Below are 61,222 nucleotides of genomic sequence, written 5' to 3' on the forward strand. Positions count from 1 at the left end.
CCCAGCCTGGCTGTCAAACTGGGCAGTTGATAACCACACACAGGCCAAAACACAAACAGACATTCTGTCACTGAACAGAAATTTCAAAAGGAGAAAGTACTGGCATTAGCATTGTTGTCAGAAAAGATAGTATTTCAATTTAGCATGTTTCCTTAATATCTGATGCATTGGGGTAATTTTTTGATTTATTACAGTAAATTTATATTACATATTGGACCTTTAATAATTCCACATTGTCAATAAAATATAGATTTAGGAAAAATTCTCATTAACTTCTCAACAAACATTTGACCAGTAATCTCATGAAGGCTTGCTTAGTGTTGTGAAAGTGTCTGTCACGTGATAATGTGAAAGGTCATCATGTGACGTGGGGTGGAATTCATTTCATCGTTCTATTTGCCAAATTATATATTCACACGCAGACATTTTCTAATTTCCCTAATGTTGTACCTTTTCTCATAGAACTAAAATCTCTACTCAAGTCACTTAGATTGTTAAACAACAAAACAAGTATTAAACTTGTAGAAACTGTAGAGCTTTTTTTCCCTGAAACCTGACTAATTGTGATTTCATATGTTTACATGTACCTCTTTATTTTTGTATGTAATGAATCTGTTGTTTTATAGTTTGTACTGTCTCGTGTGTTTTTATATTCATATCTTTATGAGAATTACACTTGATGTTTACCTGATTCTTTGTATAAAGACATATTTGAATCTAATGACAGTTTCTACAGGGGATCCAGTGATGGTCAAAGGTTCAAGTTTATCAGGAGAGTCTTGTGTGTTGCTGGATAAGATAACTTTTATGTGTTAAACACACTCAGAGAAATGATTAAAATATGTTTGACCTTTTGCAGAGTCCCCCTCACACAGAAGGCCAACCAGCGCCACATCATCAGCATACAGTAGGAAGTTAAAGTGTCAGTGTTGGATTTTAAACAGAGTGGTTTACAGAGAAAATAACAAAGGGGATAAAATGTAATCTTGTTATGCACCTGTGTTCAGAGTACTTATCTCTGACACCTTTTACACACATTCTAGGATTGTGACATTATTATACAGTAATTTAAGGGTTTTATGGCAGTTTAGTTTTATAACTTTCAGTTGATTTTAAACCAATAAAAGGAACATTTAGGAGAGTAAGGGTCAGAAGTATGGAGACATCAATAATCTGAGGAGCCAAGAAGTATTTTACAACTAGAAATGTAATTTTTTTTTTACGTTTTAACTGAGGTGTCATTTAAAATGAAGAAACAATGTCCAAACTCAAGGTGCCACTCCTCATCCTGGCATGAATCAAAGCTTGATAACTCCTCCCTTTTTTGTATAATGACAATAAAGCTGAACCTTGAACCTAGATCCCTTGATAAGACAGTCACACATACTGGAAGTCACAGTCAGACAGTCATCACTGAGAGGTGAAATGGCACAGAAAGGAGTTCAGCTGGACCGGGAAACCTTCTCTTGTTCAATCTGTCTGGATCTACTGAAGGATCCGGTGACTACTCCCTGTGGACACAGCTACTGCATGAACTGTATTAAAAGCCACTGGGATGTAGAGGATCGTAACTACAGCTACAGCTGTCCTCAGTGCAGGCAGAGCTTCACACCGAGGCCTGTCCTGCTGAAAAACACCATGTTAGCAGATTTAGTGGAGGAGCTGAAGAAGACTGGACTCCAAGCTGCTCCGGCTGATCACTGCTATGCTGGAGCTGAAGATGTGGCCTGTGATGTCTGCACTGGGAGAAAACTCAAAGCACACAAGTCCTGTCTGCAATGTCTGGCTTCTTTCTGTGAGAATCACCTTCAGCTTCATTATGAATCAGCTCCATTAAAGAAACACAAGCTGGTGGAGCCGTCCAAGAAGCTCCAGGAGAACGTCTGCTCTCGTCATGATGAGTTGATGAAGATGTTCTGCCGTACTGATCAGCAGCTTATCTGTTATCTCTGCTCTGTGGATGAACATAAAGGCCACGACACAGTCTCAGCTGCAGCAGAGAGAGCTGAGAGGCAGAGAGAGCTCGAGGGGAGTCGACAAAACATCCAGCAGAGAATCCAGGACAGAGAGAAAGATGTGAAGCTGCTTCAACAGCAGGCTGAGGCCATCAATCGCTCTGCTGATAAAGCAGTGAAGAACAGCAAGAAGATCTTCACTGAGCTGATCCGTCTGATGAAGAAAAGAAGCTCTGATGTGAAGCAGCAGGTCAGATCCCAGCAGAAAAGTGAAGTGAGTCGAGTCAAAGAGCTTCAGGAGAAGCTGGAGCAGGAGATCACTGAGCTGAAGAGGAAAGACGCTGAGCTGAAGAAGCTCTCACACACAGAGGATCACAACCAGTTTCTACACAACTACCCCTCACTGTCACCACTCAGCCAATCAACATCCAGCATCCATATCACTCCTCTGAGCTGCTTTGAGGACGTGACAGCGGCCGTGTCAGAAGTCAGAGATAAACTACAGGACGTCCTGAGAGAGAAGTGGACAAACGTCTCACTGACAGGGACTGGAGTGGACATTTTACTGCCACAACCAGAGCCCAAGACCAGAGCTGGATTCTTAAAATATTCACGTGAAATCACACTGGATCCAAACACAGCATACACAATGCTGTTATTATCTGAGGGGAACAGAAAAGCAACATTAATGAGTCAACAACAGTCTTATTCTAGTCACCCGGACAGATTCACTAACAGGTATCAGGTCCTGAGTAGAGAGGGTCTGACTGGACGTTGTTACTGGGAGGTGAAGAGGAGAGGGAGAGAAGTTTATGTAGCAGTCGCATACAAGAATATCAGCAGAGCAGGGGGGTCAGATGAATGTGGATTTGGACAAAATGACAAATCTTGGGCGTTAGATTGTTACAACAACAGTTATTCATTTTATTACAACAAAGTCCAAACTCCTGTCTCAGGTCCTCTGTCCTCTAGAGTAGGAGTGTACCTGGATCACAGTGCAGGTATTCTGTCCTTCTACAGCGTCTCTAAAACCATGACTCTCCTCCACAGAATCCAGACCACATTCACTCAGCCTCTCTATGCTGGACTAAAGGTTTATGATTGTTATGGAGACTCTGCTGAGTTGTGTAAACTGAAATAGACAGAAGTCATTTAAGGGTTAAATTCTGATTTAAAAAACTCTGACTTATTTAGTCTCCATGTTTGTTGCTGAGAGATGATTGTTGTTGACATTCTATTTCTTTTACGTTTTGTTGCATTTATCAATGTTTTTTGTCAGTTTTCGACTGTCGACTTTTCTCTTTTTTTTCTTTATCACCGTTTGAGATGTTTTGGTCCCTTTTTTGCTTCTATCAATCTTTTATTTGTAAAGAAATCTAGATTTACATTTATTTGTTCGGCGGACCAAATGTTATCATAATCATAATCAATAACTCATTCTTTTTTACATAGCTGAGAATCTGGTTCAAACAAAGTGACTGTGTGGATGAAGTTAATCTGTTCATGATATCATTGAACAAGAGTCTTTGAACAGACTTTACTGATGGGATGTGTGAACAAACTGAAGCTTTACATGATGAATAAAATAACATGAACAAAGTATTTTCTTCCTGTCTTCATTCCAGGGTTTCATACAAAGCTGACGGAGAAAATGTGAAACTGATATGAAAGTATAACTGAGGCCCTTTTCCTCCTGAAACACCACAAAGTACAGTGTTCATGTTTAGAGTCAGTCAGTCTCTGTCCTTTCAACTTTCCTCACTAAAACTGCTTCGTCACAGAGAAATGAGCAGAGTTTTCTATCACTTGTTGCTTGACACACAAAAGACAACAGATAATGTAGAGTTGATCCTTTACATTTGGTTAAACGTACTTCCACATAGAGAGGGGGGGGTTACAACTTAAGAGGGGATTTAAATTTCAAACAACAGACGCTCGGACAAAGCTCACTGTTTATTTTGCACAAAACCACAACGGTTTTGTGAAATAGTCTTAACGAATCGATCAAACAAAGTGTAAAAATGTTGCAATTTAAAAAAAAAGGTTCAAAAGATTTATTTTTGAAAAGTACAGAAGTGAGGAAGGAGAGTGAACATCACACTGATGTTAATGCTGCTTGATTTTAGTTTTTGTGTGTTCTTCTTGATCTTAATAGCTAGATAAAGTAGGATGTAAACTGGAGTAGTACTTCTGTAAAATGGTCTGATTTACGTTGTTTGACAGTGACGAAAAGAGAGCTGAGCCAGAAGGTAAAGCTCTCGATCTACCGAATAATTTTGGTTCCTACTGTCACCTATTGTCATGAAGGCTGGGTCATGACCGACAGAACGAGATCCAGGGTACAAGTGGCCAAAATGGGTTTCCTCAGCAGGCTGGCTCCTTTGCGTCGAAAGCAGCCAGTTGAGATGGTTTGGGCATCTGGTAAGAATGCCCCCTGGGTGCCTCCCTAGTGAGGTGTTCCAGGGACGTCCAGCTGGGAGGAGGCCTTGGGGAAGACCCAGGACTAGGTGGCGGGATTATATCTCCAACCTGGCTTGGGAACGCCTGGGGTTCCCCCAGTCAGAGCTGGCTAATGTGACTCGGGAAAGGGAAGTTCGGGGTCCCCTGCTGGAGCTGCTGCCCCCGTGCCCCCGGATAAGTGGACAAGGATGGATGGATAGATGGATGGATGGTGATTTAGATGTGGTAAAGCCTGGGGGGAAGACCTGATAAGCATAGGGCTTCTACCTATCCCTTGTTTTGTTGACATTTTTGTTTTTGTATTTTTGTTATTCATTCATACATTTTTAAATATATTCTTTTCTTTTGATAGTTCGAAATAAATATTTCATTCATTAATTCCTTCACATTGTTCATCAAAATTCAAGAAGTCAGAGACGTTCTAACGTTTGGCCTCAAATCTTACATTCCCACATACTATTTACAACCTGAGAGCTGAAACTATTCTCTCCCATGTTTCCAATGAGACCTGAATGCAGCATCAGTACTACAGGGTGTGACTCATGTGAACAAACTAACACAGTGTGATATTACATCTGATTAAATGTCTCTTTACTGATGTTGTGTGAAGTTTGGACATGTCTTCCTGCAGTGAACATCCCAGCAGGTTAACAAGTGAAACTGATGCAGGACACAAGAGGGCGCCTTCATCCTTCTAACCAGGGATGTAGTGGAGGTTAAAGCTCCTCAGCTTACTTTGTCTGCAGCTTTTAGTTAACAACATGTTTTCAGGCTGACAGAAACCTTTTATAATTAACATGCAGTGTGCATTGGACTTGTGGAGGTTTCTTACTGCTAGACAGCTTGAATCTGATGTTGACTTCTCTGTTTGAGCTGTTTTTCTTACCTAGGATTGTGTGATTTAGTTTCACTCAGGTGTTTGAGAGAGATAATAACCAGTTAGAGTTAAGGTCGCTTTCATTTACTCTGATTCAGGCAAGGACAGTGTTTGAATTATTGTAAACAAAATAAACTTTTATTAACTTAATTGCAAGACAACTCAGTCATTTAGTAAATTGGGGAGCCGTCTCCAAACTCTCTGATTCTAAGAAGAGTTTACCTCCTAAAAGCTGAAGTCAGCAAAGTTTTTAAATGAGAAATGAGCTCTGATGTAAACAAGTGTTGCTGCGTTCCTTATCACGTACCTTTTCTTTTTACTTTAAGTACAAACTGCAGTTGCTCTTACAAAATACATACTGTTGCCTGCAGTACAGTCTGCAGACAGTCGGGACATGAAACTCTGTGATAACATCACAGCTTGAACTTTGAGCCTCTTGCTCAGATATGCTGCACAGAGGATTGTGGGTCAGAAAAGCACACTGGGTTGTATACTGCAAAATGCAACTAGGTGCATCAGGACACATTTTTGGCATTGTGCTTTTGACATATTATGTATTGGGACAAACTATATATTTTGTCATACTAATAGTAGTATGGGCATAGCAACAACACCCAGTGTCTCTCTCAAAGTGCTCCTCTTCCAGGAATGAACAAAGCTTGATAACCCCTCCCCCCTCTTCCCGCTCTCAAACACAGCCAGCTCCACTCTGTGCACATATTTCCTTGTTCCCTCCCCTTCAGAGCTACAGTTTGCAAAGTACCAACAAGCGTACAACTGCGTACCACTGTTGTTTTAAGATAAGAGCTCAGACTAGTTTCACTTCTCAGGAAGTGACAGTCGTCACTGAGCGACAGGTGAAATGGAGCAGAAAGGAGTTCAGCTGGACCGGGAAACCTTCTCTTGTTCCATCTGTCTGGATCTACTGAAGGATCCGGTGACTACTCCCTGTGGACACAGCTACTGCATGAATTGTATTAAAAGCCACTGGGATGAAGAGGATCGTAAGTACAGATACAGCTGCCCTCAGTGCAGGAAGACGTTCACACAGAGGCCTGTCCTGCTGAAAAGCACCATGTTAGCAGATTTAGTGGAGGAGCTGAAGAAGACTGGACTCCAAGCTGCTCCTGCTGATCACTGCTATGCTGGAGCTGAAGATATGGCCTGTGATGTCTGCACTGGGAGAAAACTCAAAGCACACAAGTCCTGTCTGCAATGTCTGGCTTCTTTCTGTGAGAAACACCTTCAGCTTCATTATGAATCAGAGAAATTCAAGAAACACAAGCTGGTGGAGCCGTCCAAGAAGCTCCAGGAGATCGTCTGCTCTCGTCATGATGAGTTGATGAAGATGTTCTGCCGTACTGATCAGCAGCTTATCTGTTATCTCTGCTCTGTGGAGGAACATAAAGGCCACGACACAGTCTCAGCTGCAGCAGAGAGAGCTGAGAGGCAGAGAGAGCTCGAGGGGAGTCGACATAACATCCAGCAGAGAATCCAGGACAGAGAGAAAGATGTGAAGCTGCTTCAACATCAATCTCTCTGCTGATAAAGCAGTGGAGGACAGCGAGAAGATCTTCACTGAGCTGATCCGTCTCCTGGAGAAAAGAAGCTCTGATGTGGAGCAGCAGGTCAGATCCCAGCAGAAAAGTGAAGTGAGTCGAGTCAAAGAGCTTCAGGAGAAGCTGGAGCAGGAGATCACTGAGCTGAAGAGGAAAGACGCTGAGCTGAAGAAGCTCTCACACACAGAGGATCACAACCAGTTTCTACACAACTACCCCTCACTGTCACCACTCAGCCAATCAACATCCAGCATCCATATCACTCCTCTAAGCTGCTTTGAGGATGTGACAGCGGCCGTGTCAGAAGTCAGAGATGAACTACAGGACGTTCTGAGAGAGAAGTGGACAAAAGTCTCACTGACACGGACTGAAGTGGACGTTTTACTGCCACAACCAGAGCCCAAGACCAGAGCTGGATTCTTAAAACATTCATGTGAAATCACACTGGATCCGAACACAGCAAACACACGGCTGTTATTATCTGAGGGGAACAGGAAAGCAACAGTAATGAGACAACAACAGTCTTATTTCAGTCACCCAGAAAGATTCACTTACTGGTGTCAGGTCCTGACTAGAGAGAGTCTGACTGGACGTTGTTACTGGGAGGTGGAGAGGAGCGGGAGAGGAGGAGTTTCTGTAGCAGTTGCATACAAGAATATAAGCAGAGCAGGGAGCTCGGATGAATGTGGATTTGGACGAAATGACAAATCTTGGGCGTTATATTGTAACAACAACATTTATACATTTTGGTACAACAATCACCACACTCCCATCTCAGGTCCTGAGTCCTCCAGAGTAGGAGTGTACCTGGATCACAGTGCAGGTCTTCTGTCCTTCTACAGCGTCTCTGAAACCATGACTCTCCTCCACAGAGTCCAGACCACATTCACTCAGCCGCTCTATGCTGGACTAAGGCTTTATGTTTTATTTGGAGACTCTGTTGAATTGTGTAAACTGAAATAGACAGAAGTCATTTAAGGGTTAAATTCTGTTTTAACTCTTTGACTTATTTAGTGTCCATGTTTGTTGCTGAGAGCTGATTGTTGTGACTTCACTTTTTCGTCATTTAATTGCTTTTTTTCTACATTTTTGACACTTTTATCAACATTTTTTATGCTGTCAACATTTTTGTTGCATTTTTTGAAGTTTTTCCTGTTTTGTATCTGTCTCCAACTGTCTTCATCATTCTGAAACCAGAACACAACAAATGTTGAGGATGACTCATTTTCCCTCCTGACACCTAAAGAGAGACAGAAACTGATGTTTCTGTTTCTATAAGACCCATAACATAGGTAGAAACTGTCTGATGTTTCTGATTCTATAAGTCCCATAACAGGTAGAAACTGTCTAATGGTTCTGTTTCTATAAGTCCCATAACATAGGTAGGGTTGCTGCATTGATTTGCTGGTCCAGTCTGAGGGGAAATTACAGAAAGTTGAAATTATTCTCAAAATTCGGGGCTTTGAAGGAAAAATTTGGGGCTGGAGTCCCAGAAGCTCCGCCCCTGCTGAACAGAGATCAGCTGTTCTGGACAGTACTTTGACATGTTGATGTTAAATTGGATAGTTTTTACAGCATTTTGGTTTTTTATTTTGTTTCATGTATTGTCTTTTCCCCCCCTCCTAATACTGTCTTTTTAGTCTGAGTTTGTCTGTTTGTTTGTCTATTGTTACCTGTGTCTAACACCAAGGACTGTGCTGGAAATAAGTATTTTACTTTAGCATAGTCATCCTTTGGATTACGGTTTTATCGTCTTGATCCAGAAATCAATCAATCAATCAAGTTTCTTTAGGCAGCACTCCTTCCGGTGTCCTTTTGAAACATAACTTCTCTGAGCTCTAAAGGGTTGATGAATATTTGCATCAATGTATTTGTACGAGGCCTTAGAAATATGTTAATTATAACAAAATGGTGCCATTAGATATTTTCTGGATGTGTACAAATATGCACCAAAAATGTCTTTATTGGGAGACATGGGATGGGCACCATGTGAGGCTCGTTGGAAGATGTGTAGTGTATACTGATGGGATGTGTGAACAAGCTGAAGCTTTACATGATGAATAAACTAACATGAACAAAGTATTTTCTTCCTGTCTTCATTCCAGGGTTTCAAACAAAGCTGACGGAGAAAATGTGAAACTGATATGAGGAGTATAACTGAGGCACTTTACTTCCTGAAACACCACAAACTACAGTGTTCATGTTTAGAGTCAGTCAGTCTCTGTCCTTTCAACTTTCCTCACTAAAACTGCTCCGTCACAGAGAAATGAGCAGAGTTTTCTATCACTTGTTGCTTTTTACAACCAACATTTCCTCTCTGCACTGAGTCAATAAATATTCTCACTGAAGGCATCAAAACTATGAATGAACACATATGGAATTATGTACTTAACAAAAAAAGTGTGAAATAACTGAAAACATGTCTTATATTTTAGATTCCTCAAAGTAGCCACCCTTTTCTTTTTTGATAACTCTGCAAACCCTTTGTGTTCTCTCAATGAGCTTCATGAGGTAGTCACCTGAAATGGTTCACTTCACAGTTGTGCTTTGTCAGGGTTAATTAGTGGAATTTTTTCCCTTATTAATAAAAAAAGCAAAGGGTGGCTACTTCAAAGAACCTAAAATATAAGACATGTTTTCAGTTATTTCACACTTTTTTGTTAAGTACATAATTCCACATGTGTTCATTCATAGTTTTGATGCCTTCAGTGAGAATCTACAATGTAAATAGTCATGAAAATAAAGGAAACATTGAATGAGAAGGTGTGTCCAAACTTTTGACCTGTACTGTATTTTGACGGGGGAGAAATCTACCTCTTAATATTGGGACTCAATGCGGCTGAAATGAAGCTACTGTCCCGAGTGGCTCAGCCAAAGCATCACTGTAGCAGTAAACTGCTGCCGGGAATCACAGGTAACTTGATCTATATACATTAGAAAGAACATTGTGGGGGTAATAGATTAAACCAGTGTTACTTGTTAGCATGACCAGATGCAAAGCTTGCTATTAAGTGTCTGAGTGTGACTGACCTGATGTAGTGCTGGGTTGAAAGGCTGCAGGAGATATGGCTGCTGAATACAAAAGAATCATAAATCCTCTAGCTCAGCCAGTTTCATAGATTATTCAGAGTGCGTTTAATAAGATTCTTTAACATAAGTCACTACCTCACTTGGAAAAAAAAATTAATCTTTTTAAAAAAAATCATACTAACAAGGTAACATTGAATCTTGGCAGTGGCACACGGAAACAGTGCGAGTGAGTGCAACATACACATTAATGTAACAGCAGGCCAACATGACTTCAGAAATATAGTCAACTACTGAAAGGTAACATTTCACTTCACTACTAAGCAGGATATTATGGCTCTGAAGTGTGTCCTAACTAAGAATACCAGTAAACCTACAGGGGCCACGGCAGCTCGTACATTGCCCGCCAAATTTCACTACTTCAAATACCTTTGAGATATGGGTTAAAAGTACTATAAAAGTGTTAATTGGGTTGGAGAAAAAAAATTGAAAAATGTTAAGAATGTGTTAAAAGCAGTTAGAGTTGACATGATATAAAGCTGTTAGAGTTAGGCATTCTACGAGTTTTCGTTAAAAGACTTTAACCAAGGAACTTTTCCTCCTGAAACACCACAAAGTACAGTATTCATGTTTAGAGTCAGGCAGTCTGTCCTTTCAATTTTCCTCACTAAAACTACTTTGTCAGAGAAATGAGCAGAGTTTTCTATCACTTGTTCAGAGTTTTAGGGTGTGTTGGAGCGTTTCAATAGAGGAATGTACATCAGTCGCTGCAGTAAAAGTAACACTATTTACAGAGCATTTTTGAAAAACAAGTTAGTGCAGTTACAAAGTTCTTCACACACACATGCAGAATACATAAGAAATAAACAAATTACAAAATACAAGTTAATGTAAAATACCGCATGAAGTGGGTGTAGCAGTTTACAAGAAGGCTAGTGTAAAAAGGACCAGTAATTTATCAGTAAAAGAATGCATTTGTTTGACTAACAGGCTGTAGTCCAGTGTAAACATGCTTAAAAAGGTGTCATTAGGATGGAGGATAAATACTGATAAATCATGGATATAAAGTATATATTTTTTTTTAACTATGTCTGTAAATGTACAACTTTCCCTGAAGTGGTAATGATGTTTGGCGTACTGAATTTGATATACTAAGTATTGGGATATATTAAATCTTTCCTATCATACCAATTGTAGTATGGGCATTGCAACACACACAGTATCTCTCTCAAAGCGCTCCTCTTCCAGGAAGGAACAAAGCTTGATAACCCCTTGCTCCTCTTCCTGCTCTCAAACACAGACCGCTCCACTCTGCACATATTTCCTTGTTCCCTCCCCTTCAGATCTAGTTTGCAGATGGGTGTAACCAACATACTGGGGAAGTACAACGTTGTATCACTGCCGTTTTTACATTGGAGCTCAAACTAGTTTTACTTCTCAGGAAGTGAGACTCAGACAGTAGTCACTGAGTGAGAGGTGAAATGGCGCAGAAACGAGTTCAGCTGGACAGAGAAATCTTCTCATGTTCCATCTGTCTCAATCTACTGAAGGATGTGGTGACTACTCCCTGTGGACAACTATTGCATGAACTGTATTAAAACCACTGGGATGAAGAGGATCATAAGTACAGCTACCCTCCGTGCAGGAAGATGTTCACACCGAGGCCTGTCCTGCTGAAAAACACCATGTTAGCAGTTTTAGTGGAGGAGCTGAAGAATACTGGACTCCAAGCTGCTCCTGCTGATCACTGCTATGCTGGAGCTGAAGATGTGGCCTGTGATGTCTGCACTGGGAGAAAACTCAAAGCACACAAGTCCTGTCTCATCTGCAGGTAATCCGTCTCAGAGGTTTGCTTGTAGAAGGACACAGGTGGGTCTGGACAGCATCACCATAGCAGAGAGGATGGCATCTTTCCGACCGGCTGCAAAACACAACAGTAAACAGAGACATGGAACATTTTGTTTTAAGTGGATGCTTGTTTAATCCACACTCAAAACTGCTCTGATTTCATACGGTATCTCTAGTGTTCCTGTCACTCTGTGGGCGTCAAATAAACATAAACTTCACGTGTGTGCAGTTACTCAGAAACAAGTGACATCCGGAGTTTGGTTGCAAGCATTACAACTTAAACAATCTTCAGTTTGCAGATATTCTTAACAGGAAATCTGCCTTTTTCATGCTTGAAAAATTACCAAAAATTGCACACAAGTCCAGTCCTATGCTAAATTTCTTTAACTGGCTTTAAGGGCTCATAGTCCTGATTGTGGCACTACAGCAACTGCCTAAAGTTTCAAACTTTAAAAATGCATAACAAATCACCCGGACTTGCTAGCACTTTTTACACTATAAAAGAAAATAGTTGGAATAACTTAATTACTTCAATTGGTACGACACAACAAATTTAGTTTATCCTAATCAAATTAACAAAATCTGTTAACACAAATCAGATGCATTAATAATCTGAGTGCTTTCAAATCAAAAGTTTTCATTAATGCAATTTAAACTTAAGCCAAGTTAACTAAGTGCTTTCTTTCCAACTCAATTATTTGATTCAACCATAAGTAGAATACTGGTTCATTACATGAATTCTATTTGTATTGGTTAAGGGCAAGTAATTTACATTTAAGTTACCTTTATTTGATTACACTTTTTTCAATATAATTCAAGTTAAAATTTAAAGTTGGTTAGAGGGTGGGGAATCAAGACTCAAATCAGGTTTTTTTTAGACTATTATACAAACAAAAAAATACCATCACATTTCACTCCTACACATGCATAAAATGCATAATTAAAAATTGTATCACATTTGTCTTTTCTCTAACAAATGTGCCTAAAAACACAAACACGGCAACTATTAGTACTACTAATGTAAAGGGTAATTTCGATTTTGTTTCAACCTGGAATCTATTTTCCCATGCCTTGTTGTGCAAGTAGTCTATATCTACGACATTCCATTTCTGAGATTGCTCTGTTGCCGCCTCCAGTACATCTGTAAATTGTCCTCAACAAAATTTCAGGCAGATTTTTAAAATTTACAAAAATTGAGCCTGCAGTGCATCAAAATGTTTTATGTGGTACATTTCAGAATTATTACTCAGAAACTGAATTTTTGGTCCCCAACAAGTCCTGCAACTTTGTGAAAGCCTAAATAAATGTACACAGCAAGTTAAAACATTCCTAAAAACACATTTAAAGAGGACGTTTTACTTACTGGCAACACCATGTCTCCCACCACTACTGCATTGTTCTTGGACATCAGCCCTGTCAAAAATGAGAGAAAGAAAAACTAATATTTCAGATTTTCTTTGTTCAACTTTTTTCTTCTTACCTGCAAATTAAATACACACATTGCAATTTCATTTATGGTGTCAAATCATAACAGAAGTTAACCCTCGTATTATGTTAAGGGTCAATTTGACCCATTTGCGTTTTGTGTTGACCAAAACACTGGTTAACCTATCTTTTTCTTCATGAAATTGTATGACATTTCCTCATTTAGGGTCATGAACTTGTTCATAAAATCTGGACACACTGATGTGTAGTGGAATGTCTGTTCAGAGTTTGTATACAAAGATGATGTTGCGGGTCATTTTGACCCAGAGACTTTCAACACCCATTTAGGTAGGTGTGTGTGTGTGTGTGTGTGTGTGTGTGTGTGTGTGTGTGTGTGTGTGTGTGTGTGTGTGTGTGTGTGTGTGTGTGTGATGCTATGGACGATCCGGATTGTGAATTTTCCTATGATGAAGAGGATTCAGGGGACCAGTCTGGTGTAGTATACATTAGCTGAAAACAATGGGCAGCAATCATCCTCAACATGGATAGCTAAAGATGATAACATAAAATGGTCAACATCACCACACTGACGCCAAGGCAGACTGTCATCAAGATGACTCCAAGCCCCACAAGATTTTCTGCCACACTAGTTGAGGATATTCAATCACCATTTCATCTCTTCATATCCCAACCAACAGATAGGATCATAGTGGACATGACCAACTTGCAGGGGAGGTGTGTATTTCAAAAGAAATGGAAGTCACTGGATCAGATTGACTTGCATGCATACATTGAAATCCTAGTCCTGCTGCATCCGCAGCATCCACCTATGCGCTCTGCAGTGCCATTTTAAATTCCGCAACACCCTGCTGTGATGTTCATACGCACAGAGTAGTCAGGATCCGGTATTGGAGACTGCACTACTCAGTACGACACGATGTGCCCTGCTATGACATGAACTTCCATGACTACCTCGAGGTCACTGTTCCATTATCTCTAATGTGACTATTATCGCCAATGTTCATCACACCCCCAACCGGCCCCAACAGACACCGCCTACCAAGTGTCTGGGTCTGCCGAGGTTTCTTCCTAAAAGGGAGTTTTTCCTCGCCACTGTCGCAACAGCCACTGATAATGCTTGCTCTTGGGGTAATTACTGTAATTGTTGGGGTTTTGGAATTTATAGAGTGTGGTCTAGACCTACTCTATCTGTAAAGTGTCTCGAGATAACTCTTGTTATGATTTGATACTATAAATAAAATGGAATAGTATTAGCTAGAGTGTACAAGTCAAAAGGGAGAAGCAATTGTCAGTCTGTGGAATGATGAGTGGAAGGCCAATATTTCTAGCAACAATGTCTTTGGAGTCAATTCATACGAAAGCTTGGGTGTTCCACAACACCAGAGCTGGTTGAGTGAAAGAGAAAAACTAGCTGAGATCAGAGATGTATGGGATGAATGGGTCAAAATTGTACCTGTCATGTACAATCCTGGTCCCCATGTCACTGTAGATGAACACCTTGTTCCATTCAGGGGGCGCTGTCCCTTCTGACAGTACATGCCCAACAAGCCTGCCAAGTATGGCATCAAAATATGGGCATCCTAGGATGCCAAATCTAGCTACTATGCATGGAATATGCAAGTGTATACTGGAAATATTTCACTAAATAATTGGTAAAACAGTTTTGGGGGAAAAAATGTTTGTGATGAGGAAAAAAAAAGTTTGTTTTGAGTGTATTTACACTGTACGGGTCATTTTGACCCGTAACATCATCAATGTAATTTTTTTTCAACATAATACGAGGGTTAACTTCGGACACTTTACAGATAGCATACTCCGAACCATCAGACTGTGAGTCTGGTTGGGACACATAGGTTAATAGAAATACTGACCGTGTAAAGTCTCTGGGTTAGACGCCATGTAATGAGTATTCCTGGAGATCCAGTCATCTGGATAAGTTGTTAAAACACAATTACACTTTTTTAAAATAGGCCTACCTAATAAATTTAGTGATTGATTGTAATCCAAACTGTACCTTTGTCAGCTTCCTGTAAAAGGACTGGAGTTGACTAAAACAGACAAAGAGATTAGAGAAAAAGAGTTAATTTCATTCATAGCAAGTACTCCACAAAGACAAAAACATGTATACAACAATAAAAACTCAAATATAGCCTACGTAGTTAAAACACACATTTAGATTTTTAAATAAACACATTCATCCCATGATTGTAAACATTTTAATCAATTTAAAATCCAAACCTCTCAGTTTGAGGTAAACGATTGAGGCGACCAAAACAAAACAAAAAATCCAATGTTTGCTTTCCCCCCCCCAGAAAGTAAAATCCAACGTGTTGATTTTTTACCATTTTAGAGGATTCAGCAAATAGAAGAGCAGTGAGGAGCAGATGCAACATGTAGTCAGAGGTCAGGACTCAGACTGAGGCCTGCAGCTCATTTGATGACTAACAGGTGGTGGGTTTCATTAAGTCAAATCACCTGCCAGCTCTGCCTCTTTTATCCCTGTGGATCTGAAAACACAGCTCCTGTGGATACATATCCCACCGTTTACATTTGTTTCACAGTGCCGTTACTTTGCAGATTAAAGTGTATTATAAAAAGGTCTATAAGATATGATGCATTAGTAGAAATGGAAACACACCAATAGTGCATCAAATGAAAATGCTGCCAGCATGTTTTCAAGTTCAAGAGACGAGAAGAACTTAAAGTGATGGCTCAGAGTAATTTCACTAGGGTCCTTTCCACCATGACCTCGATCCAAACAACCCCCCGGAAGCTTTTTTCAGCTGGGTCTAACAATGGACGAGTTAGCGTGATCAGCTGAATAGCTTAGTGCAGGCGCTAATGGATCCATGTTTGTATCTCGTAAATGACCCCACTAATATAATGCCCGAAATGATACCAAACTTTTACAGTAGTACAAATAGGTTATTCACTCATAAAATGATGGATTGGAAAGTTTGTAAGTACATCAGGAGTTTAAATAACACTTGCCTGCTGGCTTCTGCTCTCTGCTGCTGCTGCTACCGGGCAGTAAGACGAGTGCTTAGGGACGTCTACAAATTGCAACACTGACAAGAGATGTAACAAAAATATTTATTAATTTAATGGATAAAATAAGGTAATGTCTCCAAACTTACCTCAATTATAACTTGTCTCCTGCTAGTTATACTACAGCACTTACTTTACTACAAAAAAAAAAAAAAAAAAAAAAGTGTTGTAATTTGTAGACGTCCCTAAGCACTCTTACTGCCCGGTAGCAGCAGCAGCAGAGAGCAGAAGCCAGCAGGCAAGTGTTATTTACATAAACTTCTGGTGTACTTACAAACTTTCCAATCCATCGTTTTATGAGTACATAACCCATTTGTACTACTGTAAAAGTTTGGTATCATTTCGGGCATTATTAGTGGGGTCATTTACGAGATACAAACGTGGATCCATTAGCACCTGCACTAAGCTATTCAGCTGATCACGCTAACTCCCCCAATGTTCGATCCAGGTGAAAAAAGCTCGAGGTCATCCTAGGGTGAAATTACTCAGAATCATCACTTCAATCGTAATCGCCGCTGAAATAACCGGCAGCTCGCACTGCTCTGTACCCGCTTCACAGTCACCTATTGTTGGGTAACTGAACCACCAACTACTGCTGACCTGACGGCGCACCATTTGGAGCACCGTAGCCGCACGAAGCTCTCTAGCATGGGCTACGTGGTTTTACAGTCATTACCACTTCAGGTAAAGCGTCGTACATTTACAGACATAATTAAAGAAAATTATATACTTTATAGCCATGATTTATCAGTATTTATCCTCCACCCTGTAGACACCTTTAAGCATGTTTACACTGGACCGCAGCCTGTTTTTAGTCAAACAAACACCTTTTATTGATAAATTACTGATCCTCTGCACTTTTTACACTAGCCTTCGTGTAAGTACACAGTAGTTCTAAACTCATCAACTTAAATTATATTCAGATATACATTTCAAACATCTGACATTGAATAACAAAAAGAAACCTAATCACATTAGTTTACACATCACGTTACCCCAACAGAAAAAGCACAGACTTAACAAGCCAGCTAACAACAGTGCTAGCATGTGTGATGCTAACTTAAACTATGAACACACATCAAGAAGGCTATTTGCTAAATTAACAACACTAACATATAACCATGTATCCATTCATACTGTTATTTACGGCCTCCATTTAAAGAAACAAACCAAGGCTCAAAAGGGATTAGAGGATGCAACATATAAAAAAGGATGCCAGACACAAGGTTAACAATTAACCAACAAGGTTTATTAAATAATGCAAAAACATTCCCAAATGTAGCAAACAAACAGAAACAAAAGGGAGTGGAGACCACGGCCAAAAAGAACAAAAGATGGGAAGACGCTGAACCAACCTCGCAATGGGCCATCGCTCCCCGCGTCTCCCTCTAAAATACCTAAAAAGGGTAAACTAATCCCAGAACAAACAAAATGAATAACTGAACAACCGGTAATCTCCAGCCCAAACTAACACAATAAACTAAAAATAACAAAACTCCAGCACCTAAGTGTGCATAGAGGTTGGTAAACACAAACCTGCTTCTGGCAAAACCAGGTGATAGTGTGTTGCTGGTGTGATCTCCATGTGCCTCTGTTCCTTCACTCTGCCTTCTTATCACCTCCCCCACTCTACCTGCGCACTGATTACACTCAGGTGTGCAACAGGCAGAAGGAGGAGGGCAGAAGAGGGACAGAGACAGAGAGAGAGAGAGATAGAGAGAGAGAGAGAAAAAACAAGACACACACACACCAGAGGCACATGTAACAACGGCAACCAGCAGATGGAGACAAATCATTGGTCTGGATATCTGAAAAAAGATTTTATCCATCCAATAGTTTGATAGATATTACAGTCGGCACCAACTGAGCGACAGACGCTGTAATCCCTAAAACAACGGCTCAGAAACATCAAAAACACTTTGAAAAGTTTCACAGTCTGGCTCAGGGTTTCTCCTTTGTCTCGAGTGAATTTCATGGCCTCGCTTCCCACACAAAGGTCATAAATGTGTGGAAGGTAGCAGTGGTAGAATGTAACTAAGTACATTTACTCCAGTACTGTACTTGAGTCCAAATGTTGAGGTACTTGTACTTTACTCGTGTCTTTTCTTTTCATGCCACTTTCTAATTCTACTCCGCTACATTTCAGAGAGAAATTGTAAACATTTTCAATTCAGATTCCAAGGCTTTTTCAGGCCTGGTGAAGTTGTGAATCGCAAGCTCATTAGCAAGGCATCCTGGTTAGCGCCTACAACAAACACGCCTGACAAGGAGTTTGAAATCTACACTCCTGACAATTTGAAAAGCAACGTGTGGAGCTATTTTGGGTTCCCAAAGAAACAGGGAAAAATCACGAGTAAGGACAAAGCGATATGTAAAATATGTAGGACCATACTCACATACCACATGACGACCAGCAACTTGAGAGCCCAGCTGTCAACACTACATCCAGGCAAGCTGGAAGAGGAGGAGGGAGAGGAGGGAGAGGAGGGGGAGGGTTCAGAGGTGAGGCAGGCCAGAATCAAGTCCATGCTATCTCTTTCACAAGGCCTCCCCTATGCCCGTCAAAAATAGAGCGACAGATGTTGACATGGTTCGTTTGCGAAGATATGAGGCCCATTAACGTGATTTATGGGAGCGGGTTTCAAGCTTTCATCCACGAGCTAGAGCCAAGATTCAAAATCCCCTGCTTAAGTTTGAAACCAATATAGGTCTTTACTGAAGGCATTTAATGGTCAACTTATTATTAATAACTATTTGAATATATTCGAATAATAATATTAATCATCATCATCAAACTTTTATTACAGACTCAAGGTCCAAATCACCCACAACAATACATAAATACATATCCATAAAACGCATGCATACACACCTACCTACACATGTAATAAATATAAAAACAAACAAATTTAAAAAGAAAATTATTGTTCTACCAGGAGACAATTATACCAGTGTTTCCACATACGAGATTGGTAGCGTGTAGTGCTTAGACGTATGTCAGTTAAGCCCATTATTATTTCATTTTGTGACCCATCAAGCCAACACATGAATTTAAACATTAGGTTTCTTAAAACAGCATGAAAGGTTCTCACTCTTGCAACCACAAACATCTCACTTGCACTACACCATCTTGGTCTTGTGAGTAATATTCTCATTGCGTCATTATATGCTACTTTCAATTTTAAAAGACTTGCCTTTTATAAGTTTGACCACAGTGCGCAGTATACAACGGTGTGCAATATGCTTTGAACAGAGATATCTTTACACCACCGTAACATGCCCCTAAATTTACGAAGAGACTATTGGCTTGTGCATACATCATGCGACATTGCCTGTAAATATCTTCATCATCTGTCATTTTATCAGTGATAAAATGACCAAGGTATTTCACCTTATCACAGACACTAAGCGTATTATTAGCCAATTTAAAATCAGGGAAATTCAAACCTTTATCATCTTTAGTTCTACTGATCATGACAACACTCTTATTGGCGTTATATTTAATATCATGTTCCACACCATATACCGAACAGATTGTAAGAAGCTGATGTAATCCAGCACTACTTGGGCTAAAAATCACAAGGTCGTCAGCATACATAATATGGTTCACTACTGAATTACTAATCATGAACCCAGTATTACAGGCTCTCAACTGCCTGGACAGATCATCCATATAAAGATTAAAAAGAGCCGGTGACAAAATACCCCCTTGTCTGACTCCATTACCAACCCCAAAAAAAGCTGACACACTATTGCCCCACTTCACTTGCATAGTCTGGTGAGCATACCAGTAAGCTAAAATTCTCACAATATACTTGGGCACCCCTCTTTGCCTTAATTTGTTAAATAATTTATCATGATTTATGCGGTCAAATGCTTTAGAAGCATCAATAAAACACATAAGAACTGATGAGTTTTTATCTCTATATTTGTTCACAATTTCCTTTAGAGCATATATACACAAGTCAGTGCCATGTTTAGCTTTAAACCCAAACTGGTTGTCTGTGGTGTTAATAAATTCATTTAATCTGTCCAACTAAATTTTTTCTAGTACCTTTGATAATATACTCGCTAAAGCTATAGGCCTATAGTTATCTAAACTGCCGATCTTCCCAGCTTTGTCCTTAATAACTGGAACTAAAAGAACAGCCAACATTAAGTCTGGCAATACACCATGTATCATAAAAACAGTAAAGCAAATGGCGAGCAAGGGAGCTATTCTTATACTGGCATTTTTAAGATGCTCAGCAGAAATACCATCCAATCCACTAGCTTTGTTATTAGAAAGCTTATGTATGGCTTGTTGTACCTCATGTGACATAATCACCATTGATTCCAGCGAAGTATTGCTCTCAATGTGTTCTACTTTATACAAATCAGTATGAATACAGTTGAATAAGGTTCTATAGTGCTGTCGCCATAACTCAGCAATTTCCTCTAGTCCGGAGATGCCTTCAACAGTGCATGGTAAAGATGTCTTGCAGTTATTAAGAGCTCTCACCTCTTTCCAGAAATCATTAACATTGCTACCTATGAGTTTCTTTGCCATGGAATCAGCCCTCATGGCCTGCTCATTTTTGCATATAAAGCGAATGGCATACTTATATCTTGCATTAGTGAGCTTCTTATACTCAAACACAGGACCCTGTCGAGGCCTACCAGCAATAGCCCATGATTTAGTGGCTTCCCGTGCCTCCGTATGATATCCAGACACATACTCCTTCCAGCCAGGCTTGTTGTTATGGTTCTTATTTGTTTTATATTTATAATAGGGCTTACTGCTTTCATACAGAGAATGAACTATGTCAGAATACATGGAGCATATATCTCTCCTATGCTTCTCATCCTCGCAGTTAATATCCTTACAAAAGATCGCATCTAGAGGTAGTTGGATATTACCTAATGACTTGTCTGTATGTGCAGGCAGAGAAGTCTTCCTCTTTGAGTGTTGACCAGTCTAATGCTTTTGTATAGACACCGTTTTCACATCTGGACAGCACAGGTATGTGTTCAGCATTTATCACCATAGCAAGAGGTATATGATCTGACGTTGTTATCCCATACAAAATGCTCATACACCCCATTGAGGCATGTGCATCAGCTGTACTGATACAGTGGTCCAGCCATGATGTTGTATGCCAGGCCTCGCCAATGTAAGTATAACTGTCTGTAGGCAATAATTCTCTATTTGACAATATGAAATTATTATCTTCACAGAATTGATTTATATGTTTAGCAAACAATGACTTCCTATCTGAAATATCCGCATTCATATCTCCAATGACATAAACGCAAGAGGTATTACTGTTTTGAATAAATGAACTAATAAAGGCAAGCCTATTTAAATATTCATCCTCATTCTGACAGCATTCATATGGTGTATACACATTTAAGATATACAACTCCTTGTTATTACAGACAAAACGCAGGGCTATACACCAATCTTCATCAAGCCTAACCACATTTATTGTTGAGTCTAGCTTTTTATTCCATAGGACCGCCACGCCCCCTGATATCCTACCCCTGACTATTCCCATTCCAAGGTCAGTTGTAGACTCCCCTGCCCCATAAAAATCATCATTAAGAGAGTTTAAACATTCCATTGTTGTCAGAAAAGAGTATTTCAACTTAGCATGTTTCCTTAATATCGGATGACGCATTGGAGTCATTTTGGGATTTATTACAGTGAATATACAGTACAGGCCAAAAGTTTGGACACACCTTCTCATTCAATGCGTTTTCTTTATTTTCATGACTATTTACATTGTAGATTCTCACTGAAGGCATCAAAACTATGAATGAACACATATCGAATTATGTACTTAACAAAAAAGTGTGAAATAACTGAAAACATGTCTTATATTCTAGTTTCTTCAAAGTAGCCACCCTTTGCTCTGATTACTGCTTTGCACACTCTTGGCATTCTCTTGATGAGCTTCAAGAGGTAGTCACCTGAAATGGTTTTCCAACAGTCTTGAAGGAGTTCCCAGAGATGCTTAGCACTTGTCGGCCCTTTTGCCTTCACTCTGCGGTCCAGCTCACCCCAAACCATCTCGATTGGGTTCAGGTCCGGTGACTGTGGAGGCCAGGACATCTAGCGCAGCACTCCATCACTCTCCTTCTTGGTCAAGTAGCCCTTACACAGCCTGGAGGTGTGTTTGGGGTCATTGTCCTGTTGAAAAATAAATGATGGTCCAACTAAACACAAACCGGATGGGATGGCATGTCGCTGCAGGATGCTGTGGTACTCATGCTGGTTCAGTATGCCTTCAATTCATTTGAATAAATCCCCAACAGTGTCACCAGCAAAGCACCCCCACACCATCACACCTCCTCCTCCATGCTTCACGGTGGGAACCAGGCATGTAGAATCCATCCGTTCACCTTTTCTGCGTCGCACAAACACACGGCGGTTGGAACCAAAGATCTCAAATTTGGACTCATCAGACCAAAGCACAGGTTTCCACTGGTCTAATGTCCATTCCTTGTGTTTCTTGGCCCAAACAAATCTCATCTGCTTGTTGCCTCTCCTTAGCCTCGGTTTCCTAGCAGCTACTTGATCATGAAGGCCTGATTCACGCAGTCTCCTCTTAACAGTTGTTCTACAGATGTGTCTGCTGCTAGAACTCTGTGTGGCATTCATCTGGTCTCTAATCTGAGCTGCTGTTAACTTGCGATTTCTGAGGCTGGTGACTCGGATGAACTTATCCTCAGCAGCACAGGTGACTCTTGGTCTTCCTTTCCTGGGGCGGTCCTCATGTGAGCGAGTTTCGTTGTAGCGCTTGATGGTTTTTGCGACTGAACTTGGGGACACATTAAAAGTTTTCGCAATTTTCCGGACTGACTGACCTTCATTTGTTAAAGTAATGATGGCCACTCGTTTTTCTTTACTTAGCTGATTGGTTCTTGCCGTAATATGAATTCTAACAGTTGTCCAATAGGGCTGTCGGCTGTGTATCAACCTAACTTCTGCACAACACAACTGATGGTCCCAACCCCATTAATAAGGAAAAAAATTTCACTAATTAACTCCTGACAAGGCACACCTGTGAAGTGAAAACCATTTCAGGTGACTACCTCGTGTGGCTACTTTAAGGAATCTAAAATATAAGACATGTTTTCAGTTAATTCACACTTTTTTGTTAAGTACATACTTCCATATGTGTTCATTCATAGTTTTGATGCCTTCAGTGATAATCTACAATGTAAATAGTCATGAAAATAAAGAAAACGCATTGAATGAGAAGGTGTGTCCAAACGTTTGGCCTGTACTGTATTCCACATTATCAATAAAATATTGTTTTATAATACATTCTAATTTCCTTTTCAACAAACGTTTGACACAAGTAAGCAATAGACACTGTATCAGTGTACACTAGTGTCTGTACTTAGGTAAACAACACAACATTAATCCACATTCACATCCCAACTATCATATGCACTTAAAGATGATTTCTGTTGGACTAATTGCTAATTTAACTCCCTTTTTAAAACTGATCTCACTTGTAATCTGTGTTAAATGCAGTGGTAATATGTTCCAGTGTGACATAACCCTATACATGACTTGTATTGTTTGTATTGTCTCGTGTGTTTTTTTTTGTGCTATTGATGTTTATCTGATTCTTTGTAGAAAGACATATTTCAGTTTCTACAGGGAATGCAGTGATGGTCAAAGGTTCAAGTTTATCAGGAGAGTCTTGTGTGTTGCTGGATAAGATAACTTTTATGTGTTAAACACACTCTCTTTACACCACCACTGCAGAGAAATGATTAAAATATGTTTGACCTTTTGCAGAGTCCCCGTCACAAAGAAGGCCAACCAGCGCCACATCATCAGCATACAGTAGTAACTTAAAGTGTCAGTGTTGGATTTTAAACTCAGTGGTTTACAGAGAAAATAACAAATGGGATACAATGGCATCTTATTATGCACCTGTGTTCAGAGAACTTATCTCTGACACCTTTTACACACATTCTAGCATTGTGAGAGTATTATACAGCAATTTAAGGCTTCTATGACAATTTAGTTTGATAACTTTCAGTTGATTTTAAACCAGTAAAAAGACAATTTAAGAGACTTTGAGTAAGTGTCAGAGACTTATGGAGACATCAACAAAGCCTGAGGAGCCAAGAAGTATTTCACAACTAGAAATGTCATGTTTTCTGATGTAGAGGACGTTTTAACTGAGGTGTCATTTAAAATGAGGAAACAAAGTCCAAAGTCAAGGTGTAACTCCTCATCTTGGCATGAATCAAAGCTTGATAACCCCTCCCTGTATTGTATAATGACAATAAAGCTGAACCTTGAACCTGGATCCCTTGATAAGACAGTCACACATACTGGAAGTCACAGTCAGACAGTCATCACTGAGAGGTGAAATGGCGCAGAAAGGAGTTCAGCTGGACCGGGAAACCTTCTCTTGTTCAATCTGTCTGGATTTACTGAAGGATCCGGTGACTACTCCCTGTGGACACAGCTACTGCATGAACTGTATTAAAAGCCACTGGGATGGAGAGGATCGTAACTACAGCTACAGCTGTCCTCAGTGCAGGCAGAGCTTCACGCTGAGGCCTGTCCTGCTGAAAAACACCATGTTAGCAGATTTAGTGGAGGAGCTGAAGAAGACTGGACTCCAAGCTGCTCCTGCTTATCACTGCTATGCTGGAGCTGAAGATGTGGCCTGTGATGTCTGCACCGGGAGAAAACTCAAAGCACACAAGTCCTGTCTGATCTGTCTGGCTTCTTTCTGTGAAAAACACCTTCAGCCTCATTATGAATCAGCTCCATTAAAGAAACACAAGCTGGTGGAGCCGTCCAAGAAGCTCCTGGAGAACGTCTGCTCTCGTCATGATGAGGTGATGAAGATGTTCTGCCGTACTGATCACCAGCTTATCTGTTATCTCTGCTCTGTGGAGGAACATAAAGGCCACGATACAGTCTCATCTGCAGCAGAGACAAGTGAGAGGCAGAGAGAGCTCGAGGGGAGTCGACAAAACATCCAGCAGAGAATCCAGGACAGAGAGAAAGATGTGAAGCTGCTTCAACAGCAGGTGGAGGCCATCAATCGCTCTGCTAATAAAGCAGTGGAGGACAGTGAGAAGATCTTCACTGAGCTGATCCGTCTCCTGGAGAAAAGAAGCTCTGATGTGAAGCAGCAGGTCAGATCCCAGCAGAAAAGTGAAGTGAGTCGAGTCAAAGAGCTTCAGGAGAAGCTGGAGCAGGAGATCACTGAGCTGAAGAGGAAAGACGCTGAGCTGAAGAAGCTCTCACACACAGAGGATCACAACCAGTTTCTACACAACTACCCCTCACTGTCACCACTCAGCCAATCTACATCCAGCATCCATATCCGTCCTCTGAGCTGCTTTGAGGACGTGACAGCGGCCGTGTCAGAAGTCAGAGATAAACTACAGGACGTTCTGACAGAGAAGTGGACAAACATCTCACTGACAGGAAATGAAGTGGACGTTTTACTGCCACAACCAGAGTCCAAGACCAGAGCTGGATTCCTAAAATATTCACGTGAAATCACACTGGATCCAAACACAGCATACATACAGCTATTATTATCTGAGGGGAACAGGAAAGCAACATTCATGTTGCAACAACAGTCTTACTCTAGTCACCCAGACAGATTCACTAACTGGTGGCAGGTCCTGAGTAGAGAGAGTCTGACTGGATGTTGTTACTGGGAGGTGGAGAGGAGAGGAGGAGTTTATGTAGCAGTCGCATACAAGGATATCAGCAGAGCAGGGAGGTCGGATGAATGTGGATTTGGACGAAATGACAAATCTTGGGCGTTATATTGTAACAACAACAGTTATACATTTTATTATAACAAAGTCCAAACTCCTGTCTCAGGTCCTGTGTCCTCCAGACTAGGAGTGTACCTGGATCACAGTGCAGGTATTCTGTCCTTCTACAGCGTCTCTGAAACCATGACTCTCCTCCACAGAGTCCAGACCACATTCACTCAGCCGCTCTATGCTGGACTAATGTTTGATTTTTGGGGCCTTGTCTCGACTTTTGGAGCCTCTGCTGAGTTGTCTAAACTGAAATAGACAGAAGTCATTTAAAGGTTAAATTCTGTGTTTTAACTCTTCAACTTATTAGTCTCCATGTTTGTTGCTGAGAGCTGATTGTTGTGACATTCTATTTTTTCGACGTTTCTTGTCAGCATTAGATGTTTTTCATGTGTTTACACATTTTTGTTGCTTTTTTCTAGGTTTTTGTTGCTTTTTCTTGTTTTTTTGCTTTTACATTTTTTCTCACTTTTTTCAAAATCTTTTTGCTTTTCTAAACATTTCTGTAAATTTGTTTGATATTTTTTTTGCTTGTATTGAAGTTTTAGAAGTGATGAGATGATTTTGTTTGTCGAGAAAAACATTCGGGGAGCCCCAGATGCTCTCAATGTGCTCAGTTAAGATCTGTTATTTTACCTTGAACTGTTGAAACAAGACGACATGTTAAAAAAGATCTTTACCGGGAAGATCTGTAAATATTAGCTGTTGTTTTTTATATTCATGTATTTCGCCACGTTATGTATCTGCGGGACAGGAAGATGTCTGTTAAATAGCGGTGTCTTGTAATCCCATGTGGGACGGGCCAAATGTTTGGCATTACACAGAAATCAAATCAAACTAAAAGTGTATTTAGTTTCTCTTCCACTGTGTGGCTCTGAAGAGAGAAAGCACCAGACCTCCTTTATCCTACACACTTTGTTCTCTTTGTGGACATTTGTAAAGAAATCTAGATCTATATTTATTTGTTTGGCGGACCAAATGTTATAATCATAATCAATAACTCATTCTTCTCTTTTACATAGCTGAGATTCTGGTTCAAACAAAGTGATTGTGTGAATCTGTTCATGAAATAATTGAACATGAGTCTTTGAACTGACTTTACTGATGGGATGTGTGAACAAACTGAAGCTTTACATGATGAATAAACTAATATGAACAAAGTATTTTCTTCCTGTCTTCATTCCAGGGTTTCATACAAAGTTGACGGAGAAAATGTGAAACTGATATGAGAGTATAACTGAGGCACTTTTCCTCCTGAAACACCACAAAGTACAGTGTTCATGTTTAGTCATTCAGTCTCTGTCCTTTCAACTTTCCTCACTAAAACTGCTCCGTCACAGAGAAATGAGCAGAGTTTTCTATCGCTTGTTCACAGCATTTAAGTAGTGAGTGTTAGAACATTTCAATAGTGTGTATGAGAGTGTTTAGTAGTGTGTGACAGCTTCTCAGTAGTGTGAATGAGAGCATTTCAATAGTGTATATACTGTAAGGGTGTTTAAGTTGTATGTTAAAATAATTTTAATAGTGTATACGAAAGTGAGAGAGTTTCAATAGTGTATAATCTATAGAGTTCTGTTTTCAGACAATTGAAGAACAATTTTTTTTTTGATTTGATTTATTTTGGATTTGACAAACAACATAATCCAAAGGATAGCATGGTTCTTAGCATTTCCAACATGGTCCTTGGTGTTAAAACATGCAACACATAATGAAGACCTATTTCAGGTCAAAGACAATAACATGTAATACAGATCATACAAGGTTTCAAAGCATTCTAAAATAAAAAAATCATAAATCACATAAAATAATCAATCTACTATAATTAAAAAATATTGGCTACTCTATTCCATAAAAATGCCTTAACCTTGTGTCTAAAAGCCCCTCTGGTATTTACAATTTTGAGGGAAAGCGGCAGATTATTCCATAAAGTTACACCTGTATAAAAAAAAGAACTTCTAGCTGCATTATTGACTCTGGGCACTTTACAAGAACGGACACTGGCCCTAGTATTGTGATTATGCTGTGTATGAACCATTTTTATATGGGAATGTAGATATTTGGGTGCAGAGCCATTTATGACATTAAACATATGATTCAACTTTAACTGCTCCACTCTAACATGAACTGGCAGCAACCCTACCCTTTTAAAAGCCTCTCTACCAACATGAGTCCGGGGGGGTGCATTTAACAGGTAGCGAATAACATTATTTTGCATCACTTGCAGTCTGTTTTTAAGTTTAACTGATAATCCACAGTACCAAGCAGAACATGCATAACCATGCATAAGCCGGGAGGCACCCGCGAGACAGCCTGCTGGGGACCCGCCGGGAGGCGGCCGAAAAGGACGCTCCATAAGCCGGGAGGCACCCGCGAGACGGCCCGCTGGGGACGCCCCACAATAACGGGATGGCGGAGGTTGGGTTTAGGAAAAAAACTTACGGGGAAAGGGCGCCCTAAACTCCGGGGAAAGGGCGCCTTAAACCCACAAAATATGCTTCCCATTGAAATACATTACTTTACATTTTCGTGTTGTCCACCACGTAAAAACTGACAAAAACGTCTCCGTGAACACGTATCAATAGATTCAAATAACGTCACATTTACACGAACTTCCATGAGACCGGGCTGAATGTTAACCCCAGATATGTAACACTTTTCTGAGACACTATTTCATTGCCATTACATGTAACCTTAAGTGCATTTGTTCTAGACAACTTTCTTTTTGTTCCAAATAAAATTGACTCAGTTTTTCCCAGATTTATTGAAAGCCTGTTGTCTATAAGCCACTTGCTAAAACTATTTAATTCATTTCCTAGAGTCTTCTCAATCTCACTTTTATCATTCCCAGAGACCAGTAATGCAGAGTCATCAGCATATAAAAGCAACTTACATTTCACCGCAGCTGGCATGTCATTAATATAAACTAAAAATAATAGGGGGCCAAGGATTGAACCTTGGGGCACCCCACAAGTAATATCAAGAGGATCTGATGTGGTCCCCTCAACATCACACACTTGAGACCGTCCAGTGAGGTATGAGGTGAACCATTTTACAGCAGTATTTCTGAAGCTTATACTTTGTAGCTTTGATAGTAGTATTGCATGGTTACAGTATCAAAAGCTTTTTGCAAATCAAGAAGAATCATGCCCACATACTTTCCTTCATCAACGTTTTGTCGAATATAATCAAATAAATGAATAAGATAGGTTTCAGTAGAATATGCTGCTCTAAATCCAGACTGAAGTTCATACAGTAAATTTTGTCTGACAAGGTACTCTTCCACCTGCTCATACACAAGACGCTCAAACACCTTAGATATGGCAGTTAGAATTGATAAAGGCCTATAATTACCAACATCTGATCTGTTATTTTTCTTAAAAAGGGGGACTACCCTGGCCCTTTTCATGTCGCTTGGAAAGATACCCTGATGTAACGATAAATGTATTATATGGGTGAGTACCTTAGAAATTACATTGGCACTATCGCTCAAAAATCTGGACGGAATCAAGTCCTGTCCAGTGGCTTTGTTAATTGACAATGTGGATAGACACATTCTCACCCTCTCCAAGACAGTGCCAATATCAAAAGCATCAGGAGTAACATGTTTGTTTTTATAAAAGGAGTTTACAAATGATGAGCCATATCTACCTGACACACTCTGCAACTTATCAACCAGACTGGCAGCAACTGTTGTGAAAAAGGTATTAAAAATGCAAGCAACCTGCTTTTTTTCAAAAATCATCTTATCTTCAATGACTAATCTAATATTACCAGACTTAGATTTCGATTTCCCCTTAGCGCCCATGTCAGTGAGGACCTTCAATAGCTTTTTGGGCCAATGTGAGTTTGTAGTAATAGCATCAGCCTGATTACGAAAATATATATATTTATCATAGTCACAAGACAAAGTTGACCTCTTAAACTTTCTGAACCATTTATCACGTTGTCTAATAAGATCCAGAATGTCAGAAGTCATCCAAATTGCACTTCTCTGTTTAATTCTGGTTTCCTTCATTGGTGCAACCTTATCAAGAGCAGCTACAAAGTGCTGTTTAAACAAATTCCAAGACCCATCATTATCATTGCTTCCTAAAACATCTGACCAATCCCTCCTGGAAAGCCTTTCTTTAAATTCCTCAGCTGTGTAATGTTTAGTGCATCTGTACCTAATTGAACTATGATTAGGATTTCCAGTCCTCAATAGTGATTTAGAAACTTTGCGTGTGCAAAAAGTGAAGTTATGATCACTCAAAGCAATATCGAGGACACCTGATTGAGAAATATTTTCACATTCTGAAACTAATATTAGATCCAATAGGGATTGACTATTAGCAGACACTCTAGTAGGTTCAGTAATTAGCTGTTGCAGGCCAGACACCTTACAAAAAGTTGAAAGAGATTCTTTCAAACTACTATTTCGAGCCTGTAGTACATTTATATTAAAATCACCCATAATAATACATTCGTTCTCCATACATATGCTACTCTTACAACAAACCATTTCAAAAAGCTCATAAAATTCTGTTTGCTTAGGGGGTCTGTAACATGCACAAATGATAATGGGCTTAGTTTTAGGAAGCAGCAGTTCAATCCATACAGTCTTCAAACCCTCCACCTGGAGATCGGCCCTCGGGTTATATGTCAAGTCATTCCTTATAAAAAGGCACACTCCTCCTCCGTTTCCGCTCCGATCGTGCCGGTAGATAGAGTAACCCGTAAGCTCAACTTCAGCATCCTGTATAGATCCATCAAGCCAGGTTTCTGACACCGCAATCACAGCAGCCTTAGAGGTACTTGCAAGTAGACTGAGCTCCTCAAGCTTAGGCAGCAAACTCCTTGAATTAATATGAATAAAATGAAGCCCTTTCCGACTGAAAACAGCCTCACAGTCATTCCTTGCATCAGAAAAACTGACACCAGAACAATGCATTGACTCAAACTCCTCCGGACAATCAGTGATGTTCGCGTTACACATTTCATTCATACAACATCGTTTACAAACTAACGGAATGACAGAATTAGTCCTTACGGCCAGTTCGTAGATTTTAGATGCAATATTTCCACATTTTATGTGAACAAAGGCATCACAAAAGTCACAAGCGACTGCTTTAGTGTTTATCCTCACCACTTTCCCGCAGTTAGGACAGTCACTGCTACGTCTCGCCTTTGGCCGGTATTTCATTTGCAAATTGTTTGGTCCCGGACACTGATGGATATCTCCGGCGAGTAGCAGACAGATGGATAATATTGTGCCAAAAGCATCAGCCTGTTGCCTTCCACGAGCTCTATTGTTCCTGACGGCAAAAGGGGTCTGCGTGGTGATTAAAGCAGCACTGCCATATCCGAAAAGTTTGTCATCAGCATTCACAGAAGATCCGCAATCTTTATCAAAGATCTCACGTACATATGCATTATTTCCATTATACTCGCGACACTGTTCAAATCTAAAACCTAGAACATTCAAAAACAACGCATAAACTAAAATTGCTGCCAGAGCTCCACAAGCACCAGACGCCAAGTTGCATGGACAGCTCTCTCTTTCTTAGATATTTCCATGGAAACTATCATGTTTTTGACAAATGATGTACAGATGTTTAGTCATTCTATTATCTGAAATGTCTTGAAATGTAGTGCAAATAGCTCCGGTAAGTGGGAAAAAATCTCCTTGTGAGAAATAGATTTACAGTGAGCCCCAGATGTTCACGTCTGGCTCCGGCCCTGGGACATGAAGTACTCGGTCAGTACTTTGCACACACTTCTTATTAAGCATCTTTATGAGTCATTTAGTTTGAACATGTTTGTGAGGACGTCAGAAAGTGACAGCTCTGATTACCTAACAGAACTCATTGACTGGTTGACGAGTTCATCTGAATTAGATTTGACTAAACTGAGAGACGCCCCGTTCTCAAACCTGAAGAAGAAACTTACCGATGACTGTTGTCTCTGCAGCCTGTCTAACTTGATGGGTAACTCCACTTCTCTTTACAGGTTTATGTATGTTCTCACTCTGCAACCTGTATTTAGTGTCTGGGTTTCAGCGTCCTCCCAAAAACATTTTTAATCACAGAGGAATACTCTGTGATTATAAAACAGAAAGATACTTTTTTAATTTAACTTTGAATCTAAAACTAGAGCTGCAAAGATTAACCGAGAAGTCGTCAACTATTAAGTTAATCATCAACTATTTTGATAATCAATGAATCAGTGTGTGTCATTTTTTATTAAAAAAAGTAAAACTTCTCTAAATTGCAACTTCTTAAATGTGAATATTTTCTGGTTCTTCACTCCTTGAGGCTTTTTTCTGCATTTCTATGCTTTTTGAAAACGCTTTTGACACATTTAAGGCTTTTGTTGATGCTTTTTGATACATTTTCCAATGTTTTCAATGTTTTTTCCGCTCCTCAACGCTCGTATTCGACGGCCCAACACAGTAAGAAATAGACAAACTTAGTTATTGACAACTTAAGAGGAAACTAACCGATGACTGTTGTTCTTCTCTCTGCAGCCTGTGTTTCTACGTCTTCTCATAACGTCCAGCCAAGGATTTATCACCATGCTTCACTCTGAATGACTTATTCATCCACTGCATAATGCCAGACGCCCATCTTTCTGTGCAGAAAGTGAGAAGAAGGATTACAATTTATAACGTTTTACAGAAGCTTTAACTGGAGTTCTGATTGGGCAAAACTTTTAGTAAAACCTCCACTGAAAAGTTTACTTTTAAAACAGGAAGTGAACAAAATGCTCTACAGGAGTCAACTTAAATCAAATAAACTTTTAGTTATTTAATGAGCATTGTTTGAGCCGAACAATTACTTCTGTTATTGTTGTGCACATGACAGATACTGAACCTTGATATAAAGGAACAGAGCAAAACTAAAACAATAAAAAGTTAAAATATATAGAAAAATAAAGACTTTTATTGTGTTGACTGTTTTAAAAGGCCTCAAAGCTCCAACACACTTCCTGTTTTAGCCGAATCACTTCTTTAATTTAGATTCAGATTCAGATTAGTTTAAAGTCAAACATGTTAAACATGAGGGAACAGACCCTCTAAATAATAAATAAAAGCTATAATAAATAAATAAATAATAGAGCAGCATGTTAAGAGAAACGTGCATCAGTCTGTGGAGTAAAACGTGCAGAGGATCAGTAATTTATCAGTAAAAGAAGGCGTTTGTTTGACTAAAAACAGGCTGCGGTCCAGTGTAAACATGCTTAAAGGTGTCTGTTTTTATGTTCAGCAGACGAGCGCTGAGTCATCTGGAGAAACACACCTGAGGGAGACGTGCAGAGAGATTGCACAGTGTCGTTTCCCAGCACAGAAGGAAAAGGACAAAGTTATGTAACGCTGCGAGACGTAAACGCATGTGATCCTTTGACATGTAACAGCCTGCTAAGGGAAGTCCATATACGGTCAGACAGGTGTGTCTGCAGGTTCACAACTGTGCTGGGAGGGTTTGATCTGCAGAGACAGAGACACACAGAGACACACATAACAAACACAGAGAGACACACAGAGACACAACGTCTCTCAGAGACACACATAACAGACACACAGAGACTTTATCTTTCACCCAGCGAGCAGCAGCAGAAGGATGGATGACAGCGGGGAGTGTAACCGGGCAGTGCTGGTGTCTGTGGCCCAGTTTGTCCCTGGTGTGAGTCTGGGGAGGAGGCCTGGAGCCGACAAGGACACCAAGACTCTCCACCGCACCCTCAGCAAGCTGGGCTTCAAGGTGGACATCCACAGTGACCTGAGCGGGGACGAGATCTACCAGCTGTTTCTGAAAGGTAACACACAGCAACAGCATCGAGAATGTCAGAATTAGAAACAGAAAAACATGATGAAGTTTGAAAGGTACTGTAACACAGCATGAATAATGCCTGGATACAAATTCAGAACATGCAGGGGATTATTAAAACCCTCTGAGGTCTAAGTGCAGTTTCCTTCTTAAATTCTCCTTTTTAGGGCATTTGCATATAACTGATCCCTATGTGTTTGATATTAAAATGTTCAGAACAAACTCAGCTTTGTGTAGGTTGGAGCCCACATTCGTCCTAGAGTAATGTGTAAAGAGATAATTAGACCCTAAAGTTGAAGTTCGCTTTTTGAAATTCTTCAAATCTTTACTCATGTTGATGAATTGTTTTGGTGCTTGAAATGAGTTTACCAAAGTCCTAGGTTCACCAAATGAATAAAATAGTAGATAGATGTATATAAAATGTCTGAAATTAAGTTTTGTAATATTGCTTTTTCAGTAGAGAGACATTTATTAAACAGCCTAGGTAACACACAGCAGGAATCCAGTTTAATGTTTAATCTGTATTTATTGTGTCATTGTGGCTCAGAGTTTCTAAATGTGTTGTAAAGATAAACTAACTAACGCTGTTAGCTTCGTAGCATTCAGCATAATTTTTCCACGTCAGACTTCTTTTTATGAACTGTGTTTGCTTTATACTGACATTGTGTCTTTGTCTTTAGATGGTAAGACAGGTTGTGTGTTTGCTTCTCTGTGTGCAGCGTCAGCAGAGACACCCAGATATCAAACAGACTGAAGGGTCATGGAGAGATCAGAGCTGCTTATCACTAATACATCAAACTGTACACGCACACACGCTGACATTATTATTGGTCACAAGATCCAAATCTGACAAAAAGTCATAAAAATGTACCTGATGGACTGTAGAGCAAACTGTCTGAGTGTGTGTGTGCATGTGTGCGTGCGTGCATGTGTGTGTGTGTGTCATATATAGAGAACATAATGTCATAATATCTAAAGAATAAAGTTTACAGGACAAAAAGTTATTTTGAGTATTAAGTTTCAGGAAAAAGTTGTAATATTTCGAGGAAAAGGTTGAACATTTATGAGATAAATGTCAGAATACTTTGAGAATAAAAGTCTGTGTGTGTGTGTGTGTGTGTGTGTGTGTGTGTGTGTGTGTGTGTGTGTGTGTGTGTGTGTGTGTGTGTGTGTGTGTGTGTCTGCAGAGAGCCGGCGGCCTGTGAAGGACTGTTTTCTGGCCGTCTTGTCGTCTCACGGGGACGAGGGATGCGTGTTCGGGGCTGATGGGAAACCCGTCCAACTGTGTCGTCTCTTTTCATATTTTGACAACGAAAACATGGAGAAGAAGGCCAAAGTGTTCCTCGTACAGGTCCGAGTCTTTACTGTCGCACGCAATCATGCACGTACCACATACACGCACACACACACACACACACACACACACACGTTGTTTTCTGTAGTTGTTGTGATATGTCTCATGTTCACTTGTATGTTAAGGTTTTTTCTATGTTTAACTACATTTGTCGCTTTTCAACAGCTTTGTGACATTTCTATCATTTTGTGTGTGTGTGTGTGTGTGTGTGTGTGTGTGTGTGTGTGTGTGTGTGTGTGTGTGTGTGTGTGTGTGTGTGTGTGTGTGTAGGCGTGTCGGGGAGGTGGTCTGGATGACGGTGTGGAGGTGGATTCAGCTGGTGACAGCAGAGACTTCTCACAGCATCTCTCTATTCCTGTAGACACAGCTGTGATGTACGCCACGCCGCCAGGTAAACACACACACACACACACACTTCCTGTCCCACCACCAGGTAAACACCTCTCAATCCTCCTTTCTTCTCCTCCATTTCTTCCCTCCTTCCTCTCCTCAGGTTACGGGGCGTTCATGCACCCACTCGGATCCGTCTTCCTCCAGACGTTCTGCACTTTATTAAAGGAGGACGGCAACCGTAACCTGGAGCTGACGCGCCTGATGACCCGCCTCTCCCACCGGGTGGCCTACAGCTTCCAGGCCAAAGGGAAGTTCGCTGGGAAGAAAGAGATGCCGTGCCTCGTCACACGCCTGACCAGAGAAGTGTTCCCGTTCGCTGAGCCGAGGAAAGACAGCGGCGCCGCGGAGCTCTCGGCCACCTCGCTGCTCGACACTCAACACGTGTCCACACGCACTCCTTCCATCAGTTAGCAGCAGCTGCAGAGTGGACGTGACAGTTATGATCAGCAGGTATGGAGACTGCTGAGACAGACGAGATAAACCTGTTGGGAATGCCCTCACGCTGTCTGACATCCTGCAGAAAATCAATGTCATCAGGGAAATATTCTGCTGAGATATTTTGCACATACTTTACATACTCTGGAGGAGATTAGATATTTAAATGTAAAGCTGTAACTCAAAGAAACTCTAAACCTTCATCAGGTAACATGATCAGAGTTTTAAGGTGAAGGATTTTGCCAGATGAAGGTCTAGTACCAAAACGTTGCCTACTATTACATTCATTTCCTGCAAGTTTGACAGAGTGCAGGAGTTTATTGCAGCTTATGTTTAAATATGGGAAATGTAAAGCTGTATTTAATGCACCTGTGTGCTGATGTTTGAGTGTCTAAACTTGCAAAGAAACTCTCGCATACTGTCTAACTACAAACTACACACTTCTGTCTAAAAGTGAAACATTGTGTTTGAAAGTCCAAAGTTAGGGGAATGGAGCTGAGCAATGACCACACAGAGTACCATGTTACTGTTTCTGTATGTCATTATGTTATGCTTTTAGCCCCCAGTTACTGTGTTTTTACTGCAGCTTATCAGCATCCTTCCTCATCTGCTGCTTGGACTATTTCACCTGTAGTTATAAAATAAGGACATTGACTGTAATGTATTCATATGATCTTTTATTGTACGACATGCTATTTATCTACCATTTAATATTGAACATTTTGGTGCTCCATAGTTCATCTAAGTGATGACGAGACGATACCTCATGAAGTCATGAAGCTTTCCAGCAAAGTGGTTCATTTCTCACGATACCACCTGTTGGCCAAAGAGTGTAAAATAGGCACAGATGATCGGATATATTTCACGTAATCCGTTCATATCAACACAGTGTGTCTTGTGTGTGGTATACTGTCACTAATGATTGTATAACATAACTGTATAATAAATAGATTGCCTTGAGAGGAATGTGGCTATCAAATGTGTTTAAGTCAATCCTTTGGTCATAATGTAGTCTGGATCAACAGCGCGTGGCTCACACTCCGGATGTCCCTCTTTCTGTGTGTCACCGTTCTCAAACTCCGTTCTCTTCGGGAAACTACAACAGACACCGAGCTAGCGAGCTCCACGCTGAAAATCTCAAGTTGTGAAGAACATTTGGACGGTGCAACAAGGCAAGACTGCTCGGTTCTTTCGGGGAATGATTGGAAAGATTTACAAAGAATATGTTTTAGGGCATTTCCTCTCTAACTGGGAGGTTTTGGGACCGATTGGTGGGATTGCTGTGGACAAAGTACACACGGAGATACACTGATCATGATATGATAATGGGGCAATATTAGTTGTATAAGACTAGAAAGTGCCAGTGGTTTAACAGGGCAGAGGGCAGTGAATTTGCTTGTGTAGATCATGGAGGTGTAATAAAGCCACGTGGTATTGACAGGCAGCGAGGCGTAATTTCTCTAAAAAGGATAACAAGCCTCGATAAGCCCTTCATACGAAACTTCCGGGATTTCTCGACACAAGCTCCGAAGCCTCGGGACAGGATGTAACGTCACAAGTTATTCCACAATCTGTAGCAAACCTGTTATGATCGGCTATGGAAAGTAAACCCAGAGGTAGAAGTCAGTAACTAATGCAGAGATTTTAGTGAAGTCTACAAAAGGATTGGGACATGTAGTGTATTGGTCCACATTCTCAGTCTCATTGTCTGTGTGTGTTATAAGAATATTAAATACATTACGAGAATGATAAGACATTGAACCTCAGCAGAACTGAAAGTAGATGGACAACTGTTACTTAAAACAAAACTGATATTACAGGCCGAGACACATTTACTCACCTGTAGCTGCAGGGTTACATCATCGTCTGCTGACACACTGATGACTCATCAAATAAATACAAACCTGGATCACATACAAATAATACAAACCTGCGTTATTATGTAAGATAGTGAATTACAAATTACAGCACTTGCCGTTTTTTAGAAATCTGGTTTTAAACCTGCAAACTTTTACTCGTAACTGCTTCGCCTTTACATAGTTGTACTTTCTTTTGCATTCTTGTTATCCTAAATTATCAAATAATTTTCCAATTCTGAACATTTTATTGTCTTTCTATATTTCTTGTATTTTCTGCATTGTTCTGTTTTTGTCTTTCTGGCTCGCTGCTCAATGATCTCTCGAGGATAAATAAAGATTGAATGAATAAATATATATATATATACACATATACATACATATATATACAGTGTAGACAGAAGTATTAAGACAATTGGAGCACAATTAGTTACTAAATAGGATGTAAAAAAGGGACCAAAAACGACAAAAAAGCAACAAGAACCTTGAAAAAAACTTCCAACAAAATGTTAAAAAAGCAGAAAAAACATTTCAGATAAAAAAGGACAAAGGAAAAAAAACGAGAAAAACAACAAAAGAGCTAAAAACGTCAATGACGGAAATAGGACTTCCCACCACTGATCTTTATTTTGGTTATTTGGTATTTGGTTTATTTCAAAAATTTAGTACATTTAGAACAGATAAATAATGTGTGATTAATCACGATTAAATATTTGAACAGATATATATATATATATATCTGGGGTGTCAAATTCATTTTCCCAGAGGGCCACACTGGAAAAAGAGAATATCTGAGTCTCAGAGTCGGCAAATCTGCCATATTCTGCTTTGTTTGTCAGGTAATTGCAGTTTAAAAAACATTTCCTGTGTTTCTAAGTTTGGCGCCCAAGTAGGCGGGCCAAAATGTATTGTGAACCCAAATTGATATCTGGAACGCAGCATAACATCCATTATCTTCTTGTCGGAAAAAGAACAAGAATGTCGACAATTTTTTCAAATTTATTGTAGCTTTTTTAAAACATTCATGAATGTTTCATTGTCTTTTTAGAAATTTTGAAAAATGTTCCCTTTTTTCTACTTTGTAGGTTTCTAACCTGACTCCACCAGATGGATTGCTTCGCATTTGCTCGGCATATCCATAAATACAACTTTCCGTTGGAGAACTTTTGGGAAGGGGCGGAACTACTGGTTAGCTGATTGGATGAACCATCTGTCTATCACCTATGTTGGTGATAGACGGGGCCAAATCAACCAATCAGATCCACGAAGCGTATGAAAATACAACCACAAGCCAGGCTACCCCTGCTGCTGCTGCAGGCAAAGCATAGCTCCATAGCTCAGCATGCAAGCAACATGTCGGTAAATAATATTTGCCGTTTGTGTAACGAGAATTTAGGAATAAAAGGCCCCATTTCAGGTTCCCGCTCCATATTCCAAAAGAAGGATCCAAGAGAAAAAAAGCATTAGCGAGCGGCTAACAGAATTAGGGCTACCGCTGTCTTAAAATTAGGGATGGCTGAAGTGAAACTGATGTTCCGAAGCTTTGCCGAGATCCCGAAGCGCAGATGTTTCGAAACACTGATCCAAAGCGTGATTCAAAACACCCATGTCACGTGACTACGGCTAAATGAAACACCGGAGTGTTTCACAAGTGTTTCAACAGGTGGCATGGTCCGCCAAATCAGCGTTTGATTGACAGGGTCGGGAACACACATCGCACATCAGTATAAAAGTGAAGTCAAGCGCCCTTGACCTCGTGGGTTTTGTGAGATGAGTTTGATTTTGAGATAGCGGATATTTGGTGATATAGTGACATTCAAAGTGCGATTTGTTTAGTTATATTTAGGCTTACATTTAAATTTACACATTGACTGATAGACTGAGACAGACAGAGTATAGACCTACATACAGTGACACATTAATAGATAGATAGATAGATAGATAGATAGATAGATAGATAGATAGATAGATAGATAGATAGATAGATAGATAGATAGATAGATAGATAGATAGAACAGGACAGTTTATGGGAACGTTTTAATGATTGTATCCGTAAAACCCAGATTATACATAATGCTACAGCTGAAGCCACAGTGGAAGTGAAAAAATACCACAACTATGCGTTTTTGCCCAGAACTCATGATCCCCTGACTTACTGGAAAGAGAGAGCAGTAATCTTTCCTCATTTGTATGTCCTTGCTAAAAAATATCTTTGCATGCCAGCAACAAGTGTCCCTTGTGAGAGGATCTTTTCAAAGACAGTAGAAATGATCTGTAAAACACGAAGTAGGCTAAGTCCTTCTACAGCAGAGAAATAAATATTTTTGAATGAAAATCTATAAAAAAGTGAGACATTGTGGCTTGATTTCTTTTATTAATATTCATTTTTTATGACCAAAATAGCATTATGCACAGTGAGGTCTGCAAGCCTTACAAGCTTCACATATTAGAAAAATAATACAATACAATAATACATTTTTTATTTTTTAATGGCTCGTTATCAAGGTTGTTTCAGATCACCACCTGCCAGTGACCACTAGGTGTCATCGTTGAGACGGGTGTCAGATTGTTTCGAAGCCTCGACACATTATGACACATTTGCTTCAACTGTTTCACTGTTTCACGAAGCCTCGATCTGCCCACCACTATTTTCCACTCGCAGATCAGTCTGGCATCTTGAGATAGAGAAAATTTGGAGCCGTTAGCCAAACGACCGGGCCAATCAGCGTTGGTTTTGAGGTGGGTTAGGTGGTGATAGACAGATGGTTTATCCAATCGGCTAACCAGTATTTTAAGTAGTGGTGGGCAGATCGAGGCTTCGTGAAACAGTGAAACAGTTATATTGTGTCGAGGCTTCGAAACAATCTGACACCCGTCTCAACGATGACACCTAGTGGTCACTTGCAGGTCTTGATCTGAAACAACCTTGATAACGAGCCATTAAAAAAATAAAAAATGTATTATTGTATTGTATTATTTTTCTAATATGTGAAGCTTGTAAGGCTTGCAGACTCCTCACTGTGCATAATGCTATTTTGGTCATAAAAAATGAATATTAATAAAAGAAATCAAGCCACAATGTCTCACTTTTTTATAGATTTTCATTCAAAAATATTTATTTCTCTGCTGTGGAAGGACTTAGCCTACTGCGTTTTACAGATAATTTCTCCAGCCTTTGAAAAGATCCTCTCACAAGGGACACTTGTTGCTGGCATGCAAAGATATTTTTAGCAAGGACATACAAATGAGGAAAGATTACTGCTCTCTCTTTCCAGTAAGTCAGGGGATCATGAGTTCTGGGCAAAAACGCAGAGTGGAGGTATTTTTTTCACTTCCACTGTGGCATCAGCTGTAGCATTATGTATAATCTGGGTTTTACAGATACGATCATTAAAACGTTCCCATAAACTGTCCTGTCCTATCTATCTATCTATCTATCATCTATCTATCTATCTATCTATCTATCACTGTATGTAGGTCTATACTCTGTCTGTCTCACTCTATCAGTCAATGTGTAAATTTAAATGTAAGCCTAAATATAACTAAACAACTCGCACTTTGAATGTCACTATATCACCAAATATCCGCTATCTCAAAATCAAACTCATCTCACAAAAACCCACGGGGCAAGGTGCGTTGACTTCACTTTTATACTGATGTGCGATGTGTGTTCCCGACCCTGTCAATCAAACGCTGATTTGGCGGACCATGCCACCTGTTGAAACACTTGTGAAACACTCCGGTGTTTCATTTAGCCGTAGTCACGTGACATCAGTGTTTTGAATCGCGCTTTGGATCAGTGTTTCGAAACATCTGCGCTTCGGGATCTTGGCAAAGCTTCGGAACGTCAGTTTCACTTCAGCCATCCCTAGTGGAAAACTGGAGCTCGCCAGATCAGGACGCTCTCACGAGGCTACAATGTTTCCTCCACGCAGCAACCCTACCTATGTTATAGGACTTATAGAAACAGAACCATCAGACAGTGTCTACCTATGTTATGGGACTTATAGAGTCAGAAACATCAGACAGTTTCTGTCTCTCTTTAAGTTTCAGGAGGGAAAATTAGTCATTTTCTGATTCATCAGCTGCACATTAAAAACAGATTCAGAAATCAGCATCACGACTCCATGTAAATAATCAGGACTTTTAGTGTGTATAGAGTCAGCATATTTCCACATGTAAATGGGTGAATTAAGAGTTTATTTCAACCAAACCAGAGTGGTGATTGTTGAAAAAGTCGAAAGATGAACAAAGATGACTTTTGATAATTTTTATTTTGTTTCTGTCTACTTTAAATGAAGTGTGTTTTACGATGATACAAGTCCTGATTATTTACATGGAGTCTGGTGGGTTTGGTGATGGCTGGAGAAACGAAGCCTAGCTAACTAAAGCTGTCAGATTAACGTAGTGGAGTAAAAACTACAATATTTCTCTCTGAAATGAGCAGAGTAGAAGTAGAAAGTAGCATAACGTTACAGAGAAAAAACTCAAGTAAAGTACAAGTACCTAAACATTTGTACTTAAGTACAGTACGTTACTTGAGTAAATGTACTTAGTTACATTCCACCACCACAACTACTATATAATATAACGTGTATGTTTGAAAAGATAGACACCGTTGCCCGGTCGATTATGTCCATTGCCGTTGAGATTACAAGATGTGGAACGTTAGGGACTAGCTAGACGTGCAGTTAATGGTAGTAAACGTCAGAAAATAGTCCTAAAATATCGATTATTTACACGTTACCTCGACAATAAGTTGTTCCTTTATCAGAAACCTAGCTGTGAATAAGAGGGAGACCGTTTCTGTTGAGTTAAGTGAAGAAAGTCCGGTGAGTTGAATCACACAATGCTAGTCTGTTGTTAGCCATTTAGCCTCGTTGTTGTTAGCCATTTAGCCTCGTTGTTGTTAGCCATTTTGCGGAGAAAACATCGTTTTTTGCGTTTTAAGTTCTGATACCTTTCATATAAAAACAGTTGGAGTCATGAGAATGTTTTTTTTATGTATCCAACGTACTTTAGTGCATACTGTGTAACTTTAAACATGTTTTTAAAAAGCTAATTTGAATCGCTAGCTTGCGCTAATTGCTGACTCATGCTGTAGCTAAGCTAGCTAGCCAGTAGTAGCGCAGCTAGCAATAATTTGTGTTTAGTGTAGTACTTAACACACGTCAATGGTTGAAATTCAACTACATTGTGATTTTACTTATGTTTGGTTAATGAAATATACATGTTATGTGTAACTTAGGATAAGTCAATACTTAAATACATATTAAAATGAGGCGTACAAATGGTTAGAAGATTATCCATAGAAAAGATGGATAATTAATTTAGTGTGTTAAAATACTAAATGTTGTGTATGGTAATTTATTTAATTGTAATGAAAGTATATCCTCTGTTATTGGTAATACATTGTAAGCTAATGTAGACTCACGGTATTCCGGACAACCAGCAAATTCTATAAATAAATACTTCATTTTATGGGCATTATATATGTGTATGCAGGGCTTTAAATTGACACCTGCCAACCCACCAATTGCGGGTACAAATTAACTTTGGCAGGTAACATTTCAAAGTTAGGAGCCAGTTTGGCCGGTATTGAATGAAGCTAATAACTCTGCGTCTGTTTAAAGCGGCCGGCTGCAGAAACGATGCGACAAGTCAGAAATGTTGGCGGTTTTGTGTGTTTGGCTTGGAAACGTTATCTTTATCTGGCAACACTGTTTGTAGTACTAATCCTACATATCCCATGAGCACTCAGTTGTATAACAGTCTGCTACGTGCCTAGCGTGCCGTAGCGATTACGAGCTACACTGAAACGGAGAACGGCGCGAAACAAACCAGATTAGCTGAAATGAAAGTCAAGTTTGGAAAAAACTAAAGTGGCTAGTGGAAAATCTGATTGGCCGGCAACTTTAAAAATCGACCAGCCGTGTCGGCTGGTGATGAAACAAATTAAATTAAAGCCCTGTGTATATGTCATCCTTGTTTCATCCTCTTTTGACTCCAATTAACCTCAGTTTCCAGAACAGATTGTTTGGGGAAAAATAAACTTGACTTTCCAAATTGCGCCTATGAGAAAAGGCGGGTTCAGTGTCTTCGGCCGGGACGACAGGCAAAAGAGAAAGACTTAAGATTTAATTGCAAAGTACTGGTTTAAAGCATAATCACCCACCATCAAAATGAAAGAAATATTCTTAGTGTCTCATGTAGTATTTATAAGTTACTTTTTGCAAATAATTGGACTTCTTGAAGGTGTATACACAGTGTTTTCACTAGGTTTGTGGAAGACTTAGGTGCACGTATTTGGCGGGGGGTTTAGGGGTCCTCCCTCAAGAAAATATGACATTTTTATGCAATTTCACACATCATTTTAGACCGCTAGATAGAGAAGATAATTAAATAAATAACATTCTAAAAGCTTAAAGACAAAACTTGCTAAAGAAGGCCACTGGGAACTGACTACAATCATTAGATCTAGGGAAAGTTATTTAGTTAGTTTTGATCATTTTACATTCATTTCGGCTTTGGTGCTGCACCTAAACCTAGGACTCTTACTGTGCTTACTCTGTCCCAAGTGTGTGTGATACAGTGAGTCTACATCACACACACACACACACACACCATTCAACTGAGATACTCTAAATAGGAATGATGGGGACGAATGCATGGGTGGAAAGGACAAGTTCTTGTTAATGAAGAAAGACGTTTATGAGGTCACAGCTAGAGAACAGAATAACTTAATACCCTGCACTATTTGTGTAGGTTCTCTTTTTGAAAGACCAGATAAGATTTGGAGAAACACTTGAGATGGCGAGCCCAGCCCAGCTAGACTGTGGACGGTTGTGGATGCGGTGCGGCCTTCTGTAGGATCTGCCCACAGAAGACGTCTGACTGGCTCGATTACTCATACCGACCCCAGGTAAGAACACATACGCGTACACACTATTAGCACTACTCTGGTAGCAGTAGTTGTTGTAGTATATAAATACTAGGGCTGCACGATTAGAGGAAAATATGGGATAACGTTGTTGAATATAGTGTTTTCCCTCGGTTTGTGGAAGACTTAGGTGCGTTTATTTGGCGGGGGGTTAAGACGGACTTTCTCATGAAAATGTTACGTTTTTTAAATTAAAAAAATGCAATTTCCCCCGTACAGTTTGTGTGTCTCTTTGGGGGATTTGGCATCTCTTTGTAGTCGTGTTGCGTCTCTTTTTGGTCATTCTTGTTTTCTTTGGGGTTGTTTTGGGTCTCTGTGGTTATTTGGCGTCTCTTTGTAGTCGGTTTCTGTCCCTTTGTGGTAGTTTTGCGTCTCTTTTTCACATAATTTTGGACAGTTATTTCCATAACTTTGGTAAAGCTAGAGCAGATGTTATTAGAGTTATTAAAGGCAAACCACTCCCCCCAAAAAAACTGGATGTTAGCGTCTCAATCACTCACGGATTAGGACTAGAGGCGTTACAATATAAAAAACTGCTTAAATAGAATAAGACTGTGAAATACAAGAATAAAAGTTACAGTGCAGTGTCAGAAATAAACAATTATGTAAAGAAGGGCAGCATGAAAAAGAAGTCTTCAGCCTTGATTTTAAAGAACTGAGGCCGTTTTCGAAATCATACTGCAGACAATTGCAGTGTATGCAGTATACTACATACAGCAGATGACTGCAGTATGCAGTACTTACTGCATCAGTAGTATGCGGTATGAAACCGTTAAATCGTTTTATTCTGCAGTATGCTAGGCTAAGCTGGGCCTTTGAACAAGCTCTTAAAGCACTGAGCAAAAAAAAAAGAACTCACACCACTTTACTTTATAAGATGCTGAAAATATAAGAAACTGAAACTCAATTTCTTACATCTTTATTGTGAAATAAGCAAACACACACTAATTATGAACAGAAATATTATATCTAATGTATATACATGTTTAGGGCTGAAACGATTCCTCGAGTAACTCGAATAATTTGATTACTAAAAATCCTCGATGCAAAATAATTTGCCTCGAAGCTTTGTTTAATCAATGTTGCCAACGTTGTATCGGCCACGGTGTTTCCGCACGGATGATTATTACTGTCGCACACCAGGCTGACGCTGCTGGCGACACATGCCGTGAAGACTGATGGCGCAGATTACAAAATGAAGAAAGAAAGCGTACATAGTGAGGGGCTAAGAAGAGACAGGCTGGAGAAAACGACAGAAAGTGTCCAACGTTTGGAATCAGTTCAAACGAAAACTCTGTACAGTGTGTCTACTGCAAAATGGAACTAGCTTACCACAATAATAGCACAATGTCAGTGCTTCAGCATCTCAAAAGAAAACATGGAGTCTAACTTAATCATCCATTCCACGAAGCGGACCGACAAAAGTAAATCACAGAGTCGTATGGACGATGAAACTACACCAAACACAACAACTACCAAAAAAAAAGACAAGAGAATACGTAGTGGTGACCACGATCTGATCTAAAGAGCCGACTTGTTGACTATCCCTTCGGAAAAACAGCCGATTGTTGAAAACAGGTGGTCTGGCAGGCCAACCCGCCAGCTGTCACGTCAGACTGTGGAGCTTCTGAACTCCAACACCATCACCTTATATATTGTTGTTTAATTATGTCTGTAAATGTACGACTCTTTCCCTGACGTGATAAGGACTGTAAAACCCTGTTTTTATGACACACAGAGAAACTCAGACAGTCGTTGTCACTGAGCGAGAGGTGAAATGGCGCAGAAAGGAGTTCAGCTGGACCGGGAAACCTTCTCTTGTTCCATCTGTCTGGATCTACTGAAGGATCCGGTGACTACTCCTGCTGTGAGTAGTATAAAGATGGCGGTTTTGCGCTGCGTATGTGTGACGCTTCACACGCACACGCAAACCTGCCATGCCAACTGATGATATGTGCGCGGCGATGACGCGCCGTCCGCACGTCGTTACTCGCGATCGCCATCTAGTGGCTGAATATGTTAGTGCATCTAATCGTCGAAGCTGCGCACGACATCTAGCGGATGTGATGACGTCGCGGTCGAACGTCGGCACTCCGCAAGCGCATCCAGTGGCCGAATATGGTAGTGCATCTAGCGGATGTGATGACTTCGGTGTCGTGCGGGTCGCACGCTCCCCTGCAACGAGGGTCTTGTGGCCTTGAGCTGAGGCGGCCTCTCACACCCGCTTCGAATGAGGTCACTCTGTCGTACTACCTGGGGGGGGTCTGCACACTTTTTAGCTTTTCTGCTAGCTAGCTAGCTTACTACCACGTTTTTCCACAATCAATACCAGTGAGTTGTTCTTTTTTTTTGTGAGAAAAAAAAAAAAAAAAGAGGATCCTTTTTTCAGCAGTGCACTGTTTAAAACCCCTTGTTTCATGCTAGCTGTCTCTTTTTTAGATGCTTTTTTCTAGCTAGTCTGGTAGCTAGCTAGATAGCTACCACGTTTTTCCTCATCAAAAAAAAAAACCTCTGGAGTTTCACTTTTTAATTCTTCTTGGTGAAAGCAACGCAGGTGTTTCGTTTTTTCAGCAATACCTACTAGTGGTAAGTAAATTTAAAAGCACCTCTTGTGTTTAAGGATGTTCAAAGATATTTAATTCATTCAGTCATTCATGAATTAGCTAAAACTTTTGACCGTGTGTTGGTAATGCGGGCGTGGTTGTACCATATGACGATAGTAAAAAACACGTGTTAGCCCAGTGGTTAGCTTGTAAATGTGAGGTCTATTGTTGTGGGTGTTAAATCGTCATAAAGGGGGTGGTTTGTGGTGTTTAAAAACCCCTTGTTTTCAAGGCTGACTGCTCACTTTTTACCTGCAGTTTTTAGCTAAGGTGCTAGCTAAAAATTTTCCCTCGTTTTCTCAGGCTTCCTCAACAAAGACCTCTGAAGAAAAGAGGATTCGTTTCTACAGAAATGGCTGCGTTTGGTGAGTAAATTTAAAAAAAAAAGCTTATTGTAAGGTGTTTAATTCATTCAGTCATTTGTGACTTAAAAAGTTTTTTTTTTTTGTTGTATAATGCAGTTTGCGTCATTAGGTGATTTTACAAAGAGCTGGGACAATGTGGCTGTGTTAGTTGATGAAACACTTATACCACAAGGTAAAAACCTATAAATATATTATACACTACAGCATTAATTGATTTAGTACTGTGTTTTCATTAATTTTTTGTTTTTTTTTTTAAAAAGAGCTGTGTAGCCCGATCCTACAGACCCCAACACACCAGAACATAAAACAAAAGGTCCTTCTAATAAGGAATAAGAACGTTGACGAAACAGGTATTTATGGGGCTATTTATCTCTTTCAGGCTGTAATATTTATTACTATTTAATTTATCACCGTGTTTCTAGTCCTCTAATATATATATATATTCTGTGTCTAGACAATCCGTTCCTGAACAAAGGATCCGTAAGGGTGATGGCTACCGATAGCACATAGGGCTGAAATCAACCATGATAAAAGGCCGTGTCTTCTCTAAACTCTCTGTGAAAGCTGCTACCCCTAAAAACGTTCACCATCGTAAGCATAAGAAGCAATTTATTGAGGTGAGTTGAAAAGAAAAACGGTAAAATGCTGTGTTGTATAAAAAAAAATAATCTAATGCATCTAATCTAATGCTTATTACAGCCTGAGCCATACCAGAAAGGCTTCCCGCCCAAAAGACGCAACCATTCCTTTGTTCCGGTTTCATCTTACCCGGCCACTGTATCTTATGATCCTAACACAGTTGCAGAGGTGAGAAACCCTTTTGTATCTAGCAGAATATATTTACATGTGTTATAAAAGCTTTTTAAATAAAATGTATATGTTGTTAAAAAGACCTTTCCTTTGTTTTATCAACTGAAGGCTACAAGACTTAGTTTCAGTGTATTGATGACTTGAGGCGTTTTCACACATCACCCCCCCCCCCCCCATGGAGCAGAAACGGATGTCTACACAAGCCTAAGAAGGGATCTAAGAAGAGATCTATTGAGGTGAATTGAAAAGAAAAACATGAAAATAGAGTGTTGTATTTAAAAAAAAGAAAAAAAAAAAAATTTCTAATCTAATGCTTATTACAGCCTGAGCCATACCAGAAAGGCTTCCCGCCCAAAAGACGCAACCATTCCTTTGTTCCGGTCTCATCTTACCCGGCCACTGTATCTTATGATCCTAACACAGTTGCAGAGGTGAGAAACCCTTTTGTATCTAGCAGAATATATTTACATAGTGTTATAAAAGCTTTTTAAATAAAATGTATATATTGTTAAAAAGGCATTTCTTTTGTTTTAGCAAGTAACGACGACCGAAGACTTAGAGTCCTTGCATTTGTTGTCGTCTAAGTGTGATTTCACACATAGTACACCAAAGCCCTACCACCCCACGAGTGACTCCATTGAGAGGGGACAAAAGGACACCCCTTTACAAAAGACATCTGATGAGGTGTGTGGGTGTGTGTCTGTGTTGTGTGTGCGTGTGTGTTGTGTGTGTGTGTGTGTGTGTGTGCGCGCGTGTCTTTATTTAACCAGAAAAATATGTTGTTATACCTCTAGACAATCCATGCCGTAGAGCCGGGAGAAGGGTCTGAAGACACAGGACTAACAGCGGCAGCTCCTACACCCCCTCAACCAAATCGGCTAGCTACAGCAGAAGGGTCTGAAGACGCCGGAATAGCAGAGACACCACTTACAGCCCATCAATCGAGTCAGGCATCTTTGCAGGTGTTCCCTGAATATAATGTAGGTGCATACCTCTTTAACTGTATCTATAGCACAGAGGAAGGATCCGACTATGTCAGCTGTATACCACACACCTCTGTCATAACGGTGTCAGATAAAAAGTGTAACAGGGGGAATACATCAGTAACCAATCCTGTAAATGTATTAGAGGTTAACGTTCCATTCCTTGATAAGCAAGCAGTGCCTAATTATAATACTTACAACCAGTTTGAACACTGTGGGGCACTAGGAGGTCCTGAGCAGGTGACATTGCTTCAGGGTGAAGAGCTTTTTGAGTATTGTGTCAACACTACACCTCAACAACTGCGTCAGATGGCAATTATAAACAAATACAATCAGAATTAGCCGAATTACGAAAACAAAACGATGCTCTTATGAATAAATTAGATGTCTTGCAAACAGCTAACACACAATTGACTGGTTTGGTCACAGACTTCGGAACAACGCTGGCCAGCCAGGTCAGAGCTAACACGCATTTGGTTGATTTGGTCACAGGTTTTGGCACCACGCTGGCCAATCAGGTCAGCTCTCTCAATACGCTGATTGTACCTATGATAGTATGCCTTAAAAAGGCTATGAATATGCCCCCACAGTAAAAAAAACAGGCTATAGTTTGTGTACAATATAAAAAAAATTTAAAAAAAATTAAAAAGAAAATGCCACCGCCACCCAAAAAAACAAAAAAATCTGAACCCTTAGGTGTGTGTGACGATAGTAGTGACGAGGAACTAGAATGGCCAGCGCAGGACGATTACACAAGAGCAGTAAGCAATCCTCAGGATTTTGCACGTTTTTGTGCTATACATGCCAAAATATTCGAAGCCTGGGCCCAATCTATGCCTAGTGCTAGCGCAGTGAAAGCAACAGTGAGAAAACACAAGAATTAGATAGTCCGCTCCCTGAACAGTTGTCACATAATGGTCCTTCAGACGTGTATTCCAGCAATACCCGTCCAATACAGACGCTACACAATCATCAAATACAGACCCCCAGACATAGATCAGAGTAATAAGAGACCTGCATGTTTTCCGAGTGTTCAGCCGTCAAAACGATCCTGTACAGATGAACAGACCGGTCCCCAACCGTCCACTAAAGCGTTATAGTACCCCTCCATCACCCACAGAAAATCCTCAGGGTGGTGTGCAGTGTGGTGCGGGCGCGTTCTAAGGTAACATCCGAATAGCATCCGACAGATACCCCTTTTAATGCTGCTGAATTTCGCACAAGATGTCGACCCTGCGAAATATTGATTTGACTGATATCGGTAGTGTTCCTGAAAGGGTGTATAGCACCTTAACAGATTTAATAGCGAGGGCTTTGGGCAATGCAACACAGGACAGCGTTTTAAATGTTGAGTTAAGGGGCCAGCCTAGATGTCCCTATCCAAACAATGTTGAACTCAGGCGATGGCTATAACACAGACACATTTCTGGAGCAAGTCGCACAAGCAATGCAGAGTAACGATAATTCACTGACCGATGACTCTTTAGAATTAATTGTGACAATAGCGCGCAATATGTCGGGAGGGGGTGTCGGGAGACGTCGAAAACTAGGAAGCATTGGTTACGATCAAATATTGTCAGAAAAAGGTAATGCTTTGTATAACCCCAAGAATAACGCTGGTAACGACAATCTCTGCTTTTCTCTCTGCCTGGCACATTATGTAAATAGCAGATGGTCGCATGATGAGAAGATGAATTATGCTAAGCATCTGCATAGTGATTTGGGTTTGACTACACACATAAGGTTTCGTTCTCTGATGTTGACAGATTTCAGAAACATTTGAAAATGAAAATTGTGATATTCCATCATGTAGCCGGATGTAAAAAACCCACGATCTTCAAAACGCACGACCAACCAGATGTGAAAACAGCATGGTTGTATTTGCATGACGAACATTATTATCTCATCGTAAATAAAACGGCTTTTTTTGGGGCGTCGTACGTTTGCGATGGGTGTTACAAGACCTACCAGAACCCTCTGGGGCACCTTTGTAGTTGGCTTTGTAATGTGTGTTACACTGATTGTATACCTGACAAGACCATTAAATGCACAGGCTGTAAACGCATATGCAAATCGCAACAGTGTTTTGAAAACCATAAAAACCCGACGTGAAACACGGGCTTATACCCTGCAATAAAATCAAATATTGCGAGTCCTGTCACGCAACATATCGTGTGTCGAAAAATCCACACAGCTGTAAAAAACCTAAATGCCTACATTGTAGAGAGCCTTTAGGGGCTACTACGCACTCTTGCTATATACAACCCGTCAACGAAAGAAAGTAGTGATAAGTATATCTTTTACGATTACAAACACGTTATCAATGTGGGCGTCATGAAGCTAATTTTGTATGCGTTATGGATATGGACGGTCAAAAAACTGCTACTGAAACAACAAACTGTGTCGCATCATTCATTAAGAACTACAGACAGGAGAAATACAGAGGCTATACTTTTTATAGCACACAATGCATCAGGTTTTGACAGTTATATAGTTTTAGAGTATCTGGTGAGTCAGAAACTTTGTCCAACTATTACTATGCCGGGTTCTAGGGTGCTTCTGATGATCGATTCTACTTTCAATCAGGATCGATTCGTTCAGTTTTATCCCTATGGCTCTATCTAAAAACACCGCAGCCGCCATGGGGTTCTCCGATCTTCTCAAAGGCTTCTTCCCAACCGAATTTAACAAGAGCGGAGAGAGAATGAGAATTATATTGGTCCGTATTCCTGCACCAGCTCTATATGGTTATGATGCTATGAGTGACGCTCAAGAAAAACGTTCATGGAGTGGTATCGTTACGGTCCGCCACACACCTTTGACTTGCAAAAGAGCTGCTCAGCTATTGTGTTAACGATGTAACGGTTTTGATTAAAGCATGCAAAATATACAGAGAGGCCTTCCACGAGTGCACAGGCCTAGACCCGTTTGCATACGCTACATTGGCCTCCCATGTATGTGGTGTATTTAAAACGTTGTTCCTCCCCAAAGATTCTGTTGCTCTGACATAAGAAGGCCCACCTTAGGCAAAACAAGACATGTTCTGATGTTTCAATACAGTGGCTTGAGTATGTTTCAGACAGAGAGGGCCTTGACATACAGCACGCTCTGAACAGAGGTGAAAAGTCATTTGGTCAGTTCTTTGTAGATGGCTATTGTGAAGACACACACACGTGTTATGAATTTAATGGCTGCTTCTTTCACGGCTGTGATAAGTGCTATGCGTCAGGTGAAATCAATCCTCTCACCAAAAACAAAAAAAAACACAGGGTGAACTGCTATCGGAGTTCCATAACAGAGTGTCTGCTCTAAAAAATAAGCATCAGCTGAAAGTTGTGGTGATGTGGGAATGTGATTGGAGACAGGCTGTGGACAATGACCCAGACGTTAAGGAGTTCATGTTAACATATGAAAAGCCAGGGCGGCTCTCAATCCGCGAGAATCCCTCTTTGGAGGCCGTACAAATGCAATGAACCCAATGTACCACAAGGTAGAAAATGATGAAAAGATCAGATACTATGATTTCACAAGTTTGTACCCAACTGTTCAGTCTAAAAAGAGATTATCCAATAGGACACCCCCAATAATACACAAGGATTTTGATGACATAAACAAATACTTTGGCATTGTGAAATGTACAGTAGCACCGCCCCAGAGGCCCTGTATCACCCTGTGTTGCCCTACCACTGTAACGGTAAACTGATGTTCCCCTATGTGCGGCGTGTGCGTTGAGATGAATCAAACAACACCATGCACACATAGCGATCAAGAGAGGTTGTTGTCTGGCGTTTGGGTGACGTTTGAATTACAGAAAGCCATAGAGAAAGGGTATAAGATTGTTTCCATTGCTGAAGTTTGGCATTTCCCAGAAAAAACTGATCAGCTTTTTAAAGCCTATGTTAAAACATTTCTTAAACGTAGCAAGAAGCTTCAGGATACCCTGGGCATATCAAAACGGAAGACCAAAAACAAAAGTACATAGATGACTATTATGCACGAAGGCATCTGGTCTTGATCCGACCAAGATATGTTTTAACAAAGCTGTCAGGCATACAAATAAATTGCTTCTGAATAGTCTTTGGGGCAAATTTGCTGAGCCGTGTATAACATGACTACTGCTGAGCTCATAACCGAACCATCCCGCTTCACACAGCTCATGTTCGGCACACTTTTGATGTTCGCCAGTTCTCATTCATCTCACCAGAAGTAGCGATTGTCCAATGGCGATACACAGAGGGGTCGTGCACCAGAGTAAAAGATGTGAATGTTTTTATAGGGGCCATGACCACAGCCTATGCTCGCATGGAGCTATATGATTTGTTGGATAAACTGCAGGAACGTATTTTATATGTTGACACTGACAGCATTCTGTTCACAAGCAGAGACGGCGAGTGGATCCCACCTCTAGGTCCTTACCTTGGCGATTTAACGGATGAACTAAATAGCGCCCAAGTCTGTGGGGCTCCTACCGAAGATTATATAACTGAGTTTGTTTCCGGGGGTCCTAAATGCTATGCTTATAGGACCGCTCAAGGAAATACACAGGTTAATGTGCGGTGTAACCCTCAATGCCACAAATGCCAAAGTGGTTACACATGAATCGTTAATTGGGCTTGTTCAACTCCTTTGTGACCAAGCAGCCGCGCGCCGTCTAACCATCTGACCACAACTGCCTTCACAATAACACGCGACAAAAAACAGTTCCATCTCAAAAACGACACACTCACCAGGAAAGTACAGGTCGTTTACAATAAACGACGCGTGCTCCAAGACTATACAACTGTACCTTATGGCTACTAGGGATGTTTCAGGATTTGATGGTAGGCTTCAACACCCTTTCAGCCTTGTTATCAGTGGTCCCTCTAATTGTGGAAAAACATACTTTGTCAAAGACATTATTGAAAACATGTCGTGCGTTATTTCACAAAAAATCGATAACATTGTATACATCTATTCATGCTGGCAACCAATATAATGATCAATTACTTAAAACGTTGAATATAAACTTTGTACAAGGTCTCCCGGAATCCCTTTTGCGACGTAAACACTCTTGCCTACTACTAAGAATAATTTGCTCATTATAGACGATTTAATGAATCGACCCAGTGATAATTTGGAAGTTCAAAAGTTTTCACCCAGTATGTCCATCATAGACGTCTTAGTTGTATATATCTAGTGCAGAATCTGTTTATTCAAGGTAAAGCTAGTCGTACAATCAGTTTGAATACAAACTATATGGATTATTTTCAAAAAATGCTAGAGATCAACATCAGATAAGCTTACTGGCACGCCAAATGTTCCCCCCCGGTAATAGTAAATATTTTTTAGAGGCTTTTAACGATGCAACTAGTTACACCTTTGGCTATCTATTGATAGATTATAAAACCACAACCCCGATATTTTTAGACTCAGAACCGCTTCTGATATCCCCACAGCAGGTTGTATAATGCCTTGTGAAAAAGGTGTAATAATGTCAAACCGAATGGAGAGGAATTTTTACATTGTTAGCCATGCTACATAAGGCATCACCCCGAGCGTAGGTGTCATTGTGAGCAACGCTAGTCCAGACTTTATTAATGCCCTTTGTGAAATATCTTTGAATGTCTTACAAGGGCACATACCGTTGTCCAATATTCAGTACAAGCTGTTAAAGAAAAAGAAGAAAGTTATTAGACTTGATAGCTGATAAAAAGTTAAACATTTAAAAAAAAAAAAGACAATCAATCAAACAGGAGGGTTTCTACTGCTCTACTGGGGCTGCTATCCCATTCATAGCAAGTCTTATCAACAGGAGTTGAGATGGAACACACTCAGAAAATGTTTTGGTTCCACAAAATCAATTAGCAGCATTACAGCATCCTCAAACATCGGACTCCCTCAAATGTATCTCTGCGCTGCAGTCTGTACAAAGTGAATTGACCGAGCCATAGGAGTGATATATTGAAACAGCAGGACATTGATGTATATGAAAAAGCTAAAAGATATTCAAGTATTCTACAGAGGTACCTGGTCATGATAAAACAGGGTGAACGCGAGAAACGTGGTGGATTACATTATCAATGCCTGAAGTTGATTCAAAGGATCTAAAAGATGAAGAAGAAAATATGTTAAAAACGGAAGTGTTGAAACATATGCCTATAAGAAACAAAAAGAAATGCGGAATACATATTGGCTTCATTATCCCAACAATAAATGACCAGATATCTTGGACAGATCAAGGGGAAATAGTTGTTGGAAATAAGAATGTGCCAGGTAGAATCATCTGTATGATCTGCTGAAAAGTGTCACAGCCCATAATAATGTTGCAGACCGCTCTAGACCAAAAGGGTGGAACATATTTTTAAAAAACGTTAGCTAGTTTAAATGTGCCAATATCCGTAATCCCAAACACAAGGGTAATACTTCGCTCTATTGAGGCTTTTAAAACAGATACATCATCTGAAGTAATACACAAACGCCTATGATGGCTTTTGCCATCCCCTCAAGGCACTCTAGAGCATATTAAGAATGGCCCTGTATTTAATACACAAACGGCATCTGATTTACGCTACGACAGTAATTCTAGAACCTTTAGTATTACACCATCCATTACTAAGACCCGTTAGTTTTTAATCTTTTCTATTATTACACTAATTTTTTTATATTCTACTTTTTTTAAACCTATTTTTATTATTTTTATTATTACACCAACTTTTATATTTTACTTTTTAAACCTATTTTTATTATTATTATTTTTCTATTGAGATGTGTTTTCTATTGAGGTGTGTTTTCTTTATTCAACCATGCGAAAAGTCAGTGTTGTATGTAAACTAGTGACATTAAATGAATGTTTTACATAAATTTATTTTTATTTTTAAATCTGTTTTTATTATTATTTTTTTATTCAGGTGTTTTTTCTTTATTCAACTATGTGAAAATGCTGTGTTGTATGTTAACTTGTGACATACATTTTATATTTTTTTAAATTTTTTTTTCCATTGAGTGGGTAATTTCTTCAGGCATATGAAAATGCCTGGTTGTATGTAAACCTGTGACATTAAAATGAATGTTTTACATTAATTTTATCTATTGAATGCATTTTTCCTGTATAATTTGTTTTAAAAATAAAAAGGAATGCAAAATTGAGACATCGTGAAGACATGTATATTCCACATTCTTTATTTTTTGAAAAAAAACATCATTACAACCATTTTACACAATTTTTTTACCTATAGGTGCGCATGAAACATTGTACACCTATTTAAATTTCTGATCATGACACACATCTGATGTATTCTGCTAACAAAATGACTAACCATTGTATCGTAGCTACAAGATTGGCCCCATACATGCTCAATACTTTTGTATAAGGAATCTTTTTCTGAATGTGACATAAAAGAAAACACAGTGCTGTCCACATGTTGTAGAATAATTATTTTGAACTTGTTTTTGTTGAATGGCACATCTCCACACTGTTTTTAAGAGGAAACTGCTAATTTCCTGTAAGGAAAAAAAGGTAGGTGGATGTCCAAAGCTATCAAAGAACAAACCATGCTTGTCCTCTCGTAATGTAAATACCTAGCCAGTGTTCACCGGGCATATTACTGGGTTGTGTATTTACAACCAATATAGCGGGTTAATTTACAAACCACGGTTTTGGGAGATGATCATATGGCATTACTCCTAAGAAATTTGTGTGCTCTATTCATCCTTTCTGAGTAACGCTTAGTGAGTTCTATCAGATTCATCTTTAGTAATGATCCAATAGGACTTGCCTTCTGTTAGATATTTCGGATTACAGAATCAAAAAGGAATAGCAGATATGTGTCACAGTCCTGAAGGGGTTTCTGAACCGCGACTTCCGCTTAACGCTGCCGCTCTTAATCAGTGAACGCTTCCCACTTCTAATGCCGGGGTTCCAAATTAAAACAAAATAGCGATCAACCAGACCCAAAATCAGATCGTGTATGGCTTTTAGCGACGGGTCTTTTAAATGGCAGCCCTGTTGATTCAATCAGTTGATAATATTCCCCCAGCTATTATACCTTCCTCTTTGAAAAGGGGCTGAAAAAGGACGGGCTGGGTGAGGCTGTCCATCTGCATAAAGGCTAATAAATTCTGTATTATAGTTTCCAAAATTAAAAGGGACGGCTAATGATCCTGTGTATGCTTCCACATTATCTACTTAAAGCTATGACTACAAATTTAGGAATCTGTCCTATGAACAGGTTTTCTCTGGGTAGCAACACGTAGCCTGTAGGTATTGAGAAGGTTTTAGAGATACTCTGTCAATAGCATATTTTGCATTAGTATGCTGTAGGGCACGACTATGAGCTTTTAGTCTTACAGTTGGTGCAACTGTTATTTTCTTGACAAATAGACTAGCAGACATTATTTTCATAGCCATTGGACATCTCCCAGGGCCATTAGTACAAAGTCGTTCTTTTGAACGGATAAACTTCATAAGACATGTCAACACCATTTAGCAATAGTTTTTCTTGAAAAACAAATCTGCATGTACTTGCATATTAATTCCACACAATATGGCTTTCGGATGTGTATTCACCCCCTTTGTGCTAACCCCTCATTATCGCCGTGATAGATGCTTTCCTCATCCATTTTGCCAGCTGTGTCCTTACAAAATAGCCCTGTGCTAAATTATGTAGCCAACGGGTTCCTCCACTAATCCAGAAGACATTCTATAAGGGCTCTATAAGGATATCGTATTAGCTCCGGACTCAGTCTATCACCCAACATTATATCTACTTGTGAAAAAGACTGCATCCAGATAGTTTATAAACCTACATCAGCCAAGTGCTAGCCAACAATGTGCCATCAGGCTTTGTAATCCTAGCACGTATACAAGCTATGAATCGCTAAGGTCTAGATAATCCCTCTCCCAGTCGGAAAAAAAAACTCAATAGGCCACCGGCGCCGCTAGAGCTGACATTGGGGGATTTCTACAAATGCTGATTTTCGATAGATGTTTGTGTAAACGGTACTGTAAACTAGATCCATTCTGTCTTCACACACTCTTCGACTGATTATGTAATAAACGCCTGATTGCTTCTGTAAAACGCTCTTTGGCTTAGGGCCAGAGAGCCGTTCGAGCTCTACGCTTCGCTGACAGATCCTTCTGACAACCTTCTTTCTTTTGTGTGCCTTTTGTTCATATCTGGTTAGCTTCCCATCCTGGTGGGGCCCTTTAATGCTTTGTGCCTGTACACCATTAGCCCATTTCCTTGTCTGGATGCCACTGGCATTCCTGGCATAGTCACGAACCATCACCAATAAAACCACCTTGCTGCTGTTTTCAGGATGAGGTTTGGCTATATTAAACCCCTCTTTTAAAAGGACAGCCATTCAAATAAATTTCTGAATATCCCCTAATCCATAGTCCAGATAGGTGTTGAGCCTATGAATCCCGCAACTCTCCACCAGCTTGATTCATGTAATAGTGCATATATCTTCCATCATCGGATGTGTAGCTTTTCCTCATCATTTCAATGCTGTTTCACAGGTCTAAAATGTAGTTTGACAATTACTTTTCTCCGTATGAGAAGGGGATGTGTTGGTTCTGATCGCCTCAGAAGTTCTATTTGAATATCAGTAATACTCGAGCGCAAGCAACAGTGATAGTGAGGACTGTCAGACCTTAGAGTGGGCATACGCTTGCTCTCATCAGAGATATTTATACAACGGAGTAGGGTACATGACTATCACCCACTAGCTGGTAGTCCACAATGTCACTATAAATAAATATCTTGCAATCCTAACTCCCTATGAATGTCATGCCGGTGTGGAGCTGCACATTTTAAATGAGGCGACCGAATTCCAACACAGAGTCTGGAATGAACTTAAGAATTTCCTATAAGCCAGATTTCCAACACAATATTCCAACCGTCTCCTCCCGTGAAAAGAATCTTATTAGTGATAGGATTTCAGCGTGTCATAGTTATGGGCTAGGGCTAGGCTAGTAGCACATTTCATATTATATTCTTTAACAATGCTGTTGAATCGCATTATAAGAAACCAACTGTTAGCCTTTAGCTTGTTGAACATTTTCGTTTTCGTGTCATGAAATCAACCTTGGCATCATCTTCATGTAAACCATTCCAGACCCTGGGTATTGAATTTCAATAAGACCAACTTCATAATGGCTCTTGTAATATGAGTGGTTTAGCCAGTTTTGTTCTGAATTGCCAAATCTTATTATTTGGATAAACTAATTGTGAGGCATTACTAGGCAGCTTTGAACAAAATCCGCTCTTATTCATAGCTCCAATACCTTTCACTCAAACAAAACACAAATGACTATTATTACAAGACTGGTACAGCTTTTATCTTACATCAACTATGTCTCCCTTTTTTAGAGAGCCATGAATTGGAATTTCTGAGGCCATCCTAAATCCATTTTCTACCAAGTACAAGCTTTTACGCCCCTGTTTCTCGAGTCAGCACTTTCTCAATTTTTAAACACTTTGTTTTTTGTCTACAATTACAGACTGTAACTCGCTTCAGAGAGGGCGTACCTGTCACCGCTCCCCACTATTGTCTTTCAGTATATAAACAGGAGGAGTTCTACCCCATACGCTTTGATATTGTAAAAACTCATCTGTAAACGCCTGTTCTAGAATCTACTTTAAAAACTTCTTAATGCTTTGATATCCTAACGGTGTCCCCCATCTGAAATTCTCAAAACACAGCACTGTTCCATGTGGTTTCAGTTTGTACAGAGTGTTAAAGACAGCTTTCTCATTGTCTTTACATAACGGAGGACGGTGCCATTTTTATTGACCTATGGTATGCAGAGTTGTAAGCAGCAACCATATCTTGTACTACCTCTCAATATATAGCGGCTGAAGTTAACGCCAATAATATCTCCACATTCTGGTTTTGAAAGTCCCATTGAAACGCTCAACAACACTTGCTTTTTGTTTCGTGCCTCTCGATGTGGAGGAAAATGGTGAATTTTTAGCATTGTGTCATCAATTTTGAAAAACCTTATTATATAATTCTTTTTCTCCAGAGTCTGGTTTGAAGCTCTCTGGGGTATGTCCTTGTTCCAATATTTCCTTTAAAGGCACTTGTCAGCCAGGGGCTCCGGATTTGTTTTTAAGATATATTACCCAGGCATATTTAGAAAAACACATCATCACATGTCAATAAATACTGCACATTATCGCTTTCCGTTGAATATTCAGACATATCGGTTCACAAATCAGCCTTGAAATTGCTTATCGATACCATTAACACACCACTCTGTTTCTTGGGAAGTGTTTTCTAAATTGCAGGGCGTGCAGTGTATATGCATCCTGCCTCAGCAGAAACTTTTAACCGTGGGGATAGTTGGAGACAGTCGTACATCTCTTTTGATCGAATCACGGAGCTCTGTACACCTCCTAACCCCTCCTGGGCTAATTGATCATAGTATATTTTGTGCATAACCTTTCCATGATTCATTTAAAACATTGGGTGAACACATTAGAGTTATATAGCTATTCTTTTTTATTTTTACAAAACACACCTACACAGTCCTACATATGACAGTTATGAAGACAGTGAAACCTATTCTATCATAGATAGTATATTGGCTAATAATGGATACATACATTGCTTTTACTGATTATGAATATATGCAGTTTTTGCAAATCCTGTAAGACACGGGTATACCG

The 61,222-nt window shown here is 39.9% G+C and overlaps 3 protein-coding genes, 2 long non-coding RNA genes and 1 pseudogene across 6 annotated transcripts; all 6 read left to right on the forward strand.

Annotated features, from left to right (window-relative positions):
- Window positions 1–1,394: 1,394 nt before the first annotated feature.
- Window positions 1,395–3,554, forward strand: LOC120545686 (tripartite motif-containing protein 16-like). Its single transcript, XM_039780240.1, has one exon. It carries the CDS (start codon window positions 1,426–1,428, stop codon window positions 3,094–3,096), a length of 1,671 nt encoding a protein of 556 aa, XP_039636174.1. The 5' UTR covers window positions 1,395–1,425; the 3' UTR covers window positions 3,097–3,554.
- Window positions 3,555–6,125: 2,571 nt separating this feature from the next.
- LOC120545687 lies at window positions 6,126–8,864 on the forward strand (annotated as a pseudogene).
- A 15,710-nt stretch (window positions 8,865–24,574) lies between these two features.
- On the forward strand, window positions 24,575–27,185 carry LOC120545688 (tripartite motif-containing protein 16-like). Its single transcript, XM_039780242.1, has one exon. It carries the CDS (start codon window positions 24,600–24,602, stop codon window positions 26,280–26,282), a length of 1,683 nt encoding a protein of 560 aa, XP_039636176.1. The 5' UTR covers window positions 24,575–24,599; the 3' UTR covers window positions 26,283–27,185.
- Window positions 27,186–33,330: 6,145 nt separating this feature from the next.
- LOC120545689 (caspase-3-like) lies at window positions 33,331–36,990 on the forward strand. Its single transcript, XM_039780243.1, has 4 exons — window positions 33,331–33,818; window positions 35,017–35,180; window positions 35,454–35,574; window positions 35,677–36,990. The coding sequence occupies exons 1-4, from the start codon at window positions 33,623–33,625 to the stop codon at window positions 35,985–35,987; spliced, it is 792 nt and encodes a 263-aa protein (XP_039636177.1). The 5' UTR covers window positions 33,331–33,622; the 3' UTR covers window positions 35,988–36,990.
- Window positions 36,991–42,498: 5,508 nt separating this feature from the next.
- On the forward strand, window positions 42,499–46,676 carry LOC120545690. Its single transcript, XR_005636722.1, has 3 exons — window positions 42,499–42,699; window positions 44,633–44,789; window positions 46,546–46,676. It is a non-coding gene; the product is annotated as an uncharacterized LOC120545690 (long non-coding RNA).
- Window positions 46,677–48,326: 1,650 nt separating this feature from the next.
- Window positions 48,327–49,396, forward strand: LOC120545691. Of its 2 annotated transcripts, none has more exons than XR_005636724.1 (4): window positions 48,327–48,392; window positions 48,475–48,582; window positions 49,120–49,269; window positions 49,380–49,396. It is a non-coding gene; the product is annotated as an uncharacterized LOC120545691 (long non-coding RNA). The 2 variants fall into 2 exon arrangements; XR_005636723.1 differs by lacking the exons at window positions 48,327–48,392; window positions 48,475–48,582 and adding exons at window positions 48,749–48,821; window positions 48,909–49,016.
- Window positions 49,397–61,222: the final 11,826 nt, after the last annotated feature.

Source organism: Perca fluviatilis, chromosome 17, assembly GCF_010015445.1.
Source record: "Perca fluviatilis chromosome 17, GENO_Pfluv_1.0, whole genome shotgun sequence".
Classification (NCBI taxonomy): Eukaryota; Metazoa; Chordata; class Actinopteri; order Perciformes; family Percidae; genus Perca; species Perca fluviatilis.

Bases quoted from the DNA above. Each gene is read 5' to 3' on its own strand.
- LOC120545686 (XM_039780240.1), top strand. From the start codon at position 1,426: ATGGCACAGAAAGGAGTTCAGCTGGACCGGGAAACCTTCTCTTGTTCA.
- LOC120545688 (XM_039780242.1), top strand. From the start codon at position 24,600: ATGGCGCAGAAAGGAGTTCAGCTGGACCGGGAAACCTTCTCTTGTTCA.
- LOC120545689 (XM_039780243.1), top strand. From the start codon at position 33,623: ATGGATGACAGCGGGGAGTGTAACCGGGCAGTGCTGGTGTCTGTGGCC. The intron at 33,819-35,016 runs GTAACACACAGC...GTGTGTCTGCAG, and splicing joins CTACCAGCTGTTTCTGAAAG to AGAGCCGGCGGCCTGTGAAG. The intron at 35,181-35,453 runs GTCCGAGTCTTT...GTGTGTGTGTAG, and splicing joins CCAAAGTGTTCCTCGTACAG to GCGTGTCGGGGAGGTGGTCT.